A 72089-nucleotide genomic window follows, 5' to 3' on the forward strand; every position below is an offset into this window, starting at 1 on the left:
GTGCAATGACTTTGCTCCATGGGGCTAGGGAGCAGGTGGATGGGGCACCAAATTAAGAGCCTCATTTTCTAGGCCCTTGTACCACTGGAGCATCACTTTTAGTGATGCACCTGTGGCACTGCGCCCTGCTCCATATCTACGAGGAGGTGTTAAGCCACTTTACATAGGTTAACACAGCCGCGTAAATATGGGCCACCCCAACGTAGTTTTCTGCGGCACAGGGGCGTGCAATGGGTGTTGCTCTGGGCCTACCTAAACAACACCCATTGCTTTTTGATGCTGCCTCAGATTTACAAGAAATTGTAAACCTGAGGCAGCACCAAAAACTAACGCCTCCCCAGGGGTGGCTTTAGAATTGGGCAAAGAGGAGAAATACTTTTATTTTTCCCTGTTGTTTGCTTTTTCTATGAGTGCTGCATTCTGCAGCACACATATAAGGAGCAAATTACTATTAATGATTGTTTATGTGCAGGAAGGTGCCCTTTCCTGCACATAAACAATCACTCCTGCAAAGCAGGAATCCTTGCTCCATGGTGCAAGGGTGGCTGCATTGGCGCTAGACAGCTGATTTAGCACCAGTGCAGCGGAAAACACATTGATCCGCCATATTCTTGTAAGTACGGCACATCCCTGCATTTTCAAATTGATGCAGCTCAGCGCAGCAATATTGCTTGCAGCACCACGCTGCACCAGTTCCTACTAAATGATGTCCCTACTGTTATGGGCAGGAAGGGCAGTGGCAGAACAACATCCACACAAGGAGCAAGGCATGGACTTGGACAATGGATAGCAAGAAAGAGGGGAGGAAGGAGCAGCAAGCTTGGGTGGGGGGAGCACAATGTCAGGACAGGCCCTGCATCTAACCACCCCTTCTTCCCGTACATGCATTGCAAAGGTCATTCTACTAATGTTTAAAAAAACTAGAAATTCACAAAAAAAAATCACAGGTTATAGGGATGTTCTAGTTAGGAAATATAATTAAAAAAGCTTAGACATTCACTAAAAAAGTTAAAGGTTACAGGGATGTTTGAGTTAGGTTCCGATTTTACAAGCGCAAAACCATAGAAATTCAGCTTTTATAGTTAGAGCTCTTTCAAGTAAATGTAACTTGTGCCCAAAAGAAACTATAACTCATGCCCTCACCAGGCACTGCTAATTAACCAAGATATTAAACCACTCATATCATCTTCTGTGACATCATTGATAATTTCACTGTAACATTTCAATAAAATTGTTGCTGAGAAAACTGTGCATGACAAGGGCATCAGCTATACTTACCTTAGGGCATGAGTTATAGTATGTATACATAGATATATATTTACTAAAAACAAAAAAGTATATATATTATTTTTATTTTCACTAAATCCCAAAGGTTAAACGGACATAATAGTAAGGTTCTGATTTTACACACACAAAATCTTAGAAATTTAACAGTTGTAGATATCTCAAGAAACTATGGCCCTCATTTTGACTTTGTGGTCATTTTGCCAGACCGCCAAAGCCAAACCCGCCAGCAGACCGCCAGTGCTGGCAGTCTGCAGACCACCATATCACGAGTGCTGACAGCCATGTTACTGGTGGAAAGTCACCAGCACTTGTGCTGGCAGTCGGCTGTGCAGAGAGGAGTGCATCGCCAGCACCACCACGGCAGCAGGAGTCTGTCCGACATACTACACGCCGTAATACGGCTTGGCGGAGTCCTGCTGGTGTGATGGTGCTTGCGGTGCAAGACTGCCAGGACCCACCCCTTCCCGGATGTCCAACTTGTTGGAGAAGGTAAGTGGGTGTCCGAAAGGGGGGGTGCCAGTGTGTTTGGGTGCGTGGGTGCGTGGGTACAGAGTGGGGAGTGTGCAATGTATGCATGTTTGGAGGGGGTGTGTGTGAATGATTGCGGATGAGTGAGGATGTCTGTTTGTGCGTGTCTGCATGTTGGAGTGTGAGTATGTGGAGGGGGTCCTGTGAGTGCATTTATGCGGAGGGTGGGATCTGTGAGTGCATGAATGGGGAGAGAAGTGGTGAATTTGTGCGTGTATGTATTTGAATGTGAATGTTAGTGTGCGTGTATGTGCGCGTGAATGGGGGGGTCTGCATGCCTGCGAGTGAGTGGGGGTGTCTGTGTGGATGAATGTGAGTGAGTGGGGGTGTCTGAGTGCATATATGCACCTGCTGATTGGGTGTGTTTGTGAATCCATGCGTGCGTGAAGGGGTGTGTGTGTGTGGACGAGTGAGGGTATGTGTGCTTGTGTGGGGGCATGTCTGTATGTGTGTGCCTGTGACAGGAATGAAGATTCCTCTCACCGGGTGCGTGACCGCCAGGGTTTTCATGGGAGGGTGACCGCCACAGAAATCCTGGTGGTTAGCAGCCTCATAATCCGGACGGCAGGCAGAGGCCTTCCGACAGTTTGGAGGTGCTCACCACCGGCCGCTGCGCCACGACCGCACAAGCATGCCAGGTGAAGTTGTGGAGGCTTAGCATCTGCCAAGTACCACAACTTGTAATGCGGCGGTCCTTACTGCCGGCTCCGCTGCAGTAGGACTGCCACAGCGAGCCGCCAGCCTTGTGATGAGGCTCTATATCTTGTGCCCTAAAATGAGGATAACTTGGGCCCCCCCCCAGCACAGTTTTTCATCAATAATTTGATTGCAAATGTTGCAGTTATATTATGCAAGATGTCATAGAAGATGTAATTAATGATGTAATATGTGGATAAATAGCAGTGCATGGCATTTTTCCTTTTTACACGCCACCTGGAGAGGCGTTGGATTTTGGCGTATTCCCAGCTTTATCAAGGTTGGTGACTCTGGGAATGCGCCAAAAGCCATTGGAGTTGTGTGGGAACACCCACGCAAAGCCTCCCTAGCACAGAATAAGGCAACACAGCAACTTGAGCTACAAAGTGGCTTTGCATGGCTTAAAGAATATGAGTTAGTGATTTGCACCATGAATGTATCACGTTGCATGATGCAAGCATGGCCCAAACCCCTTTCTAGCTCAGCGTGGATGGCACTATGCTAAACCTATGCTTAACAGCTTTGCTAAAAGAACAGATATTTGAGGTGAGCAGATTCGGAGTGTCACTGGTGTTGTAGGATGCTCTGTACAGGAACTGCTCTCCATCTAAAGTTAGGAACTACTCAAAATTCTCTGTTTCTTTTTTGCATTATTTATGTGGCATTTTAAACCTGAAAAGGTATACTTTTGACTTATACTGGGTGCTCCCTTGTGTCGAAATAAGCAAAACTTGTCTGAAGAGCTATAACAGTAGCACAACAAGTGTTAGAGTTCTTTTTATTCATCCAAGGTTGGCTTGGATGGTATCTCACCAATCCAGAGCTGTAATACTGTGCCTGGAGTGCTTAAAGAGTTTTGTCATTTTACAGCTCGGTTTGGATGACAATGTGCTAAAACCTTTGCTTAAAGACTTGGATATAGGAATGGTTAAAGACTTTGGGTCATGATTCTGAACTATTTGCACATGCATGCACCATGCAATGTGGTACATGCTGACACAAACCATGAAGTCACATTTTTGAAGCCACAGATTGGCATTTTACATGACTTTGAATGGCTTCAAAAAGATAGAGCAATGCAAGGCAGGTCAAATCGTAGCTTTGCCTTACTCTAAACAAGGGACTTGTTCTATGGGTGTTGCGTGGATGTTCGCATGCAACTCCCATGATTTTTGGTGTATTTCCATGTTTATCAAACCTGATAATGCACACACTACTAAATACTATGCAATTATTTACAAATATACATTAGCAGATGGAACATACCATAGATGACATTGTGTAATCATTGGTGACCCCCTGTAGGGGTCACCCAAACATTTTTCAACCGTCACTGAGTAATCACAAGATATTACTTGAGCAGGAATCATTGTCATGATGGTGATAATAATGTGTCAATAAAACATATGCAATCATCATGGAAACCCAATAAAATATTTATCAAGAATTAACTTTCGTTTTGTGCCTCTTTTCGTATACTTGGTATTAAACTATAATGACCAGAGCAACCCCTAGATGATATCCCAGTAAAACAGCATGATGAAAAAGCATTGAAGTGTAACCATACAATTACCCTCTAGACTGCGTAAGCAGATTGAAACAGCATGGTGAAAAGAATTGCAATATAACCACACATTCGGCCCCTAGAGAGCTTAGCTACATAAACAGTGTATCACACATTTTTAGGCATTTCAAAATGCTACCACACCCAAGGCCCCTAGAAAATTAACTACTCCCAGCTGCAAAGCGAAAGCTCCAGTCATGGGAGAGCTTCAAATGCACGGAACAGTGGGAAAGGTGATGATTTTGGGATGCCCCACAAACTAGGGTGAGGACCCTGAAGATGGCCTGATGTGAAAGTGAACAGAGTGCTAAGTAAGTTGGTGGTGGTCCAATTTTCCTAGGACCACCACAGGCTGAATTATGGGTGCAAAGGTGTTTTAAATAAAAAGCCCCACAAACCATTGTGGGGTGAATCTCCATAGTACAGTGAATATTTTAGTAGCAGCTCCCCCGCTGTGCTGAGGTGAGTCATAATGCTGTTTCCCTTTTTGATTCTTGCTTACAAGCTTTCTGGTGCTGGGTTTTAAATTTTTTAATGGGTTTGTCCGGTCCCACCTCTGTACCCCGGAGCTTGCCACTGTTAGAGGGCAGCACGGGGAGCCCACCCCCAAATCTCTGCACTGGTAGTACGACCTCATGATGCAGCGGGTACTGGCAGCCTTTCTTTGTGCGTCCCCGCTCCAGTGGGCAGATGTGTTTCTGGGGCGCAGGGATGCGTCCTGGGCTCCTTCTACCTCGGTGGAAGGGAGCAAAACGGCACATCCCCATAGGCTTTTGTGGTGCTGAGGGTTTGCGGATGTTGTCTCGGTCTCATTTTTTCATAAATCCGCTCAGGAGATGGGCCCCCCAGGTGAGACTGGAACACGGAGAGGGCCCTATGCATTCCCTCTCCCCTGACATGGTGATTATAGCTTTCTCACGCTGTCCCTGGGACCCTGGTCCACCTGGGGGAGATTGATAAAACGGCAGCAGAGCCCCACGCGCTCTGACAGAGGAAATTAGGTCAAAAGTCACCAAAATTTAGAATGGCAGAAATCGGGCCCCGTTGGGATGATTTGAACGATCCTGGGCTCAGTCTGCTCCTGGTGGTGAGCTCTATCCATCAGTTGCAACACACCATCTCACCTCCAAAGCAGTGCAGTCTTTCAAACGTTGGTCCTCCTGGCTCCCTGTGCCAGTTCTTCTTCATAGCTTTTTTGGTGGACACAGGAAAGCCCAAGTCTTCCTCCAACTGATCCTCAGGGGGGAGTAAGGGAGCCAGCCTCACTGGCCATTGGGGAGACCCAATAGTCCTCGGGTCAACTGGGCAGACTCCATAGTCATTTGTGGGTGTCAGGGGATTCCTTCTTCCGGTTCCCTATGGTAGGTCGAGGGTCCAACAGCAAAGCGCAGCAAAGCGACCAGGTAAGAGATATCGCCCCCTTGTGCAATATTTTTTAAAGGGGAGATGAAGTATTCAGATGTTAGGCACCCTTGTTAAATCTTTGGGTGCCATGTCACCTATCCAACCCTGTCCCAACCCTCCTGTGCAGCATGCTGAAACAGTGTAAAATGGCATCATCCAGGAGTCATTGGTCACATCTGCTCCTGGGGTCTGAGCTCCACCCCTCGCTGACTTCACCGCCAGGGTCCTGCACACCAGAAGTTCAACACAAACCCCCCCCCCCCCCGGGTTGTCTCCGGTTGTCTGGGCTCTCTCCTTTGTTCAGTGGGCTTGTGCAGGGCCATCCCTAGTGCAGTGTCATAGCTGAGTGAGTGATGCAGATCAACCCATCTCACTGGGTGAAGTACTGTTAATTGCTCCTTATGTGTGGGTTGGCCTTTGTTCCTGCTTCTGGAGAGAAATGTAATTACGTTGGCACAGCAGGGTGACAAAAGGCATGAGATCTTATACTGATCTGAGTCCGATAAATATGACAACTCTGGATGACCCATAAAGTTGACAGACATCATTTTGGAAATTATATAGTCATTTTTTCCGCACAGGTTAGACCCCAATTCAACACCCAGTGATCAAAGGAGAGTAAAAATTAATGCACTCTAGGGCAGTTATCCCCCTATAATTGTGTATAATTGAGTGTCACTATAGACAAAACAGTAAATCACACTGACTTGCCCTATTGGTGTACACTAACATTATAAACCCTGTCCTAGGTAAATACCTAATCCTGCAGATTCCCCAATATGCCAGGCTACCTGTACACAGTTTCAGGGCTGTGCCAGACAGTAGTCTCTCCTGTGCAGTCCGCACACATGTGTACACACATGTGCACACATGTTCATGTGTAACCAGCCAAGTGCCCTTTACCCTTGCTGTATCTCAGCAACCTTATCTTAAAAGGTGGACATTGGTGGTAAACATGTGCAGTCTGTTTGCCATGTGATTATTATGGGTGAGACACCGGTAGTGAGACTCACCCACAGTAAAAAACTAAACAAATCTGGGTGTACTGATAGTATGATGGTATAGTAATGGACAAGAGGAAGTGAGGCCTTCCGCTGATAAATCAGTGAGGAGCAGAGGCTGCTTATTTGATTACCGAAACTGAGAATAGGAAATGTTGGGGTGATGTTCCTATTTCACTCATCATCTGTAGGGTTATGAGTTCACTTTGAAGACAGACACAAACTTTTAATTGAATTGTTCTCCACTAATGGTGCCAGTTGTGTTAACCCAAGGATTGCTAAAAGGTGATGTATGATACAGGACTATACGTAGGAGATTTAGGCCCATATTTATATTTTTTTAGCACCGCATTTGTGCCCCTTTTTGACGCAAAAGCGGCACAAAGTTACAAAATACAATTGTATTTTGTAAGTTTGCGCTGCTTTTGCGTAAAAAAATGACGCAAATGCGGTGCTGAAAAAGTTTAAATATGGGACTTGGTATGTATTGGAGGCATTCAAGATAAAGGCCAGTTTCCAGTCCAGATTACCAATACAATGTATGTCTGCTACAGAAGAGAGTAAGAAGTGTCCAGTGAGGGTTGCTTGTGTGGCTAAATACTTCTCTCAGGTGCAAGATAGAAGAAATAGATACAGGTTGCCCGGACCTGCAAGCACTATCACTAATGATTTTTGAAGGAAAACCCCTCCTCTTAATTAATATCTATAACAGGAATGTGAGCCCCCACTCCGAGTCTGACGTTCTATCGAATTTGGACTATCTTCTTAAAAGTAATCCCTCCTTTTTTGTCCTAATTGGAGGAGATTTCAATGTTACTTTTGAACCTAATCCTCTAGTCCAAGGAATTTGTAAAGAAGAGGATGCCCATTGGGGCATCCCCCAGCTAGTCTCCAACAAAAAACCAAGATTAAACAAAGCTGCGCGCTTATTGGCTGACATTGCACTAGCCCATGGCCTCCGAGCCTGTAATGGCCGCTCACACTCGGATGCTATTTTGCGACCCACTTTTAGGCGTGGAGTACAAAGCAGTCGCATTGACTACATATTTCTTGATATTCGTCTTTGGCGTTACATGGTAGATATGAGGGTAGATGAGCAGTCCGTGAGTGACCACGACCCTCTGATTTTATCAACCAGAGGTCTTTTCCCTTCGTTCATAGCGCCTCACTTTAGGTCTAATGCTTCCCAATTGGCCCTAACTAATAATAGATGCAATCTCAAATGGGAATCTGTTATCTCCTCCCCTAATCACCTGGCATCTATTTACAGCTTGCTTGCAAATCAAATGGAGTGTATGATCCGGTTTAATGAGTCTGAGGTGGGCGACAGCCTTCTTACAGCCCACACTGATCTGTTTCAATCCTTAAAACAACTTTTCACAAAAGAGACTCTTAACAACTCCAATAAAAAGTACAATGCCCCTTGGTTCGATAAATCTTGCAGGAAAGCACAACTAGCTCTCCTGGATGCAATTAAAGAAGGCCATGCTGTGACGTTGAGAACAGTCAGGGGGACTTATAAGAAGGAATGTTTAAAGGCACGCAGAAGCTGGGAGGAGGCCAGATGGGTCACTATTCTGGATTCTGCCTTATCCAATAACACATCCAGGTTTTGGAAACTAATAGCCGATAACGACTGTGATTTCCCTGCTGCGCCTGGCTCCACAATTCTCACAGCAACTTGGGTAGAGCATTTTGGGCAACTTTATGGAGGACCACCTGAAGTTTCTCAGTGGCCCCCCAATGATTCAATAAACCAAGAGATCATTCCAATTTCATTTTCCCTATCCGAAACTAGAGCAGCAATAGACTCCCTGAAATGGGGGAAGGCACCTGGTCCAGACAAGATCCCAGGTGATCTATTTAAATCTAGACCTGACATATGGTCTCCTTACCTCAATTCTATCTGCAATGCAATTGCAGCGGGAGCACCAGTTCCATCTACTTGGAAAGCGGCTGAAATTGTACCGATCTTTAAAAAAGGAAATCCAAACACTCCGGCTAACTATCGACCAATCAGTCTCCTTGATAACTTCCAAAAAATGTATGCGAAACATCTTCTGTCCCATCTTGAGGAATGGATTATTGAGTCTGAAGCTCTCTCTGATTTACAAGCAGGTTTCAGACCCGCAGTGAGCACAGTTGACCAAGCCCTAAGATTTATGTCAATTAAATGGAAGAACGTAGACCTGGGGAGGGGGAATCTTTATGTGGTTTTCATAGATCTAAGAGCCGCATTTGACCTGATCCCCAGGAATCGGCTGTGGTCAACATTATCAAATATGGGAGTCCCTTTTGGCCTCCTGAAACTCATAGCTCAATTGCACCATAATACCTTTGCCCAAATCAGGTGTGGACAGGGGGGCGAGCTGACTGACCCCGTAGCTATTAAAAAAGGAGTTAGACAAGGTTGTGTTCTGGCACCTACTCTTTTTCTGCTCTACATTAATAACTGCATCCACTACCTAGAGAACTGCATAAATGATTCTCCGAAACTGGGTGAGAAAAAAATCCCTTGTCTGCTATATGCAGATGACACGATTCTACTATCAAAATCGCCAATGGGAATTCAACACCTGATCAACTAGTTCTGTGCTTACTGTAGCGACTATGGCCTAGATGTAAACATTAAGAAAACCAAATTTATGATATTCACTACCTCCAAAAAACGTTTGCGTGTTAATATTGAGATGAATTCGATCCCATTGGAGAAAGTAGAAGAGTTTGATTATTTGGGCTTCAGATTATCTACATCAGGCAAATGGAAGGCAGCTATTGACAAAGGGGCTCTGATCATAAGCCAAAGAGGTGGGGCCCTAGTCCGTAGATCTAGAAAGGCTCCGAGCCCCCCTCTGAACATTCTTGCGGAGATTTATAATGTTCAAATTAGAGCAGCGGCCTTATATGGAGCGGAACTTTGGGGGTCCTATAAAAACCTGGACATTTTGCAAACCAAGGAAAATATTTTCCTTAGGCAGGTGTCCAGGCTGGGTATGGGTACACCAATGACCCCTCTAAGGCTTGACCTTGGTATAAATAGTATCAAAACCATAGCGGCCCTAAGACCCCTTTCCTATTGGATTCGCTTATGGAAATCTGCTGAACTTGAACCATATAGGCTGGCTATAAGAGAGTTGATAGCTGCCCCCAAGGCATTGGAGAAAATCCCTTGGCTGAAAGAGATGAAAATTGCCTGGGACAAATTGGGTCTTCCCCATTATTGGAAGTACCCGGATCAAATTCCTGACAATGCTAGGAGATTTGTTACAAGCAGATATTGGGAGAAAGTTAACGAAGATTCTTTGCATCAAAAGGGGGTGGGCAGGCTAACAATGGATTTTCTACAAATCAAGCACGAACCCTGGGCTGAGAATTTCCTGAACCTCCCTATCCCTCCGTATGCCCGTGCTCTATACCTGCAGTTAAGATATGGCACATTGCCTACCAATGGTTTCACGGCCCACTGGTCATCTAATATCATTTCAAATGATAGGTGTATTTTCTGCCAACACTGTAAAGAAACAACAGAGCACGTATTATTTTTCTGCCCTTTGTACAAGATACCCAGAAAGAGGTGGATTATTCCCCTTTGCAAAAATATGTCACTTCAGTACAGAGTGACTGCCACTAGAATCTGCACGCATGATTCCTCTCCTATGGTAGCTATTCCAGTCACCAAATATTTATCGGAGGCTTGGTACATCCGTCGCAAGTTCATTATACCCAAAGGCTCCTGAGTTACCTTTATATTAATGTTTAGAAGGATTTTAATCTGTTCTTTTTATCTTCTTTGTATTATTTTTAGCAGGAATCTCCATTAGGAATTTGTTGCCTTTTATATGTTTACCAGAGACTGCATTAGCTTATAGAGCTTTTCCTTATAGCTTTTTTTGTTGATCTTTGATTGGTATTCTGATATCGTTTCTTTTACTCAAATGGGAATTCTATTTTTGTTTTTTGCCTTCTGGTTGTGTACACTGGCCTTCTAGACAAAAGCTTTATATTCTAGCTTTTATCTTTTTCTCTTTTTTACTATACCTACTTATGTTCTATTTATTGTATTTATTTTTATGATTAATTGCTTTGCCCTGCTGTTTTTATTGTTATAATGCTCTGACGATTACTTGTCTTATATTGTCACCATGTTTTTATCACATTCTTTTTTGTCATGTATGATTGTTGTTATTACCTCAAATGGTCTAGACTTTTAGACCGAATGAATTCAAATAAAATAAATAAGTGTCCAGTGAATGCTACAAATTTGGGGTATATTAACTAAATGTCCACACAGTGCAAAACAGCAAGGCAAGTTGCTGAGCTGAGTTGTGTGAATGTGAGTCACAAGGTTATGGTGCTTTTCAGCTTTCTCCCTGTGTTGACGTGATTGTAACTGTGTTGCACCAATGCAGACACCCTTGAGCCATGACACAAGGGTGTCTGTCTTATGGGCAGGATTGTTTTTGTGCAGGAAGGGTTGGCTTCCTGCACAAAAACAACCCTTAGAGGCATATTCGTTATTTATGTGTGCTGCAGAATGCATACTTGTTTAGCAAAAATCTGGTTTACTGCCTTTAGTTAATCTGGGTTTGCATCAAAATACATGAGTGGATGCATGGGAATGCCTGTGTTTCACCCATGTAATGCCTAACTGAAGCAGTATAATGTAATGCAGCACAAAGCCGCCCAATGGCTGCTTTATGACACCTTATGTGACTTTGTTAAAAAAAGTAACACAACACACTACCTTTCACTGCATTACGTTACTCTGTGCCAGGTGGGCCTTACGTGGATGAAGCTTGGGCATTCTCATGTATGCATGCACCCATGTATTTTGAAGTAAACCTAGATTTATTAAAGGCAGTAAACCTGGCTTTTCTCCAAAATGGTGTACCTACTTGAGAGGCATAACAAAGGGAAATATCTTAACTTCTCCTTGTTACCTCTCCTTTCTATGTGCACACAATTGTGCAGCAAACATAGAAATTGGAATACACATTTAAGGATTGTATTGGTGCATGAGGTTATCCCTTCCTGCACAAAAACAACCCTGCCCGTAACACAGGCACCCTTGCGTCATGACGCAAGAGTGCAGGTCTTGGCGCTAGGCAGCCACAAATGTGCCAATGCAGGGAGAAAGCAGTGCAGCTCCATATCTTTGTAAATATGTCGATGTTCTGCTCTCTCCCGTTCATGCTACGCACCGCAGCAACTTGCTACCCTGAGTTGCTGAACTTTTAGTAACTCTGCCCCTAACTGTATTATGAGGCTTGACTAACTTTTCCTTATTAAAAGACAACATTTTTGATTGTGTCAAGGCTTGTTTTCAAAGGACAGCGTGGTTAAGAGGAAGGCAGTACATCAAAACTCGCCCGTGAAATAATGAAATGAGTGATTAGTCTGCATAAGCTATGAAAGCTATGCATAAGAAGGTGCACTGTGCTACTGTGTAAATAATAACATTTTACTTTATCCCTCAAAAGTTGTATCGGCCGGGGCAGACCTTCTTGCCATTTCATTGGCAATCTCATCCAGCCACGACCCTATTTGAACTCCTTTCTACCAGAGGCCCCTGGGACACAAGTGCAACACGGCTTGATCAGTCGAACCTCTTTGCACCTGGCATTGGCACCAGAACATCCGCCACAGTGTATCAGGGAGAACGCTGACTGGAGTGACCGTGAAGTAACCTCACGCTGCAGTCATTCCCAGTCCACAGGCCTTGTCAGATAGGTCCCTCTGGGGATCAGTTACTAGCGGGCCGTGAAATCTGTCTCTCTGCTTTCATATGTGATCTGAAGCTGTCATATGCGTTCTGACATTCTTGTCCGTCAGATTGTGGACATATTGCACTGCAGACTGACCTGCTGCCCTCAGACGGACTTTCAGCATACTGTGGCTCTAATCTTACACCAGGCGCAGCGCCTGCAGGATTTATATGGCGAGGGGGAAAGGCGTCAAAGTGAGCTACATATTTGCATATTTGCGCTCTGATCAAGAGGGACTGGTGTTAAGGAGGATTTTGGACGTTGCCCTACCATTCATGGAAAGGAGGGAGAAGGAACACCAACCTGATGAGTGCTAACTGTAGCAGGTTACTCGCAGTGAAACAGCCGGGACTGTGTTTATTCATTTATGAAAATTCCTAAGTGGACTTTTCTTGCTATATAAATTGGTCAACCCTGCCTCATAATATTATCGTTTCTTGCCATATAATTCAAGTGGCCCTGCATATAACTAAAGCACTTCCATATACAACCCCTCGAACAAGTGAATTTGATGGGTGTAAGGTGGGTGTGGTTAAAAGCACACAATACTTACAACAGGTCGACCTAAAAAAAGATGGTTGAGAAGACCTTGATGGGATTCAAACTTGTTACCTGCAGCCATCTTTGTGGCAGTCATCAGGGGCAATCAATAGCCTTTAATTTAGAACCCAGCACCCTTTTTTCAGAGAGCTATACAATGATTGGATATTCGTCCTCAACTTTCCTTCCAAGCTAAAGTTTTGTAGCTGTGCATTTTACTTTGTTTGTCTGTTTATGGCTGTATTTACTGATAGGCTGTATATCTGTATTTAGTTTATTTTACCAGTTGCTTCTCCAAGGGCTGGTTTGGAGTGCCCATGCATGCGCCAGATTTTTATGGCACCTAATAAATACCAATAGTGCTGGGAAAAGTATTCCAGAAGTCATAAACCTCTCTAGCTTTCAGCAGGCACTCAATAAATAGAAAAAACATGCTGCCCTACACATATTGGTATTTATTGTCCCTTGCAACCAGGGAATAATTGTGAATCTAGGGTTTTCTTGTTTCTCTGTGAAGTATACTTCTCAGCCCTGGTATTTGGCGGCGTTCTCTAGGTGCCTACGTTTTTGCTGATCCATTTGTTGATTTTGTATGTTTTTGACTAACACCATTTCCTGATTTATGTATGGAATTTTACTGTCCCCAATTTGATTATGCCGTTTTTGTGCCACTAGGTGGAGCCGGGGATACAAAGGTAGACACAAGCGTACATTACATAATGTTGTAATCCCTTTTTCAGTAAATAAAAATAAATGCCAAGCTTTGTTTCATTGATCAGATTTTATCGTACTTGGTGCCTATTCTGGTTTCTGAGGTTGGCAAGTGTGGATTTGCTTCTGTTTTTAACAACATAGTTAAACTAGTGGTAAGATCCTCAATGAAAATAAAGCTTTAACTGCAGGATGCTTTCCAGCTCGGCCACGACGAAGATGAAAATAATTCGGCTTTGAAAGATTTTCAGGGTCTTAAGAGTATGTTCAGAAAGTTTTTACGTGGAAACAAATGCGTATTTAATGAAAACGAAATCACAGAGAAGTAAACCCGTTATGCAAGCTTTCGGGGGCAGTGATACATGAGCACTTTAAAACTCTGTAACTAACGACTCCGTTCATGAATCTGAAGTTGAAGGATTGGTCAGAGTATTAAACAATCACCAATCTGCAGATAGCACAAAACAGCTTAAAAAAGAGGCAGCGTTGCAAGTACTAAACAAGAGAGAAACTCAACCTAAAAATAAAAAAAAGTAGTCCAGAAACCATGCATAAAACATGGAGCTCCGCATCTTAACAGTAGTTGGTCCGTGCTCTAGAGGAAGGCTAAACACCGGAAATGGCATGACGTATAAAAGCCCACAAATGACTGAAGGTGATGGGCATGACATTAGTGTGGTTAAAGCCCAACAGAAAGATGACAACAGGTCTGAAGCAATTGCGCGCTCAACCGAGACACAGCAATCCTTGTTGTATGACAACTTTAAAGCATGAGGCATCACTTTGCTGTTAATGGTTTTCTGTTCCCTATTAAAATTAGTTTGAAGTTGATACAAGGGTAGGCCCTCGGGGTAATGGCAGACTTGGGTGGTTAGCCCACACCCATAAAACAGATGGACTTCTTCATGCCATGTATCTGTGGATGCAAGCACATGAAAGCATTTCAGTCATCTTTCAAATGCACCTCATCCTTTCCAGGTGCATACACTGCAGGGTTTCCTACTTGCCCTTGGGTACAAGTCAATGGTAATGACATAAAGAGGGATGGAAATTGCCAGTTTTGCAGTGCTGTATGTGTTAGCTGACCACTGTGGCCTAGGGCAAAAGTAGCCGAGCACTCTGTGGGTTTAGGGGCAGTGGAGCTTAAGAGGGCCAAGGAGAGACCAGTGGCATTAAATATTAAGAATTGGAGTCTGACCTATAACAGGCAGCATATGAACCTTTTAACAAAAATTGGTAGTAAGAGTTCTTGATACTTTAGCTTTAAAATGGACCTTTTATCCATAAATTTTCACACAACAAGAAAAGCCCTGAAGACCCCTTCTTCAATTCAGACGTGCTTCCTCGCTCATTTGGTGCCCCACCACTTTTTGAATCCATCAGCCGCCCTTGGCTTTGAGGTATACCCAAAGAATGCAGTTAGAAAAGTATGGAAGGCTAGAGCTACAAGAGGAAATGTTTTTGAAAAGTACAATGTGACTGTCATAAAATGCAGGATCGCAAAAAAAAGCTAAAGAGAATCTGAATTCCTCCAGAAAGCTCTTGAAAACCTCGCTTTTTAATCATTAGGTTGTTCGTGAGTCTTTTTTTCTTGTGATTTATTCCTTACTGCTATTACTTTCACGATGTGTTTTAAAACCCCCTTCTCCCCGCCTTCATGCCTTTGCGGTTCTTTTATCCCATTATGATTTTCAAGCGCGAACAAGCTCTTGATCACGCGCAGCAGAAACAAATATGACACAAAAATGAATGTTTGAAAAAGCCACACGTATGTAAAAAATGCAGAGGTAGTATTTGAATTGAATTGGTTTGTTTGCGCCTCTATTGAAAAACCTACAAATGACTCCAATATTCTGGCCACGCTTAGGAATAGTTTTTTACTGCCCTTTTCTGCAACAAAATAGCTGAAGACGTTGTTAACCAACAATCGAACACTTTCATTGAATCTCACAGTCTTCTTTTTTTTTGTTGATGTTTTTTATTGAGTCAAATACAAGAACATTAACTTAACATTGGCAGGACAGAGATATGCAGTTGTGAATATATATGCATAAGAAATATTGTACTTATAAATGCATATTAAACATGTACATGAATTAGGCATATACAGCAATATCGTATCAAACACTCCAAGTTTGAATAAAGAAAGAAGAAAGAGAGAGGGAGAGGGAGAAGAGCTATAGGGATAGAAAAGGGAATCAAGTGATAGCCATGTGGAGAGAGAGTAATAGACATTAGTTACAGCCAATGTAAGATGAAATAAGTATATATAAGAAGAAAAACAGGAAATATATTGACATTTTTTTAAAAGGAGGAGAAAAATCAATTTCCTTCGCAGTGCGTGAGAGATAGTTACTTAACGGCAACCATAGCTGATGACGTTTGAAGAAAGTTCCTGTTGAATCAAGCTTGTAGCTGTCAAGTCTATGCTGATAACGTACAGAATTCCACCACTGTCTGAGAGTAATGTTCTCCGAAGATTTCCAGTTAGAAGTAATAATAGAGATTGCAATAGAAAGCAAAAGTCCACCATTTTTCCAAGAGGCCGGAATGAACGCCAGATATTGTGTATACCACCCAAAAACAGTAATTCATATGACATTGGTAAGGAGATCTGAGCTATTGCTGAAATGCAAGACCATATGGAGGACCAAAAAGTAGATAGGGATGGACAGGAAAAAAACATGTGAAAATCAGTACCCTGCTGAGTGTGGCAGCGCAAACAATTGTCATTTTGTGCAAGTTTGAGTTTGTAAAGGCATACAGGAGTGTTCCCACAATGTCTCAATAGGTGATTTGAGTCTAGGTAAAACAGACGTTCTTAAAAGTTTATAAATTCCAGCTGCCCTAGGATAATTAGAAGTTACAATCGGGTGTGGAGATGATGCAAAAGAAGAATGATTATGATGTATATGTTTATTGTGGGCCTCTTGGACTAGAGTAGAAAGAATGATATATTGGGATTTCATGCGAATAGGGAGATTATAAATTGCTGAGAGTAGTAAAAGGGATGATAGAGTCTTTATGATATAATTGGGAAATGAGAAGAATACCTTTAGTCATTCAAGCCTTCCAACACAAGGTTTTACCTTGTTTTCTAAGAGAACTATTGTGCCAAATAGGACTGTTAAAGAATTGATTAATGGGGGTAAGATGCAAAATAAAAAAAGGTTCAGTAAGTTGACTGAATGGGAGATAGTGCTGTGCAACCAGAATTTTGGGGGGTTAGACATAAATATAATAATGTATTTATGGGAAAGGGGAGAAATGGATGTTTCTTCCAAAGAGAACCATAGCTTTTGAGGGGCATCATTGAGTGTAGATAAATAGGGATGTATTTGTTTAATGCCAAAAGATTTGTGATAAGTTATTAAGTCAGGGAAATTAACTCCACCTTGTACTTTAGGAAGTTTTAATTTTGAGAGAGAGATTCAGGATTGTTTACCGTTCCACAGGAACTTGGATAGAATTTTATCAATTGAACTAAAAAATAGTTTAGGTATCTTAATAGGAAGCATCATAAGGAAGAAGTTGAGATAGGGAGAAGCATCATCTTAATGGTGTCCAAGCAGCCCCACCACGTGAGATATAACGGAGACCATTTCTGCGTGAGTTCTACAAGCATTGCAGATAAGATTTCTAAATTAGTCCTTAATGTATCCTTGAGAGTAGTGCAGTACCATACCCCTAGGCATTTAATCTTAGAAGAATTCCAAGATAATCCTGCATCAAGGAATACAGAGCCAGTGCAATGAGCATTAAGTGGTAAGACCACTGTTTTGTCTATATTAAGTTTATAGCCAGATACATCAGAATATAAGTTGAGCTCATGCAGGAATGCAGGAAGAGAAGTGTCAGGGTGAGACATGGACAAAAGAATATCATCAGCATATGCCATAAATTTGATGTTTGCATTATAATTGGAAACCCCGTAAATTGTTCAGACATTTTTAACTGGTATAGAAAAGGTTCGAGAGCTAAAATAAATAGTAAAAGAGATAATGGGCATCCCTGACGCGTACCCCTTTTAAGAGGGAAAAAAGGAGATCGGATGCCGTTTGTTATAGCCGAGGAACATGGTGAGGAATAAAGAATGGATATAAAATGTCGGAATTTAGTACCTAGTCTATGCCATTCCAATGCTTTCGACAAGAAACCCCAGTAGACCCTATCAAAGGCCTTTTCCGCATCCAATGATAAAGCTGCCAGAGGAATCTTAAGTTTAGATGCCTTGTTAATAAAATTTAAAAAAGTACGGGAATTATCTGCTACATTTCTATTAGGGATAAAACCAGATTGATGAGAATCAATAAGGTCAGGTATACTGTATATGGGAGTAAATGGAGGGCTAAAACTTTGGTATAGTGTTTACAATCAGTATTAATTAAAGATATGGGTCTATAATTTTTACAGTCGCATCCCGATCTTTTTTGAGAATAAGACAAATCATGGCCTCCGTAAATGAGCCAGATGCAGAACCTGACATTATAAAGTGATTAAGTAATTGAAAGAGTTTGGGGAAAAGAGAATTAGCAAACTGAATAAAGAATTCTACTGTGAAGCCATCTAGGTCTGGAGCCTTACCCTTGGGGAGAGATTGTAAAGCTGTATATAGTTCAGTAAGTTGTAGGGGTTGGTCTAAAGATGAGAGGTCAATCTGCAATGGGTCTCTTGGTTTGAGATTAGAGAAATATTGGTTGAGAGATTCAACTGTTGGTATGTGTTCTGGAGTGTACAGGTCCTTATAGTAAGAAGCGAAACACAATGCTATATCTTTATCTCTAAAGTGTTTAACACCATTGTTATCTGTGATAGATAGATTTTATAGTTGTTTTTTCTTTTCTTTGTTTCAAATATCGAGCTAGAAGAGAACCAGCTTTATTGTTACCCCCATACTATCTGGCATTTAATTTTCAAGAGGGTGCTGCATGCTTGTTCAGTGGTATATTGGTTAAACTCCATTTTAGCTGAGACTAGTGCTTCAAGATGTGATTTACTTGTTTTGTGAGTATAGAATTCATGTTCTAGGGACTTTATATTTTCAAGGATGGAAGTCGATTTCTGTTGAGCAGACTTTTTTTTGAGTGAGCGGAACTTATGATGAAACCCCTAGAGGCTGCTTTGAATGCATCCTACACAAAATGAAATGATAGTTGATCACTATTGATGATGTGAAAGTATTCTTCTATAAACTTACTGTAGGAAGCGATAAAAGTAGCATCTGAAAGTAGAGAGTTATTAAACCTCCATGAAGATGTTTTAGAACCATTAAGAAAAAGATCAAGGTCAGTAATCACAGGTGCGTGATCTGAGATCAAAATAGCACCAATTTCAGAGTTGACCATATGTTGCAATAAACCTTTACTCAGAAAGATATAATCAAGCCTAGAATGGGAGTGATGGGTAGGAGAATAAAAAGAGTATTCCAAGAGGTCGGGATTGCATACTTTCCAGGAATCAGAGAGAGAATGCTGTAAAATAAAGTTTTAAAAAGCTTTGTGGGAGGCATGTGGAATGAAACGTGACGTGACGTGGAACGTCTGTCCAAAAATGGATCGAGAATTTGGTTGCAGTCACCACCTATTAGTAAATTGTTTGAGGAATGTTCAGAGACAATATGTGAAAGATTCTTCCAAAAATTTGGATCTGGATGTGTGGGGCCGTATATATTTAGGATAGTAAGAGAAATATTGTCAATTGTAAATGTAGCAAGTACCCAGCGACCTTCTGTATCTTGATGCTGTGAAAGTATGGTAGGTTTGAGAGATTTGGACAGAGTATAATTACCCCATTTTTGTTTGTGATGGAATGGGAGTAGAAAATGTCCCCCACCGTTGAGGTGAGCCTCTTGCAACAAAGCAATGTGTCATTTCAAACGAGCTAGGTGAGATAAGACACGCTGACATTTAATGGGGTGTTTAAGCCCCTAACATTCCACTTAACAGTTCTAAGTTGCATAACAAGAAGTATGAATAAACAACTGCTGTAACAAGGAAAAAACTAGGCATATCAATTTTGCAAAAGCAAAGAAATGGGAAAGAAACAAGATAGTAAAGAAAAAGAAAAGGAGGAAGATGACCTCCAGAAGTTGCATATACATGGATGTTGCAATACAGGGACTAAAGTCCACGAAAGCTAAAGAAAACAAGATAGAAAGTGAATACCCCGAAAGGTAGAGGAACAGTGGAGAACCTGAAAAGACAGGCAAGAGTGGCTTCAGCACAAGAAAAGTGATATTAGATATTAAAACATATGAAGGCGAGTTTCATGGAAGAAAAAAAAAACATACAAACGAAAAATGTACCATTTAGGAGACCAAATAACGTAATAACTACAGTAAAGGACTGTGACATGAAAAACAATAAAAATCAAAGTTTAACAGTGGAACATGTAGGAGAACAGTGTGGATGGTGAGAAAGGGATACGGTTGGGAAAGGAACATGAGGATTGCACAAAGAACACTATCTAAAAAAAAATATATATATATATAAGAAAATAAGAGTATGCAGAGAAGGAAAACCATGGATATAAATATTAAACATAACCATTACTATTAAACTGTCCAGAGGAAAAAAAAAAAGAAAGGACATTAAAGACAAATTAAATTATATCTTCAAGTAATTGTAGATGCTCCTAGTTCCATTGCTTCTGTTTTGTGTTGGTTAATACACGTTTGTAGTGCTGAAGGTTCCCCAAACGAGTAAGATTTGTCCTTGAATGTAATTTAATTTTGAAAAGGTATGGGTGAAGAAGACCATATTAAATATTCAAGGATTTGAGTTGTGGACGTAAGTCCAAAAACTGTTTGCGACATGCAGCTGTAGCAGGAGAGAAGTCTTGTTTGAAAAGCATTTTATGACCTGACCATAGCAAAGATCCCATCTTTTTGGCTTCCAAGAGTATTTGCATCAAGTCAGTAAATTGGAGAAAGAGAATAATAATTCCTCTAGGATGTGCACGAGGGCCAGTTGAAGTCTGTGGACCTAAACGATGTGCCCGTTGGATAGAGAGGGGAGAGGTAGGAGGCAAGCGAAGAATTGAAGGTATTGCTGTTTGAAGGAATGCAATCATGTTAGAGCCTTCAGAACCTTCTGGAATCCCAAAAAGGCAAAGATTATTTCTCCTATTTCTGTTTTCTAAGTTTTCGGTAAGCCTTTTAAGTTGGGCTATATCTTTAGAGATCTGAGGATTGACAGTGTTACAATCTTCAAGGCTACTGACTCTCTGTTCCAGAGTACAAATTTGTTGTTCGTGTTGGGACCATTGCTCCTCAATACGTTGCAAAGAGGCATTAGTGTCCATCATAAAGGGCTTTAGTGTACGCAATTCCTCCATGACATCATCTAGAGTAAGATGTGTAGGTGATTTTGAGGGAGAATCAAGGTCTTTTTTTGGGCGCTTCACGGAGGAGGTGTTAGATTTTTTTTCACATTTGCGCCAGCAGCATGAGATGAAGAGGCACTATCCTTTAAAAAGACTGCAGCACTATCCATTGTTAAAGTTGATGGTAGAGAAGATTTAGTTATATGTGTGCGCACCACTCAAAGAGGATTATTAGACTTGGAGAAAGATGATGACTGGCAACTCTGAGAATTATGTGGTCTCCCAGTAAAAGCCAGGAGCAATTTGGTAATAGGAAGCCAGCAATGTGAGGTGTTGATGAAATTATATTATGATGAGAAGCTGCTGCCAGAAGTGTCCAACAACAGAGCAAAATATAATAAAAAATATATAAATAGAAAATCCTAAATTATTCTCTCATAACAGGCATGACAGAATACCAGAAGAGCAAAGCACTTTACTGCACATAGACAAACAATTGGTGATTAGTTTTAAGGGAACCCTCTGAAAAGGAAAAAATCCCCTCCATCAAAGGAAAGCATTTACCATGTTATGAAGAGCAATTTGAAAGAGCTCCTTGACAAGAGCTGCCAGTGAATACAGAAGGTTGAAAACCTCAGCTAAATGTGTTTAAAGAGAGAGGTTAAAAGTTCAGCTGGCTGTCAGAAGGTAATAAATATTCCATTGCAGAGGAAACTAGATTTGTAGAACCACATCCAGGCAAGCGGTTAAAAGTCAAATAGAAACATCTCTGTGAAAGTTTAGGTTTGTGCAGAGGCTTAGGGAGTGAAACGCAAATACAATGACGCAGGTAAATAATTACCTCAGGCCCTCACATGAAGTCTCTGAAATGACTTCAAAACTCGATGTCTCTGTAAGATAAAGGCATATTTATGCAGTGGCAGAACTCCGGTGCTCAAAAATGCTGAAGAAATTAATCATTTAGATGTGAAAACATCTCCTTCTTTTCAGGAAGTGCTGAAGCCTCACAGAGCTCTAAAGAGCAGTGGCCATCTTGTGTGACCTCCAGCCACGCCCCCTCCTCACAGTCTTCTTGAACTCCAATAATCAGATTTTTGTGCTGTATTTGGGTTAGAGACTGTTGTTACTTGAGCTATCAACGATATACATATGTGTCTTCTTGGTTGAAGAGGAGGAGTCTCGATGCTTATCCATATAGTGGCTACATTCCACACGAGTTTGCATTCCATCCCTATTAATTGTGTCGCGCTCTTAGCATACACGACCGGGCTGTCTGCTGGCTAACGTCTGTTTTTGAAAGGCTAATTTCAGTAGGTTTCCCTTCCTTCGTTCAGATCCTACAATAAAGAGACCAACTGTTGGTTGCCTCAAGACCCTACCGTTAGCCCTACTCTCTTTAACTTCTATGGTTCCGCTTCGGCAGCATTAATTATCTCTTTCCCGATTTTTTTCTTTATCTCTGCAATCAATACTGAATTTATCCTCAAGGTAGATGGTGATCTTCCTTTTCTTCAGTCTCAGTTAAAGAACTGAATATGCTGGATAGCTACGAGGATAAGACTGAAGTACTTGTATTTGGTCATCCTTCTGTCTGGTCCTCATCACGAGAGCCTGAGGGTATGGGTCCTCCTCAGTCACCAACTGTCTCTACTCTTAGACTTGGGATCGTGAATCTTGGCTATCAACACTGACAAGGTTTCCTCTATTTTCTTTTCCATGTTATGGGTCGTGATGAAAATCATCCCTATCCATTGTGAATACTCTTATAAGTGACTTACCAAGGAAATTATTATCTCCTGCTTATCTGAATAAAAGAGGTTAACATTCACTGTTTCTACATTGCAAATAAATCACCTTTAGCATTTAATTTTCTTGCACTGAGACACCTACGTGGAAATGATGGCAAGATATATTCACTGTACCTTTGTCAGCTTCTCAGAAGAAAGAAAACTATCTATGTTGCTAAAGTGCCTGTGTGTTAAATTATTATGTTTATGCCAAATTCTGACCGATGATGCCTTACCAAGAGGGAGTACTGATGTTGAGAAAAGAAAAATAACTTTTTAGAAAACTCTAAGGGCCTGATTTAGAGTTGCTTTACTCAGTTACAAATGGGATGGACAAGTACATTATAACGCACTTGTAATATGGAGGACGGGATATCCATCACGTTTGTGATAGAGTAACCCACCCGCTGAACTCTGAATTAGGCATTAAGAGATAGGAAAATAATTCTGGAAAGAAAGTCGATATCATTTTGGAACAATTCAATTGTTGACCAGAGTTACAGAAAAATGAATGAATACCTAGCTGTATTTTCTGGGTTAAATCTTAAATGTACATTTACAGAGATTTAGATGAATACGTTAAACATTAACTGATGATGAAAATGTGAAAACTAAAAGTAAATGGAGCTTACGAATGGTTAGGGATCCTAGTTGGGTGAATTCATCATGATTCCTCAAGGCTCCTGACTTAGAAGTCATAAAGATTGCTCAAGGAATGGAGCTAGTAGTTGCACGTATAAGAACTGTGTATAAAAGAAAGTGAAGTAGTGAATTAAATAAGTCAATAGACCTGCAAGAAGGATTATAGAAGAGATGTTAAGGGGAATAGCAATATAATCTGCAAGCAGAGCAAGAAGGAGAGTGGTGTCAGGTTTTGCTTTTAAGGGAGTGTGCTTTAGATGTGATATATATGGTCACCTGACCAATGATAAAAATTGCCCTGTTTAAAGAAACAAGCGTAAAAATGCAGTTGCAAAGGTGGCAATTTGTCAAATGTGTCACAACTGAAGTCAGAAAGTTCCGGCTCAACCTGTACCATTGTATCTCCAGAAGTGTATACTAATGTGTTGATTGGATTTTTTCAGAATTATCAACATCTATTATACAAATAGTTTGTGTCACAAACCATCATTTGAATAAATAAACATGAAACAGTTGTAAAATATATGTGATGAAAAAAGTACGTGACTAGGCTAGTGCCACTGGGATTAACTACTGAAAGTATCAGTGATATGCATAAGAAATAATTTAGGAAAACTTTAAAAAGTAAAGGGATTTAAGCATATAATTATGTATAAAAAAAATACTGAATCTGATCATTCACTAAGGGGCAGATTTACAAGCCCCTAGCTCCGCCTTCACACCACATAAGTGCCATGATTATGAGCTAAGGCGGCATTAAGTTGGCCATTCCCCGTGCCATATTTACAAAGTGGGGCAATGCATGCATTGCACCACTTTGCTACCCTTTGTGCCACATTATGCCTGCGTCAGGTATAATGTATGCAAGAAGTGGGCGTCACCACGCAGGGAGGCCCGAAAAAATGGCTCAGTGAAATTTGCAAGATTTCACTGTGCCATTTTTTCTGTCATTTTTAACACCTGCTCAGGGCAGGAGTTAAAGTTATGCACCAATAAAATCTATGGGCCTCCCTGTGCTTTGATGCACAGGCATCAAAATTGTTGATGCTAGTGCAGCAAAGCACCACAACAGTGTAAACAAGTTTGACATTGTTGTGGTAATGACCGCCATGGGGTGCCGTATTGTAATTACAACACAACCATGGTGTCATTAGGGGGTAATGGGAACGCAAAAAAAGTGGTGCATCAAGACCTATGCACCACTTTCTTGTAAATCTGCCTGAAGAACGTAATGCTCCTAAAAAAGCAACAAGTTGGATAAATTGTTGTAACGGGGTGTGATTGAAATGACTGAAGCATCAGAGTGACATAGTTGGATTGTAGTTGTAGGTAAGGCTGACAACCGTCTGAGTATGCGTGTATATTTAGCACATATATGTTTCTTGTCTTTAGTTATGACCACAGGACAGCAAATGGTTTCATAGACACTGGAAGGCAAATGTGTTATTCTAACTCCAGTCCTGAAATACTTGCGAAAAGTGAACCTTCACTTAACATAGTTCATGATGCTTATTTAAAGATCTAACTTCAGTCCTATAATATTTCAGGGAAAATTTAAAAAGGATTCTCAAATGCTGAAAAGTTGTAATAGACATTAGGAGATGTCAGCAATGCTATTTGGGGAGATAAACATCCTTTGCCCAATATAGAACACATGCTAATAACTATATAGGGTACATGCTAATAACTATGGACATAGCTTAATGGTCTAAAACCATGTGATTATTTGCACAGTGTCACCAGTTTAATATAAAAGAAAAGTCAGGTAGTATCACTGGAAGCGCATTTAGATTCACAAGAAAGCCATTCACAGGACTATCACTTTAGCTGAGCTTCACCGGGTGATGAATAATTTGTTTGGGGTGGCAAATTGTTTGCATGATAGCATTCTGACATTAATAAGTGCCTCCACGGAGAGGAAACATGAAAATTTGCTTCAGCAAGCTCTAGGCATCCTCAAGTAAACAGAAATGACTTTGAAGAGATCTAACTCTAAAAGTAAAATAATCAAGATTAATTTTTTAAGTCACACAAAAAGAAAGGATACACATGATCCAAGAAATGAGTTGGTGTTGACAATGTTGATTACACCTACATGACTAATAAGGAACAATTTAAATAATTTCTAGAACTATGCTAGACCTGCCAGGCTTAGTGTGGTCTTCTCTGAATCTTCTTCCATGTTTGACCCATACAACCCACACTAATGTCCCATACTTCTCCATTAACACATGGTTTGATTGATGTATCCACAACTGGCACATTTAATGTACCCGTAAGCCCCTAGCACAGTGCACTACATGTGACCAGGGCCTATAAATCAAATGCTACTAATATGCCTACAGCACTTATTGTGCCACACAATTAACTTAAGTAGCCATTTAAACATTTGTGAAGCCTTCCACTACAGAGCCTGTGTGTGCAGTTTGACTGCCATGTCAACTCTGCTTTGAAAACCACTTGCCAAGCCCTAAAATCCCTTTTTATTACATAGACATCACTCCTAAGGTAGGCCCTAAGTAACCCATAGGGAAGGGTGCTATGTAACTAGAAGGTAGGACATGTACGTTTCAGTTTTAGGTTTCCTCGTTGTGAAAAACTCCCAAAGTCGTTTTTCACTACTGTGAGGCCTATCCCTCTCCAGGTTAACATTGGGGAGTCCTTTTTACATTAAATAAGCTGTAATTCCTAATTGAGAAGGAGTAAGCAGGTCATGATTAGTACCTATGGGATTGTAATGAGATCCTCTTTAATGGTAAAGTCGGATTTATTATTACAATTTTGAAAATGCCATTTGAAGAAAATTGACATTTTCCAACAGGCCTGCAGCCTCTCTCCAATACACGTCTGAGGTGGGGTGACAGCTTGTTTCCTGAATTCCCTCTTGACAGCTCCCCACAGAGGAAGGGAAGGAGCGACTGAGTGGTCATCTACATGTTGATGGGTCATCCTGGGTAGGATAGGAGGGAGGAGCTGAGAATTATACCTGAAAAGGCAATGTCCTGCTCCCTCACAAAGGAATGTTTAACTCCCTGTAGTGAGTCAGGAGCCGGGGCAGGAAAAAAAGACCTCTTTGCACTTTGTTAGAAATGAGATCTCTGGTTGGCAGTCAGTTGGCACTCTGCCAAGCGGGGGCCCACACTCTAATCAGGCTATGGAGATGCACACCTAGGAGATACACACCCTGTTCACCCCTTTGGTAGCTTGGCACAAGCAGACAGGCTTTTCTCAAGCACAATGTGTAAAGTATTTGTACCAACACACACAGTAACACAGTGAAAACACCACAAGAGGACTCCACACTAGTTTAGAAAACAATAGTCAATATTTATCTAAATCAAACAAGACCAAAATGTTGAAAATCCAACATACACAAGCAAAAATAATATTTTTTAAAGTAAAAAGAGTCTTCATCTATAGAAATCAATGGATGTGTTGTTTTAGCAGAAAGTACCTGGCATGAGTCAAAAATACAGTCGCACAGGTGAGCGTGCGTCGGAAAAGTGTGTGATGCATTGATTCCTTACTTGCAAGTGAGGCTGTACGTCGATTCTTTCTCTGCTGGGCAAGTGATGTGCTGATTCTTTCCTTACAGGGAAGAGATGTGTTGATTTCCGGACAAGTAGCCTCAGTTCTGTGCAGTGAAGTTGCAGGTTTTGAAGTCCAGAGAAGATATGTGGAAAATATAGACGCACAGCAGCAATAAATCCATGATGAACTGGTGCTGCGTCAATTTACCAGTGATAGGTACATTTTTTTGCTGCGGTGCAGGTGCTGTGTATTTTTCTGATGCTCAGCTCCGGTACATGGATTTTCACCATGGGTTCAAAAGCTTCTCCTTTCAAGGGCCCAGGGACTGGATGTGGCACCACTTGGCAGATGAAGTCTTTGATGGCCCTCAGACTTCAGAACAGGAAACAAGCTCAGTCCGAGCCCTTGGAGAATGTTCAAAAGCAGGATACATAGGAAAGTCCAGTCTTTGTTCGCTTTGAGGCAGAAGAGCAACTGTAGGCCAACCCAGCAAAGCGCACACAGCAAAGGGGTAGTACTCCTCCTCCAGCTCTTCAGCTCTTCTCCTTGGCAGAGGTTCCTCTTGATGCAGAAGAATTAAAAAATTCTGGGATTTTGGGTCAACTACTCATTTTTGCCTTTTAGAAGTAAACAAACTTCAAAGGAAAGTCTCTGTTGTTGACAAGATTCTGCCTTGCCCAGGCATGGCCCCAGACATACACTAGGGTGTTGGAGACTGAATTGTGCGAGGACAGGCACAGCCCTTTCAGGTTTAAATGTCAGCTTCTCCCTCCCCACTCTAGCCAAGAGGAGTCATCAGGATATGCAGGATACTTCTCAGCTCCCTTCATGTCACTGTCTAGAGGGAATTCACAAACAGCCCAACTGCCAGTCTGATCCAGACGTGGATTCCACAGGCAGGCAGAGGCACATAATGGTTAAGCAAGAAAATGTCCACTTTCTAAAAGTGGCATTTTCAAACAGACAATCTAAAAAACAACTCTACCAAAAGATGTATTTATAAAATGTGAGTTCAGTGACCGCAAACTCCAAATCTCCACCTGCTCCCAATGGGAAACTGCACTTAAAAGATATTTAAATGTATTCCCCAGGTTAACCTATGGGAGAGATAGGCCTTGCACCAGTGAAAACTGAATTTGGCAACATTTCACTATCAGGACATGTAAAACACACCAGTACATTCCCTACCTTGTCAATACACAGCACCTTGTCCATGGGGCTACCTAGGGCCTAACTTACGGATTACTTATCTGTAGTAAAATGGAAGGTTTGGGCCTGGCAAGTGGGTACACTTGCCAGGTTGAACTGACAATGCAAAAACTGCATTCACAGACACTGCAGTGGCAGGTCTGAGACATGTTTACAGGACTACCCATGTGGGTGGCACAATCAGTGCTGCAGGCGTACTAGTAGCATTTGATTTATAAGCCCTGGACACCTCTAGTGCGTTTTACTGAGGACTTACCAATAAATCAAATATGCTAATCAGGGACAACCAATCATAATAATAATTTATACAGGGAGCACTTACACTTTAGTACTGGTCAGCAGTGATAAAGTGCCCAGAGTGCCAAAACTAGCAAAAAATAAGTCTGGCACACAGTCCAAAAACACAGGAAGCAGAGGCAAAAAAGACAGGGGAAGCCATGCCAAGAATGCCAAGTCTAACATACTTCAAATACCCTTCTTTAAGGTCACCCCTACTTCAAAAGCACAACTGTGTAAAAGAAAGGTGCCACCGACTCCATCCAATCAGTACACTTTGGACCTGTGAAGTACTCTACCAGGAAGAAGGAGTTCTGTGCTGCTACAAGGACTGCCACTCTGTACTGCTGCATTGGAAGAACTGCTTGTCTGCTGTGCTGCCCTGCTGCCTGCTGCCCTCTGCCCTGCTGAAAGGCTTGCTGGCTTAGCTCCTGTTCTGAAGTCTCAGGGACATCACAGACTTCACTCCCCCTGCTACTGCCTCTGTACTCTGCCAGCTGTGAGCCATGTCTTGCCAAGTGCTGGCAATCCAGTTCTGGGCCCTTGGAAGTGGGCTCTGCAGCTGCTCCTAAAAAAAAACATGCATCACCATCACTATGCTGATTGGAACTGCCACATCTCTCCTCAATGCCGATGCATTTCTACTGCTGCCGAGGATGACTACATTGCAGACCCAAATGCGCACCCAAAGATCGAGGCATCGACATAGCATCAGCGACAACGCGGGTCGACGATGATGCATTGCCTTCAACGCAAAGGGTTCGACACCACACCTCAACATCACATCAATGACTATGTGGCTCTCTGACAACGCATCCCCAACTGCGCAGATCAGAACAAATGCATCTTCTTTTCACTGGCCCTCCTGTTGCTCGCATCTGATTTTCAACATCAACTTATCCCCCATACAAGGTAATCTTTCAACAGGACAAGATTGGTCCCTATAGCCGACCCACGTTCCATTGGGGTCGGCCTGAACTTTTGGATTTATCCAGGTCTAGTGTAACCAGATATCCCCGGTTGGTGCTTCAAACTGTAAGCACTACATTTGCAAATATTCTTTGAAAATTAATATCTTGACTTCTACCTAGTGGATTTTTGTTGTGTTGGTCTTATTTTACTTATAAAAATATAATCTAGTTTTCTAACTTGGTGTGTAGTCTGCTTGTGGTGATTTAACTGTGGTACTTTTTTAAGCCTTGCACAAATACTTTACACATTGCCTCCTAAGTTACGCCTGCCTGCTCTGTGCAGGAAAGTGGCATCTTTCTGGCATAGTTACCCCACTTTGTGCCTGATGTCAGTGTCTCTGGACTGTAGTTCCCTGGGCTCCTGCCGACCGGGACCCCAATGACAGTGCTCTCTACCCTAAATTTAGTTGTTTGTTACTTTTCACACCAACAATTGGCCTACTGGTGCACACCTGTAAGACCCTAGTATGTGGTACCTAGGTACCCAGGGCATTGGTGCACCAGGGGCCCCTATGGGCTGCAGCACGTATTATGCTGCTCATGCAAACCGTGACTGCAGGCCTGCCATTGCAGCCTGCATAAAAGAGTTCATGCACCCTTTCACTGCCAAAATTAAATACTGCACTTAGGCATTACAAGTCACCCCTCTGGTAGGCCCTTCAGCCCAAGGGCAGGGTGCATGTTGCTAAGTGTGAGGGTGCTCCTGCATGAGCAGGGTACCACTAAATACCCCAGACTAACTCTAGGACTCTGTAAGTGTGGGAAAGCCATCTTAAGGTATGTAGGTGACACTGATCAACACGAATGGTCCAACGACATAATGGCTACTCCGAACCTAGGCATGTTTGGTATCAAACATGTTGGAATCATGCACCTACACCAGTTCCAGTGTTAGTTGAATTAAACCATGTACTTTGGCGGTTCCCTAGGGGACCCACAGTTCTGCCTGTGCAACCTTTTGGGGTCCAGCTGCCAGCTCGTGCTGCTACTGACCCCAGACACTGTTCTGCCCTCCTGCTGATGAGCCTGGCTTAGGCTGGAGAAGAAGAACAAAGGAATTCCTGCAAGGGAGAGGTGTGGCCACCTCTCCCTGTGTATTAGGTGTCCATTGGCTGGGTTGGGGTGGCCTCTGAATGGGACATTTGATACCATCCTTGCATAATCCAGTTTGCACCAGTTCAGGAACCCTGGTTCTTGCTCCAGTGTGAAACTGCGCAAAGGACAGGGGAGTGACCACCCCCTGCCCAGCACCTCCCTAGGGAGGTGACCAGAGCTCTACCAGGTGGTCACTTGATTCTGCCATCTTGAAAATAAGATGTGCAGAGGCACCTGGGAGCTGGTTGGTTAGGCCAGATAGGAAATTACACTAACCCCCTCTGATAGGTGGGTCACTGCAGAGAGTGACCAACCCCCTATTAGCATTATGTAAGGGCTCCCTCGCTGGTGGGTCCTCAGATTTCTCAAGCAAGACTCTACAAGAAACTCTCTGCAAGACATCATCTGACCCTGGCCTCTGGAACTACTGCTGATCTTCGCCTGGACCCAAACAAATCTGCTTCTCATTGGAAGGCTCCCACTGCAACATTGTTTCTCTGGATCCTGCTGAATCCTGCAACATCCAAGGCTGTGCATCCTTCATGGTCACAAAGACCCTGTTTGCATGAAGAAGCACAAACGAATTTCCCTTTGAGTGAAGGAGTCACTCCCCTCAACTGCAGGCACCTCAAGGCATCATTGACCGGTTGGTGGCGCCTGCTGTCCCTGGATGTCCAAAGATCCTACTTTTACAGATGGTGAGTCTGTGGCCATCACTGCGTCCTGCTTGTCTTAGATCCAAATTGGGAGACTGTGAGCCCTGGCTCCTGCCACCAGACTGGCACCTCTATCCACCTCAACTGTTGTACTTGCCATGGCTTTTTGACACTTCCTCTGGGGGATCTTCAGGCTCCAAGAAGTCCTGTCCCCCAGCACTCTGCAAACCGAAGGTCCGCTCCTGTCCTGAAATTCCTGCAATATGGGACTTTTGTTTTGAGGGGCTGGTAAGGCCTCCTTGTGACTCCCTGTGTCCAGTGCCTGTGGGTTTCTCATGGTGGCTCAATCAACTTCTGTTGGGCTTCCTGTGAGCTGAGGGCCAGCTCTCACTCCCATTCCTGGGTGGAGTCTCCTGGACCATGCTGGTCCCCATAACGTTTCAAATCCTTCAGCAACTCTTATTTGCACTTGCCAGTGCTTGTTGGTAACCTGACTGGTCACTGACCCTCTTGCAATCCGGCGGTGGGCATGGGAGAACTCGTAGGTGACTCCAGGGATCATCATCAGCGCCTGGACTTCTTCCACTGACTTGCAGGAACTTCATCTCGAAGAGGGTGGGCATTGCCACATGCCCCACCTGGGCACCTCCTTGAGTGCTAGACTCTGTCCCCTTCCTTTGGAGGTCCTCCACATCTGGAATACATCCCTGGGTTCCACAGGCCTGGTTCACTGGTGATGACAGCAGCTGGACAATATGAGGCATCCACAATCTTCAGAGAGTGTTCCTTTTCCCCTCTGCATCCGGATCCCTGGTGTAGGTACTCCTTACTCCTGGGTATTCTGGGGTATGGGCACACTCCAATCATCCTCTTGCCTGCTGGTTTCCTTGGGGTCTGCTGGGAAGGGTCCTGAATTTCACAAACTCCAAACAACACTCTCTGTGTTAGCCTATGGGACAACTGTGTGGGTAACTGACTTACTCCTAATTGCTGAGGTCACCTACTGTACTTATCTCTGGTGTACCAAACTGCCCCAGCTCCTAGCTAACCACCACCACACATACCTTGGCTGGAGTCCCACTTTTACATTCCACTTTTTAGTATATGTTTGCCCTTCCCCTTGGGTCCTGTATATGTATATGCTATTTCTGATTGTTATTTTAGGTGTATAATTATATGTACTATCTCCAAAGGAAGATATACCAATGCCAGTTAAGTAGTAGAGCTGTAATAAAGAATACTTTATTTTCGTAACACTTGTGTAGTTCTTTCTTGTAACTAAGTTATTATCTGACTACTGTGGTATTGCAAGTGCTTTACATTCCTTCTGGATAAACTTTAGCTGCAAGCCTCAGTTACCCCTAGAGAGCTTCTGCTATCTGGACACCTATTTACTATCACTAAGGGTTGCCTGGACTCGGTATGGGGTGCCACACCGTAGGTATACACTATAAACTGAGCCAACCTCCTACACTCTGTGCTAAGCTACCTGAGAGTGAGCACAGGTAAATTTATGGTGTGTAACTCACTTACCCTGACTAGGATTGTGGCTCCTATTTGGTCAGGGTTCAAACATCTGCCAACTAGAGATCCAGGCCAATATTTATGGGAGTTTGGCACAGGGCAGCACAGTAAGTTACCTTGCTGCGCAGTCCCTGTGTCATAGAAAAAGGGCAGGAATACACCACATCTATGGTATACGCTACCTTCCTGTTCTTCCCCCTGTACTGGTGCAATTTCCACAGCCTAGCACCCATATAAGCATACTTGCACCATGATACAAGGGTGCTTGTGGTGCATGAAAGGTTATTGTTGTGCAGGAAGGGACACCCTCCTGCATAAAAACAATCCTGGAAGGCATTTTCCTCTTTCTATGTGTCCTGCATAAGGCAGGACACATAGAACGAGGAAAAAACAAGGAGAAAGTGTGATATTTCTCCATGTTGCACTTCCCTTGGGGAGGCATGAGATTTTTGCACATCCCCAGGTTTAAATCTGGGGATGCTTCAAAATCCATGGATGTTGCATGGGATCACCGACCACAACAGCCACGAAACACCTCCCTAATGCAGAGTAAGGCAACACAGCGATTTGCACTGCTTTGTCTTACTCCATATTTATGAGGCCATTCAAAGCCACTCAAAGTGGTTTTCCATGGCCTCATACATATACTTTAAAGGTTTGCCCCACTGTTGCCTCACACAAAGTGATGCAATGGCAGCGCAAAGACCTCATAAATATGCCTCCAAATTTCTAACAGTCTATTAGGGCCAGATGTAGCAAACTTTTGCGAGTCGCAAATGGCCCGAATCGCAATTTGCGACCCCGCAAAATCGGAAATGGGATGCAAAAACCCCATTTCAGACTCACAAAATGCGACGCGAGCCATTACCGACTCGCACAAATAGCGACCCCATTTTGCGACCCGCAAATAGGAAGTCGCTATTTGTGAGTCGCAAACCATATGCAATAGCCACTCGCAAATTGCGACTAGTCGCCAAAAGCCCATTTTGCACTTCCAATTTACCACTAACTCAGAGCAGGTGGTAACCAGAACCAAAGTATAAAAGGAGACCCAGAAGGCACCTGGGTTACTCAAGATGGCGGAGATATATGTGATAGCAAGGAGGAGGAGAGCCCAAGCCACACAGTAGATGAGGAGGATGAGCCAGAGACAGGAGAAGATATACAGAACCAGGCAGACACTTTTCCAACAAACTGAGGAGGAGATACATGATAAATACAGACTTAGCAGTGCATCAATTCTAGATTTAATAGATCTACTCAATCCGCAGCTTCAACGCCAGACTGTGCGCGGCTGCGCCATCCCCACCATCCCCACACATGTGCAAGTGCTATGCTCACTGCACCTCTTGGCCTCGGGTAACTATCAAGGGGTCATTGCCGTGGCAGGTGGGGTATCCCAAAGTGCACTCTCACGGTTCTTCAGAGCATTCCTAGATGCCATACTCACACACATGTCCAGATACATATACCTACCCAGGAATGAGGCAGAAATCAACAGCACCAAGTTGGAATTCTACAGGATTGCCAACTTCCCCCATGTCATAGGGTGTGTAGACAGGACACATATGCAAATCTGCCCTCCTGCAAATCTGGAATATCTGTTCCACAACCGGAAGTGTACCCACTCACTGAACATCCAGGTGGTATGTGACGCCCATTATGTTATCACTGACATGGTTGCCAAATTTCCAGGGAGTACACATGACTCCTACATTTTCAGGCACAGTGGGATACACCAGCGCCTAGAACGTGGGGAGTATGGAGGCGGATACCTCCTAGGTATAGCTGAATACACCTTGCAGACATACACACAGGTCAATGTGGAACCCATCTATGCCCAGCTAGCATTGTACATTTTGTGCCAAACAGGTGACAGTGCATATGCACTACGACCATGGATTCTTACCCCTTACTTAACACCCAGCAATGAGACAGAGAGGCGATACAACAGTGCACATAGGAGGACCCGAAATATCATAGAGAGGACCTTTAGACTGCTGAAGGCAAGATTCAGATGCCTCCACAGAAGTGGAGGTGCCCTCCAGTATACCCCAATAACAGCTTTCAAGATCGTTGGCACAAGCGCTATACTCCACAACATTGCCACCAGACGTGGGCTACCTCTCACCCCTGCAGACCCAGATTCGGAGGATGACGAGCAAGAGCTACCACATCGCCATCATAGGGATAGAAGCATTGCAAATCAAGGCAGACAGAGACGGCGCCACATTGCAAACCAATACTTTGGAAGGTACGTGCTAACTGTCACCACACTCACTAATGTCACACACAAAGAGTCCAGGTGTGAAGTGGAACAAACAAGGAATTTAATAATGTGCACCAAAAAACTATTTACATAAACTACAGTTCAGGGGCTGTAAAAGTCCACCTGGCATGAGGTCACATTAAGCTCATGTGCCTCCACTCAAGGACACTGCGTAGCTCACACTCTACGCCGTGCTCGCCCAGCATAGCTGGTTCCTGGTGTGTCAGCAGTGCCCCGCCTTGCGCTACCACTGCGCAACACCCTGGTGTCTGTGGCTGAGACACTGCTAACGGTGGAGCCCTCCTCGCTGTCCTGCCGCGCCCCTAGCCACCTGTCGTGCCTCCATTAGATATTCTGCGTGGCTGAGACGTCCCAGCCCACGTGCCACATCACTGGCAAAGTGGCCCATGTCCACCTGGAGGCTGACCGTGCGCCGTGACAGCCCAGTGGTGTTCACAGCCAGCTGGACGATGGAGGCAGACATGCGGTCCAGCCGGTGGATGAGCTGCCTATCACGGCGCCTTGCACCCTCTCTCTCAGTGATAAGTTCTGACACCAGTTGTCTCATTGAGAGCGCAAGGTCACCAACATGGGTATTTAGCTGTTGCAGCTCCGTGTGTACCAGTTGCAGCCCTGTGTTCTGGTTCTGTTCCATGCGCCGCATTGCCCCTGATATGTTCCTTATCTCTCGTGTCTGCAGACGCTGACCACGTAGGAGTGCAGCCTCGGCGGCGGACATGGAGGTGTCCCCTGCCTCACCCTGTGGCACTGGAGGGACATTTAGACGTCGCCTGCGACGCAGTGGAGGTTCCGTGTCCTGTACACCGACACTGTGGCTGGGTGCTGGCTCACTCTCCAGTATGGCCACTGGTGCATCAGGAGGGGACTGTGTTTGGGTGGTGCAGGTCCCTGTGGTGGCTGGTCCTGAGTCCTGTGCTGGCTGGTGGCTGACCTGTGGCCCCTGGACGTTGTGGCTGGAGGTGGTGTTGTGTGGGAGACCTGTGGGACATAGGGAACACACTGTCAGTATCTACCATCTGTTATCTGCTTCCTAATGAACTGTTGCCTATCAACTGCCTACTTGACTACATTGCCCATAATGCACCATGCCGGTGGTTGCTACTCTGAAATGGAGCTGTTTTGGTTGTGCATGCTGCTGTGTACTAGGTGGGTGGGGGTATGGCAGATATGGGTGTACATGCATGTCTCATGGTACTCACCGGTTGATGGTCCTGGCGCTGACGTGTCCAGCTCTCCCATCCCAGACACTGCCTCTGGCTCCAAGGTCTCCTCCACTCTTTCCTCCAGGGGTGTGGGTGGTAGTATGGTGGATGTTCCCCCTCCAGTGCCCCGCATCTCCCGGAGCCGCTCTGCCACCCTCTCCTTGGTCCGGGAGCACAGGTCATACCACCGTTTCTTCAGTTCCTCGATACTCCGGTGGCTCACACCCATGGAGTTGACCTTGTCCTGTATTTCAGTCCAAATCCGTTTTTTTTCCACCTCTGGCACACTCAGGGCTGCCCTCCCAAAAAGTTATTCATGGTGCTAGCAGCATTCCTCAGTCAGCACCTCCAGTTCTTTTTCAGAAAATTTCAATTTTCGCTTTCTAGGAGTGTCTGCCATGGTAGCTGCTGTTCCTCCTGTTGGCAGTTCAGCAGTTTAAAATGGGTGTGGTCCTCCCTCCTCCCAGGTGTATTAGTTAACTTCCTGGCTGTGATGTCATCATCAAGAGCCAGGAAGTGTTTTCCAGAGTGTTCTGCTGCACCTGCATTCAATTTGCGGCACAGTCGCAATTTGCGACACCCACTCGCAATTTGCGTGTTCGTTTTTAGCGCGGTTGCAAAAAACGACCTCGCAAACAGCGGACTCGCAATCTGCGGTGTAACTTCATTTGCGAGTCGCAAAATGAAGTCGCTTTTTCTTCTTGGATACCATTTAGCGAGTCGGAAATTTGAAATTTTTTCCTACCTACATCTGGCCCTAAGTTTCATGCCAAATGTGTTCCTTTTTTCTGTGAAGGCATGTAGCGCATGTGAATTGTTGAAGAAGGGTTGTGAATGACTGTGAAGTGAAGGGAGTCAAGAAGCATTTGAACTCTTGCATAGTTGTATAAATATGGCTCTCACCCCAAGCACTTTCCAAGTGAAGGGTAAGACTATTTTACCACTGGATACAAGTGGGAAGGGACTTGGTGTTCTTGGGTCTCAAAATTAAAATGGTGAATTGGTGCCTATTACTTTTGCACCACACACAACAGAACACAAATATTCTGTAGTAGAAGAGGGTGCGCTATTGTACCTGTGGGCAACCAGTCATTTTAAACAACGCCAATGGAGCATTCTGTATGTTTTAAGAACTGATGATACAACTTTGGAGCATTTTTCTTTGACTAAAGGCTCAGCCAGTGCCACACTGTGCAATATCTAGAGAGTTACCAAACTATTTATGCTTAATTCAATGTGGGTAGTTAGTGATGCTGTGGAAGAATGGAATTTAGGGACTGAAGTGCAAGGCCATATTTAAAGGCTGTGAGAGGATTAATTGTGGAGGGATGGCCATAATAAGTTAAAAAAAGGGTAGGAATTGAGATACGCTAAAGATGAGTTGCATTTGCTTATTTTGGAGTATAGAGGAAATAATTATTAGTCTCATCTAAGGCATTGAGAAGAAAAGTTGTTGGTTTGAGGCAAAAGCTACATTTAAGAAGCAGAATTACAAAGAAAAGATTGAGGGAATTTCTTGGTGGCATGGTATTAGTTATTTGGTAGAGGCGGCCTGGAAGTGGTGTGTGACAGTTGCCACTTGTGATTAGTGCTTGATAATAACTGCTGCCTGACTGAGCTTGGCTTCCTGTATTTCATTTTGTATAGAGGAAGGTTACTGGGGTCTTGTTTGTAAAGTCTTTTAGTCTGGGCCCTATGTTCTGTATCATATATGTTAAATAATATATTTCTTTGTGAGTGTTATGTCATAGCACTATCCTGCTGTTGCTCTAAGAACCGGGATACAATACTAAATTTCATTTTTGATATGTTAATCTATAGGAGATGGTGTTATTTGGTTTGCATGGGTGTGAAAGCACAGAGTATGCACCTGTGGTTGTGCTGCAGGATCTTCTGTCAAGTTGTTTGCTCTGCATGCAGAAAGCCAGCTATGATGTAAAGAAGCATTCAGGGCTAAATGTACTATTTCTATTTGGAAAGCAATCATGGATGTGCAATTAGAACACTGAATAGTTTGTTAACGATAATGCAGTCTGCAATCTGACCATGTACTAATGGGTGACATCACAAATTGTCGATTCACAGAAGGTCACAAATTGACCTGTCTAATGAACAGTAATCAGGCATGTCTCAATTTGTGACCACCTCTGATTGACTACATAGGTAGAGAAGGAGGCATGCAAGGTACAGCAGACCTTCACTCTAATATTTGCTTTGCCAAGCAAGAAACATTTTTAAAGCAGCTTCATTGTTATTAAAGGGTCACCGCTCCTTAAAAACTGTTTCTCTTTTGAAAAAAGATGGGGGTGGCACATGTGATCAATGTCTGCTTCTCTAGATGCTCCCAACACAATTAAGAAATGAAATCAGCTGCAAATCAATGATCAATGGTTGCTACCTCAATTATGGTCCCTATCCATTAATATATCGCTTTTTGACTTAACAATAAAAAGGGAAAACTCCTTTCACACTCTCACTTGTTTTTGATTACTAATGGATCACAAAAATCCTTTCATGAGTCAGAAATAATTTTGTGACTAGTAAAAGGAGTGCTATATATTTTTTTTAAACTGCTTCAGAGAGGGATTCATATTTAGTTTTTTAGAAGTTTTATATAGCGCAGAGCACACCATTGCCCATGTCAGAACACTTTAAACAGATGAATATGTATATAAAATGAAAAAGTTTCAACTACAGCGTTTGCAGTTGATGAGAAAGCCAGTACCAGAAGTTACAGCAGATTCTCACGTACATACCCTTAATATGATTTGAACCAACCCTTCTTGCAGGTACCAGGTTTACCAATATCTGAAGTGGCAACTTCCTGACTATTGTATGAAAGAAAAGGGTGGTCCTCCTAATCTTTACTTTGCTCTAGTTAAAAGTGCAATTGGATGAGCTCAGGTCTTAAGAAATCTCCTTTGTGTCCAGAGTGGACCCTTAAGTAGGATTTCATCATAGCTTTTGATCTGGCACTGGGCCCTATCTCTAAATCTGGGGTCCGATAAATCTTTTCTTTCTCTGTTCCAAGGGGTGAGGCATCAAATTATTCAAATTAATTACAGTGTAACTCAATGGTCACTGATTCAATTTCAGAGACCAACTTAAAGTTTCAAGGACTTCATTTCAGACTCAAAGTCAAGCTTACATAAATGAGTCTCAAAATCATAGTACAAAATCACCAATGGAGAATTTAGGTGTTGCACAATATTAAATTTGATCAACATATGCAGTACCAAAATTTCAATAGCGACAATGCAGACAAGATCAGAAAAAAGCATTTAATGCATCAAGTCTAAATCCAAACTTTCCTGCCTAACCATTAAATCTAGATTCCTAACTATTCTAATATCTATGAAATTCTGAGAAAAGGTCAAAACAACAGAACGTCAGTGAAAATTTCTATTAAAAGAGGTGAAGTAACATAAATCCATATCGAAACTAAAGTATGAGTTCTGTACCTCAGAAAGGTCTGCTCTGTTCAAACGATGGGGGAATCTCTGAAACTACTACTAGCTAAACTACACTTAAATCTCAATTATTCCAGGGGCTGATCAAAGTTTTTCACTGAAAAACAAAGACATACATTATAAAATTGAATTGGTATCTTCTCTGGCACCCAACCTTGGTGCACCCTTGCACTTCAGGAATTTCTGAAAAGTTACAGTTGTCAGATCAGGATACTCCTGCCATCCTCCGTAACACTTTCTTCAGGCTCCCTTACCTCTCATTCACAATATGCTCCTTATTTACCATGAAACTTGTGGCATGACACCCGCATCTTTAGGAACATATGCAAAAAGCAAACTTCACATTGAAGGTTAGAACACACATAAAGGATTGGGGCCTTCAATCTGTGCAGTTAAAATAACATGAATACATTTGTTTACATTATTTTCCACACGTTTCTCATGTCAAATATAAAATACTACAGCATAAGAATTCTTGCAATGTGATTAATAACTGTGCTTTATATGAAAAATTGTCTTAATTCTGTACTTTAATCATAGGCATTTCAGTGCAACATGTTTAAATAAAAAACATTTCACACGTCACATAGGAAAATAACCATTCCTTTATTTCATGTTCATGAAAAATAGTGGCGCAACCGAGTTATGCGCTCTCAACCCTCCCTCTGAATGACTTTGGAAGTCATCACAATCCCATTCATTCTGGAATGAGACTCTCTAAAACCTGGTTGTTTTAAACAGTTTTCTTCTGGACTCTCCCAAACGTTTGATATTCTCATAATATTTACACTGACTATCTTCCAACTCAACCTCTGCTCTTTCTGTCTTTCTACCTTTCTGAACCTTCATTCTCTGAAAAACGTTATATCTAACCAACAGAACTACCACCACTATCAAAATAATGAACAATGGTCTTAACACGAAACCTACAATTCACCACCCAAGTTTCCAAAACCATCTCTCTAGAGCAGAAAACCCATCTCCAATTGATTCCCATGCACCTGTTGTTTCTAGTTCTTTCAAACTCTTTGTCAACCCTGAAATGATCTGGATGTACTTCTGTAAGGGCCAGATGTAGGAAACTAAAATTTTGCGACTTGCAAATTGCGAGTCTGACCGACTCACAATTTGCAACTCGCAAAATTGGATGCAGAAAGGTGTCTCAGACAACTTCTGCGACTCGCTATGGGGTCGCAAAGACCCACCTCATCAATATTCATGAGGTGGGTCGCAGTTTGCGACCCCATAGCGAGTCCCTGCACTCACATGTATGGTGGCCTGTGTAGTCAGCAGACCTCCATGTCTGTGACTGCTTTTGCAATAAAGCAGTTTTTTTTTTTTTTTTTTTCATTTTGCAGCCCCTTTTCCTTAAAGGAAAACGAGCTGCAAAATGAAAACTAATCCGAAACCATTTGGTTCCGTTTTTTTCAGAGTAGGCAGCCTGCTCTGAAAAAATATTTTTTTCGGCATTCACAAAGGGGAAGGGGTCCCATGGGGATCCCTTCACTTTTGCGAATGTGTTACCACCAGTGTGACACTGGTGGTAACTACGAGTTGGTTTGCGACCGCACTCGCGGTCCCAAAGCAACTCTGAATGGCGATGCGGTCGCAAATAGGAAGGGAACACCCCTTCCTATTTGCGAGTCGCATCCCCAAATTGCGAGTCGGTACCGACTCGCAATTTGGGGATGAGCATCGCGTTCGGCCTTTTGCATGCCGCAAACTGCATTTTTCGAAGTTTGCGACATGCAAAAGGCTTCCTACATCTGGCCCTCAATCCTTACTTTTTTCCAGAATAAAGGCCCACGCCCTCTTTAGTGAGCAACATATCCTGTGCAAGTTAATTTTGTAAAACCATTGATCTTATCACTACCCGTTGGTGCATCACTTTATCAACAACAATTATTTTTCTGTGCTGGTAGCTAGTTTATCCACTATTGTAGACACCCTTCTAATCTTCAGATCTTTCATAATCACTCCCACTGATGGAAACAATGCACCAAAGACATCTCCCACTATTTCTGCACTATTAGCTCCTAGTCTAGTTCTAGGTTTCATCTTCCACACAGGATCTTCAAGATGCTTTACATGATAGATCTTTGAGAAACCTATTGCTAGATAACATGTACCATGCCATCCTGTCAGGATAAAATACACTCCAGGGATCACAGGATCCCTTCCATCCCCAAAAAATTCTCTCTTTCCTCTGACATCAAACACATGCTTAGAATCAATATTATCTATGAACAAAGGATCTATGTAGCTCTGATCAATGTATATACACAACTTTCCCTTGTGCTGTCACCTTAAACTTAAAGCTGGTAAATTCCCTTGCTCTTAGTGATCTATTTCTTCTTCAATTTTGTTGTGCTCTAAGATCCTTTATCTGTTTTGGATTTAGGCTCTAATTTCCTACTTCGATCTTCCACTAAAATCAGGAATTTCTTTTCAATCTAAGTCATTGAATATGTCAGATTGTGTCTATGTGCATATGCAGTGCTTAAAGATTTCAATAATACAAAACAGTTTCCTGCAATTTTTGCTCTTTGCTCCTTTAAAGTAGGGATTCTTATTCCGATGCTTATACAAAGGATCTCCTAGCAACACTAGGTCATAATTTTAAAAATAATATTGAAAACTTCCCTCATTGTAAAATATAGTCAGTAGCAAACTACAAGAAATTCCATTTGTTAACTCAATATGATGATATGTGATACCTTCCGACACAGAAGGAGGTGACTGCATACAGACATGGCAGTCTCTTGCATCCATTGTATCAATATATTCAGATAGCAGTTTAAAATATACATTTGCTGAATAATATCCTATTGACTCAACTTAGTGCAATGCTTTCTCATCTAACACATAAAGATTATTGTCTTTAGGACTAACAGCATGTGGGTAAACACTAAAAGATAACTTTTTTCTACAAAAGAAGTAGGGGGAAACACTCCTATTAGTAACACTATTAATACTACAAGGGGAATAAGCAATAAGGCACCTAATATGCTTCTACTCTTATTTGTGTTATTTTTTTCCATCATGTTGTTTAAATATGATCTTTTATCAAATAAATGCAACAGCAGCAAAAACTATTCTCATTGATTCCTTCAATGTAAACAGAGTTGAAATGATCAAAGTTTGTTTAGCAGCAAAAATAAAAATCTTCATAGGACTTCCCTAAACCTACTCCATGTTCTTCTAAATGACAACCCTTATTCTTCTTCTACTGGGAACTAGGTAGTCTTATCAATAACCTATGTCCAACATCTACACAAACAAAGTCCATCAATGACAATGAAAATTCAATATACAGTTCAACAGAAATGTTCAGTCCATGGAAGTTCATCTGAACCAGTATGTTGATTCCAATTTTCCCAGAACTCTTTCATCTGCATCATTTGCAAAGTGGGTTTACTCCGTTGAAGAATACTTACAACTAGACACATTGTTCCTTTTGACTTTCTTAGGACACACCGTCATCTTCACCTTTCTCAAAGTCTAAATTCTCAGCATCTTCAGCAATCGTCAGTGGCACACGTTGTTTTGGCAGACTCATTTTTGCCTGTTCTTGTCTTCTTTGCCAACGGTCTCCAGCTTCCACTCGCTTTCTTCCAGCACTCATTTTTTCTTCAAGGTCTGATTTTGAGCCTGACTTTCTCGCTAAAGGGCAAGATTCTATTGTTTCTGCTTCAGAGTCAGTTGTGACTTGCTAAAGACCCTCTTCAACTTGGTTGAGTGCTGCTTTAGGCTCAGTTTGATCCCCTATAGCTTGGCTGACTTGTCCCCTGTTGTCCATCTTGGACCAATGATTCTTCTGGAAAAAGCGCTGTGTATCAAGGGGACATTCAGCTCTGCAAGTATGGGAAGAGTGAATCCAGTTGGGGAGACCTTCACACTTTACAGCAGTTGTTGGTACCAGAATCACTTGGTAAGGCCCACACCAACGGGGTTCCAGACATGTGTTTCTTCAACAAGACCCAGTCACCAGGGTGAAGATCAATGCATTGTTCTTGATGCAGAGGGGCTTTGGCTGCTCCCACCTGATGAGACACAGAATGCAATACATCACCTTGGGGGTCATTACAACCCTGGCGGACGGTGTTAAAGCTGCGGAAATACCGCAAACAGGCCGGCGGACAAAAAAAGGGAATTATGACCCTGGCGGTAACCGCCAACAAAGACAGCCACTTTAACACTTCGCCCGCCACGGCGGTACAGACAAACAGCGTGGCGGTCACCGCCAACAGACAGGCGGAAGACAATGTACCGCCCACAGTATCATAACCTACCAATCCGCCACCTTTTCCGGGGCGGATTCTCCGTGGATAAAAAAACGTCAGAAACAGCCATTTCAATGGGAAAACGCTTACCTGAACACACTCCACGAGGAACGACGACTCCATGGAGCCGGAACTCCAAATCTTACCTGCCCTTGTCTTTCTGCTCCTCTACAACCAACAGCGACGTAGGCGCAGAACATACCGGTGAGTACTGCATCTACGACACGGGGGAGGCAAAAGTTAGGGGGACACCCACTAAACACCCCCACCCTCGCATATCACAACATACACACCAATGCAGTCACAAAAATCACAGTAACAACCCACAATTCCCCCGGAAGAATGCAAAGACAAAGCCAATTGCAGTCAAACATTGTAATGTGCCAATATACATGTCATACAAAAATATACTGATATATATCTCGAAATCTGTCATAATTATATATACAATACAAGAAGTAGTGCAGATATGTACACAACAATGTCTGTGCACCAACAGTCCAAAAATGCATGGGCGAGGCCCACAATAGATACTTGACCAAAATCCGAGAGAACACTGCCGGGGCATCAGATTGAAACACTACAGGCACCTCAGGGGGAAGGGAAGGGGGGGCACCTCAGCCGGATGACTGCAAAGCCTGATCCACGACGGGGCTCCATGCCCATTGATGTATCCTGGGGAGTGCAAAGCCACAGTCTCTCAAGTCTTTTCAGTGGGTGGGTTGCCCACTGTACCATCCTGGGGAGTGCAAAGCCACAGTCTCTCAAGTCTTTCCAGTGGGTGGGTTGCCCACTGTACCATCCTGGGGAGTGCAAAGCCACAGTCTCTCAAGTCTTTCCAGTGGGTGGGTTGCCCACTGTACCATCCTGGGGAGTGCAAAGCCACATTATCGCAAGTAGATGCAGTTCGCAACTGGTACTGGGTGGGACTGGTGCCCAGACTGGATGAGTCTCCCCGTGAAAGTTCCTGTCCTGTCACTGTCCTAGCTGCACATGGGATAAGGATGCCTGATGTGGCGGCCTATTCATACCCACACGGTGTTTGCCCTGTTCAGCGGTCTTTGCCATGGCGGTCTTTTCCCTGTTCAGCGGTCTTCGCCATGGCAGTCTTTGCCCTGTTCAGCGGTACTTTGACATGGCGGTCTTTGCCCTGTTCAGCGGTCTTCACCATGGCAGTCTTTGCCCTGTTCAGCGGTCTTCACCATGGCGGTCTTTGCCCTGTTCAGCGGTCTTCGCCAGGGCAGTCTTTGCCCTTTTCAGCGGTGCTTTGACATGGCGGTCTTTGCCCTGTTAAGCGTTCTTCACCATGGCAGTCTTTGCCCTTTTCAGCGGTCTTCGCCATGGCGGTCTTTGCCCTGCTCAGCGGTCTTCGCCATGGCGGTCTTTGCCCTGTTCAGCGGTCTTTGCCATGGCAGTCTTTGCCCTGTTCAGCGGTGCTTTGACATGGCGGTCTTTGCCCTGTTCAGCGGTCTTCACCATGGCAGTCTTTGCCCTGTTCAGCGGTCTTCGCCATGGCGGTCTTTGCCCTGTTCAGCGGTCTTCGCCATGGCAGTCTTTGCCCTGTTCAGCGGTGCTTTGACATGGCGGTCTTTGCCCTGTTCAGCGGTCTTCACCAAGGCAGTCTTTGCCCTGTTCGGCGGTCTTCACCATGGCGGTCTTTGCCCTGTTCAGTGGTCTTCGCCATGGCGGTCTTTGCCCTGTTCAGCAGTGCTTTGACATGGCGGTCTATGGACTGTTCAGCGGTGCTCTGACATGGCGGTCTATGGACTGTTCAGCGGTGCTCTGACATGGCGGTTCGGATACTGACATTGGTGTGTGGCATGACGAACTCCACACTGGACATTGGTGTGTGGCATGACGATCTCCACACTGGACATTGGTGTGTGGCATGACGAACTCCACACTGGACATTGGTGTGTGGCATGACGAACTCCATACTGGACATTGGTGTGTGGCATAACGAACTCCACACTGGACATTGGTGTGTGGCTTGACATTCCATCATCGCCCAGCGGGGCTGTGGGATTCTGGTCCCTCCTGGGCATTGACTCCGGCTGTGGCGGTGGTCTCCTGACCAGTATTGATACTTGGGCCCTCCTGGGCTGTGACTCTGGCAGTGGTCTCCTGACCAGTAACGAGACTTGGGGCCTCCTGGGCACTGACTCCGGCGGTGGTCTCCTGACCAGTAACGAGACTTGGGCCCTCCTGGGCTTTGACTCTGGCGGTGGTCTCCTGACCAGTAACGAGACTTGGGCCCTCCTGGGCACTGACTCCGGCGGTGGCGGTGGTCTCCTGACCAGTAATGAGACTTGGGCCCTCCTGGGCACTGACTCCGGCGGTGGCCTCCTGACCAGTAACGATACTTGGGCCCTCCTGGGCACTGACTCCGGCGGTGGTCTCCTGACCAGTAACAAGACTTGGGCCCTCCTGGGCTGTGACTCCGGCGGTGGTCTCCTGACCAGTAACAATACTTGGGCCCTCCTGGGCACTGACTCCGACGGTGGTCTCCTGACCAGTAACGATACTTGGGCCCTCTTGGGCACTGACTCCGGCGGTGGTCTCCTGACCAGTAACGATACTTGGGCCTTCCTGGGCACTGATTCTGGCGGTGGTCTCCTGACCAGTAACAACGGTGCTGGCGGTTGTGTCTGGACCGCCGGAAATGATGGCGCACTTCTCCGCCGTGACACTCACAACAGGCTGGGCAGACTTCCTCAGGACCTTCCCCACCTTCTTTGGAGTTACAGCTGACTCACCAATCGCCTTCGATCCCATTTCAGTTGTTGTCCCATCAGGAGTCTTGACATGGTCCCGTCGTCCACTCTCCAATTTCAAAGCCTTTACAGGGGGTGGGCTGCCAGTGCCTTGGCTCTGGGTCCTACTGCCTGCCCTGGTGGACGGTGCACTCCAAAAACCTGGAACACGCACCACTGGCACTGGAGGCTTTTTGGCTGAGGTGCTACGACGGGACTGATGAACTGGAGGGGGGTGTGGGGGCAAATAGGTCAATTTGACAGAGGGACAGTTTCTGACGGACACTGGGATGGGTAGCTGGAGGGGGTCTGGGAGTGGAGGTAGAGGAGGTGGTTGTAGGAGGTGTCACTTTTGGTGTTTTGGGTGCAGGTGCAGGTACTGGAGGCTGTTGTGAGGTGGATGGATGTTGGGTGAGTGATTGCCGGCGTTTGGGTACTTTGGGAGGGGGCGTCACAGACACACTGGGAGAGGACACAGGGGACGTGTAAATGGCAGTGGAGGTGGTGAGTGCAGGTGAGCAGCTTGTGGTGCTGGGTGTCCTGGTGCGAGTCCTAGTGCCTGTAGATGTGGTACATGCAGGTGTGTGTGTAGACGACACTGGGAGGGAGGAGGGAGAAGAGGAGGAGGGGGGCACAGTGGAGACAGTGGATGTTGCTGTGTCTGTATGGGTGTGATGCTTGTGTGAGTGCCTGTGGTGTGTGTGGTGCCTATGTTTGCTTGAGCTACTTGTGTGTGTTGACTTGTGTGCATGCTGGTCTGTAGGTGTGCTTGGGGTGGGCTGGGGTACAGGGGATTGGGTCTGGGTGGAGGAAGTTGGAGGGGGGAGGCTGGACACAGGGACAATGGCTGCCATCAGTGCTGAGGCCAGAGATTGCAGGGTTCGCTGAAGGACAGCCTGACCAGAATGAATGCCTTCCAGGAATGCATTACAGTGTTTCAACTCTCGTTCTACACCCTGGATGGCATTCACAATGGTAGACTGCCCAACAGTGAGTGTCCTGAGGAGGTCAATGGCCTCCTCACTGAGGGCAGCAGGGGTGACTGGGGAAGGGGCTGAGGTGCCTTGGGCGATGGTGAGCGGGCACGGGGCGAACACTGAGGGGCTGCTGGGAGGGCTGTGCTGGTAGGGGAGGTGGCGGCTGTAGCTGTAGAAGTGGGGTGCACAGATGGTGCCGCCACCACAGGGGAGCTCACATCGGCAGACGAGTCCGTGTCGCTGGTTGGTGATCCTGTGGCCGACGTGAAGCTCCCCTCGCCCTCCGTCCCACTGGTGCATTCAGAGTCTGTGGTGTGGCCCTCCATGGCCATGTGGGATGCAGCTCCCTCGTGCTCCGGTGCCACTGTACCTCCGCCTGATGATGCTGATGTACAAAAGGACAGGGAGAGCAGGACAAGGGGGGGAGACAGAAGAAAGAGAGTTTTAGTGCATGGCATACCACTACCATTGACGGACAAGACAAACGCAGATGCCCCCTGCATTACGCCGTGCTCCTGCCCTCTGCACATGCAATTTCTGGGATATGGCCTACATGGCAATGGTAGAAATCTGCGCACATGGATGGCAAAGGGGAAACTATACATCAACTTGCTTCTGTTCTGAGGTGGGGTAGAGTGCCACATGGCCTACATTATGGAGGGGCCTTGCCTACCTAACTCGCCCTGGCCTAGGGACACCCACAGCCCACCTCCCCCACCCAGACACCTCCACTGCACGCAAAGTCCACAGAATGAGGTTGTACTCACCCCCTTGTGTCTGCTGTGATGTCCTTAAGCGCCCATCCAACTCCGGGTAGGCCACAGACAGGATCCGGAACATCAGGGGGGTCATGGTGCGACGGGCACCCCTCCCACATTGGGAGGCCATCCCCAGCTGAGCCTCCGCCGTCTTCTTGCTGCAGCGGCGAATGTCCTCCCATCTCTTACTGCAGTGGGTGCCTTGTCTCTGGTGGGCCCCAGGGTCCGGACTGCCTTGGCGATGGCACGCCAAATGTCCCTCTTCTGGTGGGCGCTGACCTACATGACATGCACAAGGAAAGAGGAACAGTCATTACCTACTGCACCGTCAATGTGAGTGGCCCCCTCCCAACTCTGTCCATGTGGCCCATTCATCCCCATGCATTTCTGTTGTAAGAACTCTGCCCCCTTCCCTCTCCCACTCAGCCCTGTCCACCCAGGCCTAGCCCATCCAACGTGCTCCCTGTGTACTAACCTGTTGGCCTGGAGGACCGTAGAGTAGCATGTACTGGGGGGGGACCCCATCCACAAGTTTCTCCAACTCCTGTGCAGTGAAGGCAGGGGCCCTTTCCCCAGACGCAGCAGCCATCGTCGCTTCCAGACCGAGGTCACAGCAGCACTAGCAGTGTAGGTCCTCTCCTGTTGAAGGTCAGGTATCTTGTGATTCAACAGATAGAAAATGGTGGTGACGTGTGCGGCGGTGACGTCTGCGGTGGGGCGCATCATCACCGCCAGCGCACCTGTTCATTGGCTCCTGGGACCCATAGGGTCCAATGTTAACCAATGCAGCATTGCGCCGCGCTCTACGACCGCCTACCGCGACGGTGTGCAACGCCAGCGCAGTTACCCCACAATTCCATTGTCCCAGTTTAGAGGTCAGGCAGCCTGCCCTGCTGAAACACGTAAGGAGATACATCATTTTCCCTGAGGTGGCAGATTTGCCTACAGTGAAAGGTGACTTCTATGCCCTTGGACATATCCCGAACGTCATAGGTGCCATTGATGGGACCCATGTAGCTCTGGTCCCCCCCCAGAGGAGTGAACAGGTGTACAGGAACAGGAAGAGTTATCATTCCATGAACGTCCAGATGGTCTGTTTAGCAGACCAGTACATCTCGCAGGTAAATGCTATGTGCCCTGGCTCGGTGCATGACGCCTACATCCTGCGGAATAGCAGCATCCCTGATATGATGGGTCAACTCCAGAGGCACCGTGTATGGCTATTGGGGGACTCTGGTTACCCCAACCTGTCATGGCTATTGACCCCAGTGAGGAATCCCAGGACCAGGGCAGAGGAACGCTACAATGAGGCCCATGGGCAGACTAGTAGGGTGATCGAACGCACCTTCGGCCTCCTGAAGGCCAGGTTCAGGTGCCTCCATATGACAGGTGGATCCCTATTCTACTCACAGAAGAAGGTGTGCAACATCATCATCGCCTGCTCCATGCTCCATAATTTGGCTTTGCAACGCCAGGTGCCTTTTCTGCAGGAGGATGATCCAGATGACGGTGTTGTAGCAGCGGTGGAGCCTTTGGAGCCTGTGGACAGTGATGAGGATGAAGCTGATGAAGAAGAAAACGACAACAGGGAGTCAGTCATACAGCAATATTTCCAGTGAGACACAGGTGAGCACATTTTCTGGTTTAACATAACATTAACTTTCACACGTCTACCTCTATCCTGTACCTACATTTCCCTCACTATTTGTTAACTGAGTTGTCCCCTTCCATTTCAGTTTCACTAATGTGTAACCTACATGTCAACAGCTTGCACCCTTGAAAGGCTTGTGATGTGTGACATTGGTATGTTGGCCTTCCAATGGGTAACCATTTTTGACACTGTAATTGACAATACAAAGTTCAAAATCATTGACTGACTCAAGTTTTATTGGTGTTTCAAGGGTGTTTATTTAAGTGCATAACAATGAAGGGGGGTTGTGAAATGGGGATGGGTTATGGTGGAAGAATGTCCATGGCAGAGTCCAGTCTATTAGTCTCACAGGTACATTGCACATCTGGCCCTTGGAAGGGGGGCTGGGGGAGTTCCGATTTGGACAGGGTAACAAAGTGGGACAGTGGGGTGACAATCAGGGTGGTCTTATTTCCTGGCGGGGGTCTTGCCATCTTGCTCTGTCCTGTTCCTGGATCTCAGGGACCACTTGTGTGGTGGTTGTCCGTCTGCAGGGGGTGGGGTGCTGGTGTGTTGGTCCTGTGGCGGGGCGTCCTGTCCACTAGCGCCAGCAGAGGTGGTGGGCATTTCATCGCCCCTTGGAGTGCCACGGTGTCCCTCAAGGTCTTTTGAATGTCTGTCAGCACCCCTACAATGGTGCCCAGGGCGGAGCCTATGGTCCTGAGCTCCTCCCTGAACCCCAAATACTGCTCCTCCTGCAGACGCAGGGTCTCCTGCAACTTGCCCAGTACCGTTGCCATCGTCTCCTGGGAGTGGTGGTATGCTCCCATGATGGAGGAGAGGGCCTCGTGGAGAGTGGGTTCCCTTGGCCTGTCCTCCCCCTGTCGCACAGCAGCTCTCCCAGTTCCCCTATGTTCCTGTGCCTCCGTCCCCTGGACCGTGTGCCCACTACCACTGCCCCCAGGTCCCTGTTGTTGTTGGGCTACCCTGGGTGCCCTGTAGTGGTGGACACACCGCTGATTGACCTGTCCTGGGTAGGGAGGTTTGGGCCCGCTGGGTGGGTGCTGTGCTGGTGTTACCAGAGGGTGTAAGCTCGGTTTTGGGCTGTGGCTGGGCAAGGGGAACCGACTGTCCTGAGGCCGACGATGGTCCGGGCTGGTCATCAAGATCCAGTAGGGCAAGGCTGCTGTCGTCACTGTGGGCCTCTTCTGGGGGTGAAGTGGCGTTGTCTGGACCCTCTGGTGTGGTGACGTTCCTTCGGGTTCCTGCGGGGGTATGAGTACATGATTATTGCATGTGTGTGTTTCATGGTGTGCAATGGTTGGGTGTGCATGTACACCAGTGCAGGCATTCCTGTGTGGGGGCTTGTGTGGTGATGGTTGTGGGTGTTGTGGGTCTGTGCAGTGGGCATGCTTTAGTGATGGGTATCCATGCTTAGTTATGTCATGCAGGTCTTGGGGTTGGGATGGGTGGTTGGTGTCATGGGTAGATTATTGAGGATTTGGGGTGATAGGGGAGGGTGTGGGTGTGTGATAGCATGCAGGTAGGGTGGGGGATATGATAGTTAAGATTTGACTTACCAGTGTTCGTTCCTCCAATGACTCCTGCGAGGCCCTCAGGATACAAGATGGTCAAGACTTGCTCCTCCCATGTTGTTAGTTGTGGGGGAGGAGGTGGGGGTCCGCCGCCAGTCCGCTGTACCGCGATGTGGTGCCTGGATACCGTGGAACGCACCTTCCCCTGTAGGTCGTTCCACCTCTTCCTGATGTTCTCCCTATTTCTTGGGTGCTGTCCCACTGCGTTGACCCTGTCGACTATTATTTGCCATAGCTCCATCTTCCTGGCTATTGATGTGTGCTGTACCTGTGAGCCAAATAGCTGTGGTTCTACCCGGATGATTTCCTCCACCATGACCCTGAGCTCCTCCTCGGAGAAGCGGGGGTGTCTTTGGCGTGACATGGGGTGGTGTGTGTGAGGTGTTGGGTGGTGTATGTGTTGATGAGTGTGGTGAGTGTAGTGGTATGTGGTGTTTTGTGCGTGGGTGTTGTGTGGGTGATGGTGTAGTGTGCCTCTGTGTGATGGGGTTCTCTATTCTGTGCTGTCTCTCTCTGGCCTTCTCTCAGAAATTCTGGTTGTAGGGGTTTGTGTGTGATGTGGGTGTGTGTTTTATATTGCGTTGGGTGTGTGGGAGTGGTGTTTGTATGTGTATCAGGTGTGTGTATTTGTAATTGTCCAATGTGGCGGTGTTTTGTAGATGTGTGTGCATTTTGAGCGCGGTGGTGTGTAACGCCAATGGAATACCACGTTTGAAAGACCGCCACGTGGATTCGTGGGTCGTAATAGCATGGGCGTGTTTCTGTTGGCGTGGAGGTGGAGGATTTGTTTCTGCATGTTTATCGCTGACCTTTGGTGTGGCGGTATTGTGTGGGTGTCTGAATTTCGGCGGATTCCGTGATGTGTGTCATAATAGCTGTGGCGGTATTCCGCGGCCGCGGCGGTGTGTTGGCGGTCTTCTGCACGGCGGTAAGCACCTTATACCGCCAATGTTGTAATGACCCCCCTAGTCCTTTGCAATAGTCTAGGACCATATCATCTGTTACCTTCACAAGTGAATTTGCAGAAATCTCTAGTACATCATCACCCTCTCAATTATAGCCTCATAGGTGAACAGTCCAGACTTTTCATCAGGTACACTCTGAGGAATCATTAACACAAGAGGCAAAGCATCAGGCCACTTCAAAGATGTTGAATCACACACTTTTGCCAGTCTGGATTTCAAAGTGCCATTCACCTGCTCAACAAGACCAGAAGTCTCAGGTCTATAGCTGCAGCACAATCTCTGATCCGATTGCAATGCTGCGAACAACAATCTCAGGACTTCATTGTTGAAATGAGTTTCTCGATCTGATTCCAAAGAAGTTGGAAAGCCAAATCTGGAAATGAGTTCCCTCAACAGCAGTTTGGCTACAGCAAAGCTGTCATTTGTTCTAATTGAGTACTCTTTGACCCAACAGGAAAAGCAGCATACAATGACCAAAACATGCTTCAATCCACTGCACACAGGCATCATAGTGAAATCATGTATATCCTGTTAAAAGGTCCACCTGACCTTCCTATATGACTCAATGTGATTGCCGTTCTTCTTCCAAAATTATTCTGTTGACACACAACACACCTGTGTTACAAAGCTTCAGCCATCAATCTGAATTTAGTATTGAACCAAGACTGTCTGAACAACCTCACCATCGCATCTCAACCAATATGAGCTGGGCCATGGAAATGTCTACCTATAGGCGGTAACAGACTATTTGGCAACGCTGGTTGTCTATTCATTGAAACCCAAATTTCATCATCTCTTTCAACACAACTTGCTCTGACCAAACTCTGCTGTTCCTCCTCAGACACTTCCTCCTGAAGCCTTTTTACTTCATCCCAGGTATCAACTGTTGTCAACAAAAGCTTAAAGTTAGTCTCATCCATTCCTTCATTTGTGAATTCACCATTAAATGTACAAACATTGTGTGCACAATGCTTGGCAACTTCATCGGCGTCCCTATTGCCCAAAGTCACATAACCATCACCAGAACGATGTGCAGGTCACTTGAACAATGAGACATGATCAGGCAATTGTAATGCCTCAAGAAGGTTTCTTACTTGTTCACCATTCTGGATCAGAGATCCAGAAGATGCCCTAAATCCTCGCTGAGACCACAGTTGTCTGAAGTCATGAACAACACCAAAGCCATATTGACTATAGGTAAAAATTGTCACTTTCAGTTGATCAGTAACTAAACATGCTGTAGTAAGAGCAATCAATTTGGCTACTCAGGCAGAAAATATTCCTTGAAGCCAGGAAGCTTCAACAACTCCAGAAATAGTGTAAATAGCATAGGCTGCTCCCAGACGTCCTCCATTGTCTCTCAAGCATGAACCATCGACAAAGAGGACCTAATCAGATTCATCCTATCTTTATGTGTTAGATGAGATGGTTCATCTCATATGTCTGGTCTTTGTACACAGTTCAGTAACATCAAGACAAATGTGGTCCCCTTCACAATCTGTTGCTGGTTTCAGGTCCAAGGAGGAACAGGCTTAGCAGTTCAGGCTGGGCTGTTCCCATAGGGAACAGGGTCAAGATTGATTTGCGTATGGCTGGGCCCAAATTGGAGTGGCATGGTGAGCAAAAATCCAATGGATTAAACTCAGATCAGTGACTGAGGGGGATTGTTTGAAATGTTTTAGCACTCTGTTCGTCATCCGTTTGTGTTGCTTAAGTTACCCTAAATGGGAAGGGTATTCCCAGACTTGTGTCTTGTGCTCACTGTACCACTGTATTCTAGCTAGCCTGGCTGAGGAAAGGTGATATCCTGAAACTAGTCACAGAATGCTTGTTTCTGGTCCAGGGGGTATCTGGTCTGGCAGTGCGGACTGGACTATTCCTGTGGGGAACTGGGTCAAGGCTGATTTGCATAGCTGGGTCCAAACTGGGATAGTACGGTGAGCAAAAGAACAACGGATTAAACCCAGATCTGTGACTGGGGTGAGTGTTCAAAAAGTTTCAGCACTCCATCCATCATCCTTTAGTGTTGCTAAAGTTGCTCTAAGTAGGAAGGGTAGGCCCAGACGTTGGTCCCATGCTCACTGTCCACTGGATTCAACATAGCTTGGCTGATGAAGGGTGATACCCTGAAACCGGTGATAGGATGCTTCTTTTTGGTCCAGAGAAGGCCCGGCCTGGCATTTCGGGCTGGGCTGTTCCAATGGGCCAAGACTGATTTGCATATGGCTGGATCAAACAAGGGTGGCATGGTGAGCATGGTGAGCAAAAGAGCAATGGATTAAACCCAGATCTGTGACTAGGGGTGAGTGTTTGAAAAGTTTCAGCACTCCGTCCATTGTCCTTTTATAATGCTAAAATTCCCCTTCACAATCTTCAACATTTTTATGACTTGATATTGGCAATAGAGTAGCAGGATTCATAATCCCACAGCATTTAATAGTCATGTTCTCTGCAGCCAAGATGATTTGCTCATACTTAGTAAGTTGACTGCTTGCTAAATATTGGGGTCTGGCTCTAGTCAACAAATGTTTGACAGAGTGGGGTATATACACAGTTAATGGATGACCTATAACAATATTTTCACACCTCTCAATACTAGTGCTGACCACAGCTACTGATTTCAGATAGCCAGGCAATGCAGAAGCAACAAGCTCTAACATAGAATTAAAATAAGCTACAGGTCCCTCAGCTTTCCATGAGTTTGAGTTAGCACTGAGAGAGAGCGCAGCCATCCTCTCGCTGCAGAAAAGTACAAATAATTTGTTATAATCGGGCATCCCTAGTGCCGGGGCATGGCAGAGACATCCTCTCAGCTCTAGAAGTGTGGCAAGGCAATCATTATCCCATGGTCCTGGATCAGACACATCTTTCATGCCAGTCTCTGTAAAGGCTTTGCCATCAGGGAAAAGTTGAGTATCCACTGTCAACAGAAGTCCACCATTCCCAAAAACATCATGACTTTCCTCTGTGTAGTTGGCAAACTCATTATCTGTATGGCTGAAATCCTCTGTTTTAACACTTTTCTCACTCCTTTTTCACTGTGGTGCCCAATATATTGGTCTCCTTTTTGACAATATTGTGACTTTTCTGGGGATACTTTACGTCCATTCTCAGCCAGGTGGTTCAATATTGCCATGGAATCCTTTTTGTAAGCTTATTGAGTATTTAATGCCACCATTAGGTAAACAATGTACTGAATCAGGACTGAATTGCAACACATGACCAAAGATTCCAGATCTTTTTTAGAATTTGATTAAAAATCGATAGAGAATCAGTATACCCTTGTGGGACTCGGGGAGGAGCCAAGATGGTGACCGAGTCGGACGCCTAAGTGAGGAGCTCCGACTCGGACCCGGAGAGATGATCCTGTAGGGCGCTCCGGACCAGGAGATCGATCCCCTGCGGAGTGCACCCGGTCCTGGGGTCGCACACGGACCCACAGGTCTGTGCGGGCCCGCATGAGAGCCGGGGTCGCATGAAGAGCCGCGACGGAGGTGCGACCATGAGGCCGCGTAATGGCGGTGCCCTGGAGGCTTTAGCCTCTGGCGTAAGAAAAGAGGAACACCCCAGAGCGGCGGGGGCGGAGGTAAGGAGCCGGGGGCCCTTGGCGAGGGGGAGGCCTCGGGGAGTGAGGCCCGAGTACCGGTGCGGCTTCTCCCCTCGCCGCTTCGTCCACCCCGCTCCCGCCCTCTCCCCCCATCCAGCCGTATGGAGAAGTGGGAGCCGGCGGACCTCTCCTCAGCAGGACAGACCACCCCAACGAAGTAAATAACGAGGGGTTATGGCGAAATGGTGGCATTGCGTCTGGGTACCGCAGTCGGCCCAGACGTGAAGAAATTTTAAAGGAACCGCAAAAGGGACAAAAGCAAGGCCTCAATAGCACCCAAACACAGCGGGGAATAGGCCCCCCCCCCACCGCTTGAAGCTCGGCAACAACTGCTTCCCCCCCTCCCCCCAAAGAAGCGAGGAGACAGAAGGGTCAGAAGAAGAAAAAAGTGGCAACAACGTGGACTGTAGCAAAACAGTTGAGGGGGGCAGTCCAACTAGGAGGCTCCCCCTCTCCCCCCCGCGCCATTGCCTTCGTTAATACTGGTCTCCCCTGCAGGTCTTCCTACGCTGCGCGGGCCTGCAGACACGCGCAGGGGTGGTGTCGGTGGAGGAATATCGCAGGCACCAGGATCGCCTGGACCCCCCCCCCGGGGGCTCTACACAGGGTGGGCACCCTGAGGGGGCACCTGCATACACCCCGGGACCGGAGCACCTAACTGGTAGCACCAAGACCCCCCCCAATTGCTCTACTTGATCCAGCACAAGCCCCCACAGACAGAATTAATAAAGAGGGACCTGAAGCAGGTTATAGGGGCCTCAACAAGGCATAACACGTCAGAAGGAGAATCAGAGCTCTGGGGACGCCTGGTCGCTCTAGAAACGCATAACTAAGCTATCCCCTGGCTGCGGGAGTTATATAAAGGGAAAAACAATGGCTGGGAAATCTAAGTCAGCAAAAAATCAAGAACGAACCGCGCCCGGCCTAGTGCCCAACGACCAACAGCAAATCCTAACCTTGCAATCACTGGAGAGTACACTCCAATCCCACTCTGTGCAGTTCGAAAAAGTGCTACAGGCAATCATGGACACTAAGGCCCTCATTCTGACCTTGGCGGTCGGCGGAGAGGCGGCGGTCGGACCGCGAACAGACCGGCGGTATTAAAAATGGCATTCTGACCGCGGCGGTCACCGCCGCGACCGACCGCCACTTCCCCACTCCGACAGCCACGGCGGTCATGACCGACGGGCTGGAGTCTGCGCACTCCGGTCCGGCGGTCGACCCAAGACCGCCAACGGTATCATGACCCTGCTTACCGCCGCGGTTTCTGGGGTCCAGGAACCGCCATGCGAACCATGGCGGTAGGCACTATCGGGCCAGGGAATTCCTTCCCTGGCACTGATAGGGGTCTCCCCCACCCCCCACTGCCCCCCCGAGTCCTCCCCCCACACCCTCCACCCCCCTGCCACCCCCCAGAGGTGGTACGAACCCCCTCCCCACCCCCACCCCGACATGCACATACACGCACCCCAACATGCACACCCCCCCAACATGCACATATACACACCCCCTACACACACACATACACAACGGGGACACATACCCGCACACATACATGCCGACATGCGCACCTGCCGAACTACACACATTGCCCATAGGCACAGCAGCACTCCCCGCCCGCATGCACGCACTCACACACCCCCTCTACACACTCACACGCACACCCCCATGCACGCACACATCACACAACACCCCCCCAACCCCTCCCCTCACGGACGATCAACTTACCTTGTGCGTTGGTCCTCCGGGAGGTGACAGGAGCCATGGGGAGGTGACCGCCAACAGAAGACCGCCACACAGAAATGTGGGTCGTAATTCTGTGGGCGGTGTTCTGCTGGCGTGGCGGTGGAGGTTGACCAGTCTCCACTTTCCCGCCGACCGCCAGTGTGGCTGCTGGCGGTTTTCCGGCGGAACGCTCCCAGCGGTCAGAATGCGCACAGCGGCATACCGCCGCGGTCGGCGGTCTTCACCGCGGCGGTAACTCGGCGGTCTTGCGAAAAGACCGCCAAGGTCAGAATGAGGGCCTAAATCCTCACTAGAACTAAAAATAGACACAGTATCACAAGATCTAAACCTACTCAGAGTGGATCATCGGAACTTGACAGAGAGGGTGAAAACAACGGAGGATACCCTGAGCAAGACGAGCCCTATGGTCTCGGACAACCAGAAACAAATCCAGCGCCTGGACGCAGAGGTGAAGATCCTATGGAGGTGCGCCGAAGAAGCAGAAAGCAGATCCCGGCGCAAAAACATTCGCTTCGTGGGGTTCCCTGAGCACCCACCAGAACAGAGTTCGGAACTAACCATAGAGCAGTGGCTAATTAAAGAAGTACTGAGTGGGTCCCCTTCGAAGTTCTTCTCTGTTGAACAGGCGCACAGAGTCCCGGGAAGACCGCTATTACCGGGTCAACCACCCAGACCATTAATAGTGAGACTCCTGAATTATAGAGACCGAGACTTGATACTGCAGCAATTCCGTAGCAAAGGCCCAATTCGACATGAGGGCTCAGTGGTCCATGCTTATCCAGACTTCACTCAAGAAGTACAGAAACAACGGAACTCCTACATGAAAATTAAACAACGACTCCGGGAACACAATACCAAATATGCTTCCTCTTCCCTGCCAAGCTGAGGGTGATCTCAGAAGAACGTAACCATATGTTCAACTCCCCAGAAGATGCCTGGACCTCGATGCACGCTAAAGGTATAGCACAGACTACCGAAGGAGTGAATGAAGAGGAGGAATGGATGCCCTCCACATCGAGAAAGCGCAATAAGATTCGCCACAAGGGTCAACCCACGGAGAGACAGGCAGCGGAGGAAAGAGCTAAAGTGTTAAAAGAAACCCCGATACTAATGCAGAACTCTTTTGAGACACTCAGGTCGGGCCCCTTGGCGGGCTCAGGCTCGGAATCGGCCAGCTCGGACTCCACGATTACAGATGTGCTCAGGGGCCCGGAGGTTACCCCTAGAACTGCAGACGAACTGTAAATGGCAGTAACAAACCGGCTACCTCAGTCCTGACAGGGCAGCAAGTGGCTGGGGTACAGAAGAAACCGCAACAGGAACCGAACTGCCAGCCATGTTGGCTATAAAGAGTATCTTTTGAACGATTAATCCCTGACCGCTGTGTTCGCTGATCAATAACTGTGGGCAAACGGAATGGGGGGGGCTAACATAACACAACATATCGGGAGTGCCCACACTTATATATGTACATACCTGCAGACTAGGTCTGAGGAAGGATGTGAGCTCCGCACAAGGGCTACATCTTATACCGAAAATGGCTCCCCCACAGGTATTCGAACGGATACAGACCTCACCAAATAGCAGAACGTGGGTTGTTTTACTATGTGTTAGTAGTTGGTTAAGGAAAATAGTTAGAACGGGGGAGGGGAGTGGGGAGTTAAGGGGTTTGTTATAGGTCAACTCAGTGAACAGGATACACCACTGTGGATGTCTGTCTTAAACACACACCCGGCGAAATGGGGGGAGCCCGGAAGGAAGTCGCACTCCGGGAAGGGCATGATGGAGGTACACCACACAGTGACGCATGTCTCGGCATACAAATGTACATGTACACCAATATGAAATAGTTACGTGGAATGTGAGGGGCATGGGCACACCGGGCAAGAGAGCGCAAGTGCACACGCGTCTCAGACGTCAGAGAGTTCATGTAGCTATCCTACAAGAAACACACTTACTGGAACCTGAGCTACAGGAAATCCGTGGGAAATGGGGCGGGCAGATAATAGGCACAGCTTATTCAGCGTTCGCTAGTGGGGTACTGATATGGATAGCAGGCGGCGGCCCGTTTGCCCGAACCTCTTATAAATTAGACCCAGGGGGCAGATATGTAATAGTGGAGGGACAACTAGACGGGAGACATTTAACGCTCATACGGATTTACGCCCCCAACAACGCACTGGCGGGTTTTCTGGAGACACTCACCCCGGCACTACTAGTAAACCCTGCAGCCCCGGCCATATGGGGAAGTGATTTCAATAGCTTACTGAATGCAGAGCTGGACAGCTCAACCCCCCCCCAAGAAAGGTATAACAAATAGAGGTGCTAAGAGCCCCCTGCAGATATGGGCGGAAGATATGAGACTTTATGACTTATGGCGCATGCAACACCCCCGGCAGAGAGAATACTCATTCTACTCAATACCCCACAAAGTACACACTAGAATAGACATAATTTGGGGTACTGCTGATATATGCACATTGTCGAGCGAGACAGAATACCTGGCTAAGACACTATTGGATCACTCACCGCTCAGAATGGTATTAAAATGGAGTGGAACTCGATCAGTGATCCTTACATGGCGTTTACAGCCAGAAGCACTCCAAGATCAGGCATACGCAGAGGGACTGGACACGGCGCTGAGGGACTACTGGGAAATCAGCACAGACTCCGCGAGCTCAAGGGTGGCAGAGTGGGAGGCGCATAAGGTGGTAGTCAGGGGGTACTGCATGTCGTCCACTTGGGGGGTTTGGCGAACTCTACACTCGGAGATCAGTAACTTTGAGAAGGAATTGAGAGCACTGGAAATAGCGGTGGCATGAATGGAGGCACCCTACACCGTATTAAAAGAGGCGTGTATAAAATATAAAGAAGCAGACACTCGCCTCCGTAGGCACGACCACAAATACCATTTGATGCGGCAGCAGTCGGAGGGAGACAGGTCAGGCAGGCTGCTGGCATGGCTCCTCAAGGGAGACCGACAGCAGTCTCCAATAGGGGCTATAAAACTAGACAACGGCGAGATGGCCTCCACACAAACGGAGATAAATGGGGCGTTCAGTGAATACTATGCGAACCTCTACGCCAAAAGAGCGGCCTGCACGCCTACACAGCTCACAGCTTTTATGGCAGGATCCCAATTGGCACAACTGTCTCAGGGAGACGCTGAGAAACTGGAGGCCCCGTTGAGTGTAGTGGAATTAAACGTAGCATTAGCACAGATGCCCAGAAATAAGGCACAGGGAATAGACGGGCTCCCACTTGAATACTACGTGAAATACTCAAATTATTTAAAGTCTCACCTGCTGAAAGTGTATGAGGAAGCCTGGAACCACAAGGCATTGCCCCCCACGCAAAGAGAAGCCATGATAGTGATCCTACCCAAGCAGGTACGGGACCCTACGGACGTTAAATCCTACAGACCACTGTCACTCTTAAACACTGATTGTAAAATCCTGGGCAAGGTATTGGCTAATAGGCTAGCGCCCATTATCCACACTTTGATACATGAGGACCAAAATGGCTTCATCCCCAAACGCAACACCTTTCTAAATATCCGCAGACTGCTGGGAGTGATGGGGTGCACTCCACCGGGGGCGCTTGAAGAAATGGTGCTCTCACTGGACATTGAGAAGGCGTTTAACACGGTGGGGTGGGACTTTCTATTTGCCACTATGCGAAAAATGGGAATCGGCCCTAAATATATACAATGGGTGCAGACACTATACTCCAAACCACAAGCATGCATGAAAACGGGGAGAGTTGTATCTAAGAGCATCCCGATTGCTAGAGGCACCAGACAGGGGTGCCCCCTGTCCCCCCTGCCATTCGCAATAGCAATAGAACCACTGGCGACCCGCCTGCGGATGATGGAAGACAGCTGGGGCATACTCAGGAATGGGGCGAAACATATAATATCCTTATAAGCAGATGACGCCTTAATATACTTGCGGGAGGGAAGCAAGACGATTCCACTGGTAATTTAACTTTTGACTGAATTCGGAGTGTTGTCTGGGCTAGTAGTGAACTGGGAAAAATCGTGCGTGTTCCCCTTGTCCACACGGCCACTGTCAAATAGAGGAACATCCCTGACTGGGCAACTGAAATGGTGCTTTGACTCATTCAAATACCTGGGGGTACAAATGTATCATAGATCAGAGGACCTTAGAGATGGAAATTTGGGGAGAGCACTGGCCTCCATAAAAGGGTCGCTACGTTTCTGGAGTAAACTACCGCTATCACCGATAGGCAGAGTGGCGATAGCAAACATGCTGATATTACCCAGGCTTTTATACTAGTTTGCAGCACGGCCGCTTTTGATCCCTAGGAGTTTCTTCCGCGACCTGATCGGGGCTTTGTTGCAACTCATATGGGCGGGGGGCAGAGCGCGCGTCGCACTCACTACACTGCAGCGCCCAGTGACTGCGGGCGGTCTGGGCGCCCCTAATTTTGAACGCTACTACGCGGCTGCACAGCCACAGTGGATACTGAGCTGGATACATAGCCCACGTTGGCGGAATCGGCATGGGTACTGACGAATTGGCGCAGCGCACCCTTGGTCGATTGCCTGGCAACCAGGTCTCCGAAGGGGGCGACCGACAAACCACTCATGCTAGTGGCTCATGCATGCTGGAAGAGATATATCCAAAACGGCCACAGCGCGCTCCCCTACTCGCCTCTTATACAGTTGGGCGCACTCCCTGGCTGGGAAAGAGGATAAAGAAAATGCTCATTAGTGGCCTGGACGGAGGCGGGCATAGAGATGATAGGTGACTGCTTCGAAGAAGAAAAATTAATGCCTTTTGAATCGATACGGGATCTCACCTCAGTAAATCCTGGGCAGTTCATGACATATTATGCCATATGCCACTCCATCAAGAAGATGTGGTTAACAGGGAACCAAGAACCGGGGATCTCCCCAGCACTGCACCACATGTTACAATACAACAGCCAGTCGAAGGTAGTGTTGAATCTATACAAAACTTTTAATAAATACCCCGCACCCAACCTGGAAAATGCACGGGTAAGGTGGAACGATGTTCTTCCAACCCCGATCTCGCAAGAGGAATGGCCGAACGTACTACACCACACGCAGGGGGGTATCGAGAAACCCCAGGTTTCGCTACACACAATTTAATTATACACATCAAACGTATCTCTCACCAGGCAGTATTAAACGAATGCTCCCCAGCTCGGACCCAACCTGCCCAAGATGTCAGGCCCCGCTGGCACACTTTTACCACATGGTTTGGGAATGTGCCCAGGTGCACAGGAAATGGAGTGGGATAGTGGAGAAGGTATCGGAGCTGACGGGGTTGGTGCTCACAGCAGACCCTAAATCCTGCTTGCTGGGCCTGAGACAGAGAGACAAGAAACATAAGCATTTACATAAATTCACAGACCTAGGATACGTAATGTACAAAAGACTGATAGCAATGAACTGGAAATCAGCCACTGCTCCGGATCTGAAAACCTGGCACAACATGACACTGAGATGGGCTAGCGCAGAATTAATGGTGCTGCGGAGATCGGCCGGGGAGGGCCAACAGCGAGACAGTGAGATCTGGGAAACTCTAATAAGTAGACTGGAAGCCAAAAGCGATGAGAAACCACCATGAACTGGAACATTTGGCGACCCTAAGACAAACATTCTTTTACCTAACAGATCCCCACACCCCAAGTAGAACTGACGAGTCAAACACTATAGCCAGAAGTCGCCCCCTCGCCCACCTCCTTCACTAGAAGTAACTCATAGTGAACACTCAGAGTGGATCTAGGGGCCCACACAGGAACACAAGTTCACGGAACCCAGACACCACTAATTGCTACTGAGCTGGGTCTCCCCCACCATAGCAATAACCACAAGACCCAATAAATGGACATAACCAACCCGGGGCACACAAGCTTATTAATCACACATGTCAAAAGTGATCATTTTGGAACCGCATTTTAAATTCCTTTAAGCAAAATGACGAGACCTCAGTTAAGTTTTTATTGTTAATCTGTGTGATAATAGTGTAATAGATCTATTATATCCTGAAATTGTAAATGCTGGAAAGGTATCTAAAGCGAAAATGCAATTAAAAAAAATATTTAAAAACCCTTGTGGGACTCTGCACCACATTAAAACCCTTTTCTGAACCAAAATGAAAAAAGGAACTGACTGTGCTTATGCATCGGTATAGACAAGAAGGCTTGGCATAAATCAATGACAGTGAACCGCTCAGCTTCACATGGAATCTGAAACAATATTACAGCTGTATTCGGTACTAGGGGACAATAATAAATGACAATGTTATTTATTTTCCTAAGGTCCTGTGCAATTCTATACTTGCCATTTAATTTTTGAAGACCCATAATGGGAGAGTTACAAGGATGCCTCATTATTGCCTTCAGAAATCCCTGCTCTATCATGGACTCGATTACAGGAGTTATTCTAGCAATTATTTCAGATGTCAAATTGATATTGTGACGTTCTCGAAAATTCAGCATTAGGTTTAACAGTAATTTGGACACGTTCTACACCTTTTTCAGTCAGATGTGTTTTCCCAACAAATCCCACACTTTCGGGCCTCATTTAAAATGTTTTCACACGGGGCAGCGTTGCAAGCCTTCTTGCTGCGCTGCCCTTCATCAAAACAAAAAAGGACAGGAATGCCCCATATCTACACAATACAGAGCATTCCTGTCCCTTTCCCCTGCATTGGTGCACAAATTGCTGCCATGCTCCATTGCAAGCACCTTGCATATTTTGTGCAGGAACACCTTCCTGCACAAAATAATCATGAGAGGCATTTTTCTCTTTCTATGTGTGCTACAAAATGCAGCACACATAGAAAGAGGAAAAAACTAAGAGAAATAAAGATATTTCACCCCTTTGCGTAACCTTTATACAACCCTGGGAGGAGTAGGCTTTTGACGCATTCTCAGGTTTTCAAAACCTTGTACATATGGGAATGCATCAAAATCATTGGATGTTGCATGGGAACACCCACACAACACCCATGGAAATGCCTCCCTCACGCAAAGTAAGGCAACACAGCAACTTGCACAGCTTTGCCTTATTCCATATCTACAAGGCTATGAAATGCCACACAAAGGGGCTTTGCATGGCCTTGATGATATGGGCCAGCACCCTGCACCCTTGGTGCATCAGAAAGAGTGATGCACCAGCAGTGCAGGCTGCTTGTAAATAGGCCCCTTCATGTTTAACAGTTTCTTTAAAATCTGGGGGCAGATCATAAACTGTTAGCAAAGTCAATAACTTGCAATGTTTTTCATTTTTCATTAACTTGAAGACAACATCCTCATCTTGAGTTTGTACTTCTATTCCATCTGTAGTACAAAAGATAACACTATTCATTTTAGGAAGCAAATCTCTTCCCCAGAGATTCACTGGGTTACAATCACATATTATAAACTTGTGTTTGTCCTCAAAAGATCTATTTTGAATGTGACTGGGCGATTTCTTGAGAAGTCATTTGTTTATTCTCTAACCAACTACTTGGACTGTTTTTTCCAAAAGAAGTAGGTTTGGAACCTTTACTATTTTCAAAGTAGAACGGGAAGCATCAGTGTCAACCAGGAATGACACAGAATAGCCATCTACCTCGCTATCTATGAATAGTCTGCTCTGGTCTACCTTCAGGCTGCGCCAAGTATGCAGTCTTCCTCCACCCTCAGGCACCGTCAGGCTGCCTGATCAGAACCATTGTTCTCATTTGAATCAAACATATAAAACTGTTGGGAAGGGTGTCACATTTGCATTTATCCGAGAACTCTGATCCATATTTTGTTGTAACCCAATAACATTCTGCTGTGGCTGAGGTTGGGGGATGTGTATTATTGGAGCTTGGGGCACACTAAACCTGATTGACTTTCATTTAGAAAGCCATACAATATTGTCTTTCTACAAGAGATCTGGGAAATTAACCCAATAGAATTTGAGGGCTTTGAATGCTTACCTACACTACCATCACATTCTGGATGAACTTCTGGTGGACTATCTATTTGGGTTAACTTATTAGAGCCTGTGAAAACCCCTGGAAGTGATTTCCAGGCTGTTTGGTACAAGGAGGGGCTGACATTATTGTCTGTAAAGTTTTACAATAAGGGTTTTACCAGGGTGCCCAATCAGAAATTCGCTGGTCTATTTGATTTTACGACCAGTATGGTGGGGCATACATACCAACAAGGCTAACCTGGAGATTTTAATGCTAGATTACCTCTTAAAAGCATAGGGACTGTGTCTGTGGCCCCCACAAGATCTTAAGTGAGAGGAAAAGAACTGGAGGACCTCCTTGCTTATTTTGATTTGCATAACATTTTGGAGGGGGAGTAGTCCAGTGTGATGGGGCTGCCTACCTATAGGGTATGGATTGCTTCTACAGTAATTAATTATATTTTGATTTCCCAGAATATGGGGAGTTTGCTAAAACACAGCATATTTATTAGTTCTAATTTTGGGGTGCGAGAAAACAGGGCTGATTGCAGAGGCCCCCTAACTTTTTGCCCCCATTTTCCACTTTATGCTGGTGTTTTCCTGACTCTGATGGTGCCCTGGGTACTGCTAACCAGTCCCAGGGCCTGTGCTCTGTGTAAAATGGATATGCAAATTAGGCTAATTATAATTGGCTAAGTTAACCTACCTATAAGTCCCTAGTATATGGTAGGGCATGTAGGTTTAGGGACCACAGCATAGGTGGTGCACACCTAGGTGCACTGCTGAGGTGCCCAGTGTCATTTTAAAGGCAGGCCTGCCTTGCTGGCTGCTTTTAAATTAAAGTTATATGCAAATTCGACTTTGGAATTAAAAGTACTTCCAAAGTCTTAAACTACCTTATTTTTACATATAAGTCACCCCTAATGTGTGCCCTATGTGCCCCTAGGGCTGGGTGCCATGTAACTATAAGCAGGGACTTTATAAAAATAGATTTATAAACCCTGGTGAGGTAAAAACAGCCAAATTAGTTTTTCCCTCATAGAAGTAAATGGCCTTCATAGGCTAGAATGGGGAGACTTTATTTTAAATTTTAAAGTCTCCTTAAATGTTGCATACCAAGAATTTGGTATCAAATTCATTGTTGTAATAAATCCCACAACTTCCAGTTGTTGGATTTAATATAACTTGTTCAGGTAAAGAGCTATAGACTTTACCTAAAAAGTTGCCAATTTCAGCCCTGCATTGTTTTTGCTGCTGTGCTCTGATTGGCCAGCCTGCAGCAGCTTAGTCAAAGCTGCCTTGATGAGGTGTGAAGTGGCCTGGCTTCACACAAAGGAATGTGCTTGTGGGAGAGAATCTCCCCTCACCAGATGGTGAGGCAGGAAGGGGGAGGGCTGCCAAACTGGTCTTCAAAGGCAGAGAAGGACATTTGGAGCAACCAGCAACACCCCCACATCCTGCAACCCCAGACAACTAGGTGCCCCCTTGATTAGATTAGGAGAGGGCAGGAGAGGGGTGTGTTTATGATTTTTAGCCACACCAGTGGGTGGGCTCAGCCAGATGTAACCTCCAAAAATCAGATTCAGCCATGTTGGATTTTTAGAGAATGTTGCCTTTTGGGATGGATTTTTGCCACACTTCCCAGGAAGTAGTCATCACAGGGGGACGACCCTGTACCTGATTGGAGAACCAGGACCCCCTGCTTTTCACCCAGGAGCAAGGATAAAACTGGCAGACCTGCCCCCACACCTCAGATCCCTGCCAGATTTCAAGAAGAAAAGAACTAAAGGAGAAGAAGGACTGCCCTGCTGGACCCCTGTCCTGCACCTGGAACCTGCACTCAGAAGAACTGCACCAGATGCACACTTGGGCTTCACCACAAGAAGGACTTTGCCTGGCTTCAACTGGTTCAAGGAGGGACTCCCTGTTTGCTACAGGTGAAAAATTGCTATCCAGAGTCCCCCTGCACCAACTCCTGAAAAGTGACCAGCTGACCACTGTCCAGTGGCCAAAAACCAGTTTGCGCCAGGTGCATTCTGGAAGTTGAAGTCCGCACCCCCCAAGGACCATCACAGAACTTCTGGACCCTTGGGGTGAGCTGTGGACCCCAAAAGAACCTTAAAAGAACATCTGGGTGAAGCCCCAGAAGTTTGGAGAAGATTTGAGAATTTTTGAAAAAAAGCTCCAGAGAGGGACCGACCCGCCGCGGAAATTCTAGCCGGCTTGCCTCAACCGCGACCCGGCCTGATTTGGTGGTTCGTCCCGGTAAAGAAAAATCTCCGAAAAAGAGACTAAGGGGCATATTTATACTCTGTTTGCACCAAATTAGTGTCATTTTTTTTACTCTAATTCAGTGCAAAACTAACTCCATATTTATACTTTGGTGCTAGACCCCTCTAGCACCAAATTTATGGAGGTAAAGTCATTTTTTGAAAGTGGAGTCCTACTTTGACTTAATGAGATGCAAGGTAGGCGTTCCCGTGCAAAAAATGACTCAATGGCCTTAACACCATATTTAGGGGCATATTTATACTCTGCGGCATATTTATACTCTGTTTGCACCGAATTAGTGTCATTTTTGTTTTACTCTAATTCGGTGCAAAACTAACTCCATATTTATACTTTGGTGCTAGACCCATCTAGCACCAAGGCCCTGATTTAAACTTTTTTTGCACCGCATTAACGTCATTTTATGACACAAAAGTGGAGCAAACTTACAAAATATTGGCCCTTATTTATACTTTTTGCTGCAAAACTGCACTAACTCAGTTTTGCACCAAAAAGTTGAGCACCGGCTTGCACCATTTCTGTGCACCAGCTGGGCACCATATTTATGGAATGGTGCAAGCCGGTGCAAAGGGTAGGCTAGAGTTTTAAAAAATGACTTTAGTTGGGTGGGGCTGGCAGTACAGAAAAAGAGGGTTTAGCACCAAAAAATGGCTTTAGGCATGTTAGTTTAAAAAAAATGACTCTAACCAGATTAGCGTCATTTTATGGTGCTAAACCAACCATGCCACATGACTCCTGCCTTAGAAAAGGCAGGAGTCATGCCCACCACCCCAGTGGCCAGCACAGAGGACAGGGGTCCACTGGGCATGGCCATTGCACCCGGTGCCATGCATGGGGGCCCATTTCAGAGCCCCCTATGGCACTTTCAAAAATAAAATGCACTTACCTGTACTTACCTGGGATGGGGTCCCCCATCCTCGCAGTCCCTCTAGTGTGGGTGGGGGTGCCCCTAGGGCCTAGGGAGGGCACCTCTGGGCTTATTCCATGGTGTTCCACCATGGAAATAGGGCCACAGGTCCCCTAAGACCTGCCCTGACCCAGGTCTTAAAAAATGGGGCAAAGCAAGCTTTGCCCCATTTTTTGACCCTTCCTCCCTCCCTTGCACCATTTTTACATGGGAGTATAAATATGGTGTTAAGGCCATAGAGTCATTTTTTTTGCATGGGAACGCCTCCCTTGCATCTCATTAAGGCAAGGTAGGTTTCCACTTCCAAAAAATGACTTTAACTCCATAAATTTGGTTCTAGACGGGTCTAGCACCAAAGTATAAATATGGAGTTAGTTTTGCACTGAATTAGAGTTAAAAAAAAATGACGCTAATTCAGTGCAAACAGAGTATAAATACCCCCTTAGCGTCCAAAAAGTATGCTAATCTGGTCAGAATCATTTAATTTGACTCAAAACTGCCTAACGTAATTTTATTTTAAGCTAGCCTACCCTGTGCACCGGCTTGCACCATTCCATAAATATGGTGCCCAGCTGGTGCTAAAAAATGGTGCAAGCCGGTGCAAAACTTTTTGGGGCAAAACTGCCTTAGTGCAGTTTTGCACCAAAAAGTATAAATAAGGCCATAAGTCCGAAGGTAAAAAGTTGACCAGGACCCCCCAGCCATCGTATCCGAGAAGGGCTCCACGGACGTCGGATCAAGATCCAGGTTTACCCCGGTCGAAGGATTTTCACCTCGAAAAAACGACTAAGTCCGAAGGTAAAAATCTCCACCGAGGAATCCAGCATCGCGTATCCGGACAAGGGCTCCAGGAGCTCGGATTCGACTGGCAGGTTCATCCCGCTGAAGAAAATCTTCAAAATAAAGACTAAGTCAGAAGGTAACTTTTTAACCGAGGCCTCCCGCGACCTGTAGCCGAGCAGGGCTCCATCGCGGTCGGCCTGAAACTTTGACTTTGCCCCGGTCGAGGTGCAACCAGATGACCCGATTGGCGCTTTTTGTTTCTAAGCGCTAGAAAAGTCATATTTCTTTAAAAATTCATATCTCCGGTTCCCTTTATCCGATTTTATTTGTTTTTTTGTCATTTTAAAGATAAAAATATAATCTATTTATATAAATTGGTTTTGGATTTTTAAACTGTTTCCTGTGTTTTATTTAATTACTGTTTTGTGATATTTGAATGCTTTACACTCTGTCTCCTAAGTTAAGCCTTGACGCTCGTTGCCACGCTACCAAGGGTTGAGCTGGGATTAATTTACTGAGACCTAACTGTACCTAGGTGGAGGTTAGTGGCTTGTTGCTAGGTGTAGATACCTACCTGCCCTTACCAATAACCCATTTTCCAACATTTTTGGTGGCAGCGGTGGGATCCTGTACTTGTGTTCAGTATCACGTTACAGTTTTAAGTAAAACGAATTAAAAATCCTTTAAATTGTCCTAGTGCAAACATTTTTTTTTTTTATTAATTTGGATTAATTTCAATTATTGAATTTTTGTAATTTTTCTAAATTCTTGTTTCCAATTTTTGCTAAAAGTTTTTGTTGACACAAAACTAGGGAACCATGGAGCTTGATCTGGCTAGCCTACCCACACTGACAGTAGTCCAGCTTAGGGGGTTGTGTATTGAAAGAGGGTTGCCTGCAACCACTGATCTCAGGAAGCAAATCCTGATCAAATCCCTGACAGCATGGGCTGAGGCCCAAGAGGTAGAGTCAGAAGAAGCTCCAGAGGAGGGAGAAAGAAGGGAGGATGCTAGCTCTAACCACTCAGGGGAGGGAAGGCATCTGAACCTAAGTGAGGATGAGGAAGAACGGGCCTCAGTAAATACAGTCACTAGGGGCACACCCAAAGCTAGTGGTGGGAAGGGGGTCCTTTCAGGAGGAGAGAACCCATCCATCAGAGAAAGAGAGCTGGAGGCCCAGCTAGCATACATAGCTTTGGAAGCAGACAAGCTGGCCCTAGAAAAGAAAAAGTGGGCAAACAAAGAGAAAAGAGATGGTGGCAGCGATAAAGAAGCTGAGGTGTCCATGGGTGGGGGAGTTTGCCCCAGATTACCCAAGGGGGTGGTTCCTGCCTATGTAGAGGGGGATGACATAGATAAGTGGCTGGGGGCCTTTGAGAGGGCCCTCCAGATGAGGAGAGTCAAGCCTCAGTACTGGGGTTCACTTCTGTGGGAGTTAGTTCCCAACTCTGGGAGGGATAGGCTCCTAACCATGAGTGGGGAGGATGCAGACTCATACCCCAGTATGAAGAGTTGCTTGACTAAAAAGTTTGGTCTGTCCCCAGAGCAGTATAGGCTCAAGTTTAGGGACACCCAAAAGACAAGCACCCAGTCCTGGGTGGACTTTGTAGACACCTCACTTAAGGCACTAGAGGGCTGGATTATTGGTAACAAGGTAAATACTTATGAGGGGTTATACAATCTGATCATGAGAGAGCACATCTTGACCAATTGTACCCAAGAAAGGTTACGCCAGCATCTAGTGGACTCTAAGCAGACCAACCCTAGAGAGCTAGGGGAGGCAGCTGATGAGTGGTTGAGAACCAGGGTGGTTGTCAAGTCCCAGGGGGGAGACTCCAAGAAGGGGGGGTCAGGTCTCCAAAAACCTAAGGAGGGAGGTGGTAAGCCCACCACAGAGACTCCCTCTGTACCCCAGAACCCTAAGAAGGAGGAGAGTAAATCCCACTCCCACTCTGACAAGCAGAGACAGGGAGACCCAGGGTTAAAAAAGCTCTTGGACAGTAGGGCTTGCTTTGACTGTCAGCAGACAGGTCACTTCAGAGGAGATGCAGCCTGTCCAAAGAAGGTGGTTAGCACTGGGCTGTCCAGTGTAGCCATAGAGGAGGACTCCTCAGATGATGAAGTCCTCCTAGCAATGAGCTGAGAGACAGGACCAGATGGTAAGCTGGTGATCCCTGAGGGTGGAAGTAGGCACTTCCACCCCATTCAGGTGAATGGGATCCCTACCACTGGCCTGAGAGACACCTGTGCCAGTCACACTATAGTGAGTGACCGGTTAGTGACCCCAGACATGTATGCCCCAGGAGAGACAAGGAAAGTCAGGATAGCCACAGGGGAGGTCACCTCCAAACCTGTAGCCATAGTGCCCCTAGAGAGGGAGGGTA

Source organism: Pleurodeles waltl, chromosome 11 (assembly GCF_031143425.1).
Source record: "Pleurodeles waltl isolate 20211129_DDA chromosome 11, aPleWal1.hap1.20221129, whole genome shotgun sequence".
In the NCBI taxonomy this organism is placed as follows: Eukaryota; Metazoa; Chordata; class Amphibia; order Caudata; family Salamandridae; genus Pleurodeles; species Pleurodeles waltl.